Source organism: Ursus maritimus, unplaced genomic scaffold, assembly GCF_017311325.1.
Source record: "Ursus maritimus isolate PB19 unplaced genomic scaffold, ASM1731132v1 scaffold_26, whole genome shotgun sequence".
In the NCBI taxonomy this organism is placed as follows: domain Eukaryota; kingdom Metazoa; phylum Chordata; class Mammalia; order Carnivora; family Ursidae; genus Ursus; species Ursus maritimus.
Window position 1 is genome coordinate 8,196,122 of NW_024425119.1, and position 52,006 is coordinate 8,248,127.

Genomic DNA, 52,006 nt, shown 5'->3' on the forward strand with positions numbered 1-52,006 from the left:
TAGTACCTGACCTGTAATTAGGGGAATAGTGCATGGCATATAATTGGGTATTTAATGTGCAATGCCTGACAAATAGTAGGTGCTTAGTAAATATTGTTGAATAAAAGAGTAAATGATTAAATTATTTAATTAATTTATGTCAAAGATATATCTGAAATTGACAAGAGGAAGGAAAGAAATGGGAAGTGAGCCAAATTTCATGGTTCTACAAGATAGTGGCTTGAAGCCCTAAGTGCCAGAAAAGAGTGTAGGCAATACCAGAATACTGAGAAAAGGCTAAAAATCAATTGGCATCTAACAGTGGGATATTTAACAACAGACTCTAAGCTTAGTGTTGAATTGTTATAAGTCTTTCCTTTTTTTTTTTTTTAAGATTTTATTTATTTATTCAACAGAGAGAGAGACAGCCAGTGAGAGAGGGAACGCAAGCAGGGGGAGTGGGAGAGGAAGAAGCAGGCTCCTAGCAGAGGAGCCTGATGTGGGGCTCGATCTCATAACGCCAGGATCATGCTGAAGGCAGACGCTTAAGGACTGAGCCACCCAGAGGCCCCTATAAGTCTTTCCTTAAATGTTATCTTCTGGGGTGCCTGGGTAGCTCAGTCGGTTAAGTGTCCACCTTCAGCTCAGGTCATGATCCCAGGATCGAGCCCCATGTCAGTTTCCCCACTAGATGGGCAGTCTGCTTCTCCCTCTCCCTTTGCCCTTCTCCCTGCTCCTTCTCTCTCGAATAAATAAGTAAATCTTTTAAAAAGTTATCATCTATGTTAATATATAATATGGATATGTGATTTTTAATAGAATATGAGTTTTCATTACAACTTACATTTATATAGAAAAGATGTAATTTACACATTCATTTCAGTTTTAGTTACACTGTCCTAAGGAGCAAGCAAGTGACATTGAGTCTTTGTACCTTTACCAGGCATTGCTGTGCGTATTTTGTCAGTGACAAGAATTACAATAACAAAAAGCAATTAAGAACCAATGGGATTCATGCCTTGTAGAGGTAACAATATATTATTAACCTTTCAATAATCATTAACTTTCCCTTTCTTAAAAAAAAAACTAAAGAAAAACATTTTGTTTTGATTTGGTAATAAGAAGAAAATTATTATATTAACCAAAGTAGAAAACACATATAGGCAAATGGAAACATGGTCAAATGAAAAGACATCATGTTATATTTATGAAACCCTTTGAAAGTCAGAAAGCCTACTCAGAAATTCATAAAATCAAGAGCAGGAAGTTAAGACATTCAAATCAGCAATATTCCTTTTTATTTAATCCCCTTGAAGGTCTTATAAACAGCTTGTAATAGTCACATTCACCAATTTAACTTTTATAAATTCAGCAGCAGTCTTTGGGACACCAGGAGACAAAGGACTGTATTGTAGTCTTCAGTGAACGAGGTGTATTCTTGCTCCATTCCATAGTTCAGATCTTCATCATGGGATCTTAAAGGATGAACTGAAATCATAAATGGAAAAACTGCTATTTTCCTCTTCATACACGCTTGCACAGAAGAATTACGTTATAATGTAATATAATGTGTTACAACACACACACGTGTGCACTCCAAACACACACACAAACTCACATGTATTAAAAAGCATACTACTTCCCTGAACAGAAAACTTGAATGCAATGATTTGCAAACTTCAGCGTTCATAGGAATTATTTCTATTTTGTAGAACTAGGAAGGCACCCCAAAATGCCATTTTCAAAAGTACCCCCACATGATTCTGAAGCAGTGACTCAGCAGTGACTCCTCTTCAAGGAAAAAGTAGTTTAATCCTTATTCATTACATCGGAATAATATTCATACGTTTAAGATTATAAATCATGTCTATTGTAGTTCTAATCTCACAAAGTTCGATTTTTAATGTTTCTATATATGTATAGACACATATAATCTTATAGGTGTAAACGTTTAATTATATTTGATAACATGAGCACATAAAGGAATAATACTGCATTTTTGTGGATGAATTTTCCTTTTTCAGTCGGCCGTACCATACTTTTCTAGCCATTACCTCATTGACATTCATTCCATTTCCAGCTTTTTGCCCCTACCAACAATGCTGTAAAAAGGAATCATTATAAGTCCTTACACACCAGTGGCTTTATCTGTCCGGAAGAAATTCTCAGGGGTAGAATTTTGCATGAAAGGATCTGTGGAACATTTAAAAAGTGTTCCATAGACATTTCCAGATGGCTTTCTGCAAAGGCTACCACACCTCCCATTTCCAATAACAATATTTGAAATTATGATTTTTCTCTGTTATTTCCACCAGCGATAAATATTGGTGTCGTTTTAAATTTTTGGTGGTCTGATTTACATAAAGTGACATCTCAGTGTTAGTTGTAATTTGAATTGCCTGGACATACTGGTGAATTTGAGCATTTATAAATGTCTATTTGTCACTTGAAATTCATTCTGTGTGAGCTGTCTTTTCATAGCTTTGCCCAATGATGATCCATCAGATGCTATCCTTTAACAATTGTTAAGATATATATTAAGATGCATATATATGTATATTTATCCCTTTCATGCTATATACAATTTATTACCTTCTTTTTTTTTTAATATTTTATTTATTTATTTAACAGAGATAGAGACAGCCAGCGAGAGAGGGAACACAGCAGGGGGAGTGGGAGAGGAAGAAGCAGGCTCATAGCGGAGGAGCCTGATGTGGGGCTCGATCCCATAACGCCGGGATCACGCCCTGAGCCGAAGGCAGACGCTTAACCACTGTGCCACCCAGGCGCCCCCAATTTATTACCTTCTATGTGTGTATGTGTAAATATATGATTTAACACTTTACATTTATATACTTTTAAGAGTTCCATCTTTAATCCTGTGTCTCAATCTGTATTTCTTATATCCACCAAAAAAACCATACTTTGGCATATATCATTTCTAAATATATAGTCCTCCCCCAATTTTTTTTTTAATGGAAAATATATTCACTATCTCATTTCACCATCTTTTCCTTTTGATGTATAACTTAACAAATTTCTTGTCTATTCACTATTTTCTTCTGTTATACTTTCTGCATGAAAGCAAATTATAAAATGCAAATCTGACTGTGTCTTGCCCCAGCTTAATCTTTCAAAGCCCACTGTCTCCCTAACAGTCCCTAAAATAAAATACGAATGTGAAATATAGCAGACAAGGCCATTCATGATAGGGCTCTATGCAGCCTTTTCAGCTTAGATTCTCACCACTTCTTCTCTCTTGAGATTTACATTAAACAATCATGTCTTTGTCAGTAGTATCTTTTATTTATGTGTCTTCAGTGCTCAGAACACCATTTGTCACCATAAATATGATAAATACATATTTTTTAAGGTTTTTAATTTTATGTAATCTCTACACCCAATGTGGGCCTCAAACTTACAGCCCTGAGAGCAAGAGATGCATGCTCTACCGACTGAGCCAGCCAGGCACCCCAGTTCAATACATATTTTTGAATGAGAAACTTATTAATGTTCCCCAAAGATGTGGTTCTTTTCTATGCCTCCATATTTTTACCTGCTATGTCCTTGCCCTAAAATTGTCTATCTTTCAATCATTTGATGTTTGCCTTGAATAGCACATCTTCAGAATCTCCTCCAATTTCTTAGGAAAACTTTCCATGTTCTTATGGCATCTTATACTACCTTTACCATAACATAGTGTTGTCATAAGTGTTGACATAAGTCTTTTCTTTTTCCCAAAATGACCGTTACAAGATACTGAAAAGATTTAATCATATAAATGTACCCAGTTTCTCCTTAGCTCCATGAAGTACCATTGTTATTGTTTAGAATATGTAACTAAGAGTTGGGATGCCTGGGTGGCTCAGTCAGTTGAGCATCTGACTCTTGATTTCAGCTCAGGTCATGATCTCAGGGTTGTGGGATCAAGCCCTGAGTCTGGATCCCCATTCAGCCAGAAGTCTGCTTGGGATTCTCTCCTTCTCCCCCCCCCCCGCGTCTCCCCCTTTCTTTCTCTCTCTCTCTCAAATAAGTAAATAAATCTTTAAAAATAATAATATATAACTAAGAGTTGGATAAGAGTCACATTTATAAAGAGCTGTTATATATTCTGAATATGGATATACATACATATGTAAATATATATACTTATGTATGGAAATATGGGTATATACATTCTTTTTTTATAATACCAGAGGAGTACTCAATTTTCAAAAAAATGTACCTGTTTTGAACAACACTGAATAATTTCTCCTCACTCACCTTCTTGGGTTGTAATTCCCATTTTCCTTTTCAGTGTACCTCAGGATGGTCTTCTTTTTCATCCAGAAACAGGAAGAGATTTAGACACAGAAATTAGCCCAGCATCATTAAAATCATCTGACTCACTGGGATTTTCTAAAAGGAAGAAAATAATTACTGGGAAATAAATCAGACCTCCCCTCAAGTGCCTTAGAATCTCTTTGAACATTTAAACGCATTGCCCACAATTAGGAAGGCAAATGTGTGATTTACGGGGCACAGGAAGTCTTTTCCATGCCTTAAATATGTTTTCCCGACATAGTTGCAGCAAATACCAAGTCCCTGGGATTGAAGAAGTGTGGCAGGCCCTTCTCAGAAGGTAAGGAATACAGAGAAGGCGTTGAGCCTTCGTGGAGTAAGTGAGTGTTGGGCTATTTCTTCCAACCCAGCAGAATTATGCCGCTCAGAGGCAGAATTAGTGCATTGGTGCTAAAAACAGAAGTTGGAGGACAAAGAAAGCCGTATGATGTAATGGGAAACGGTGATGGCTTCTATGGGAAAAAGATGTAGGAAGTTCAAGCTTTCAGATTTTTAGGGGAAAATATTATAAATATCAAGTTAGAGAAAGGAAAGGAGCAGGATGTAAGAACTGTGAAAGAGATGTGAAAAGTGAATGCTTTTAGATTAATTTGTTTCAATAAGATGAGGTCCAAGTCATAATATTCGACTTGCATGGTTCTTTGTACCTCCACCAGAAATAATCACAGACCTCTAAGCCAGACAACAAGATTGCAGCTTTTACGTTCTCTAAGAGTCACTTTGTAGATCATTCCTGCCTTTCTTCCCTATATGCATCATAAGCTTCCTATTACATGTTTGAGATTTCTTTCCACTGCTATGCAAAGTACAATGCCTCAGCTGCAATTGTAGCTACTGATCAGAACCGCAGGGCTGTAGACCCTCAAAGACCCCACAGACCTGAGGAAGTCAGCACGTCCAGATCATCTGCTTTCAGGCAAGAATTCATCTCCCGGTATTGAACTTGGTGGACAGAATTCTCTCCTCTCAAAGAAACTGACAACAGAGGTCCTAGGTTAGGGATCAGCAGATCATAATAAAACTTGCCCTCACTACCGGTGCTTTTTCCCAGCAGTGCACACGTACTCAATCTTTATCCATGCCCTTGTCTTGTTTCCATCCCTTCTACTACCAAGCTTTTCCCTTATAATGCTACAAACTCAAATGCAGTAGGCTGGGGCAAAACCATCTCTACTGCCATCATATGATACCCCAGTTTCTTCCCCTAAGCAGGCAGCAGTCTTTGCTAATTCATGGGAGCTTTAAAAAAAAGATCTCTCTGAAATCTATCCGTCCTCTCTTCTCCATGCTATCAAGTCCTTTTCATCTTTTATGTCAACTGTTTCAAAATGCTACCCCTGTCAATAATGTGGTCTTCCTACAACCTCTCACATATCCCGTCATCAAACAGAACTTTCCAAAACACAGCTGGACTATTTCACCCTCCCCCACCATATAATACTCTTTGACTAGTCATCTTCTTACCATGAAGTACATGATTCATCCTTTGCTCCTCATCCTTCTACAACCTTATCAGTAGCTTCTCTCCTTGAACTCAACTTTTACTTCCCCTCGAAATGGCAGGTGGCCATCCCTTAAGCTTCTCCACACTTGTACATATTTTTCTCTTTCCCTATAATGCACCTTACCTAATTCTTTGAATTTGGTTTTCAAAACGTCTCAAAAGCCTTTTAGAAGACTCCAATTCTCCCCCTGCCCCTCCCCTAGTTAATTACTGTCTTCTCTGCGCCACTTGTGTTCCTTAGTCACATGAACGTGCAATACTACGTAGTACCTTATTGTTTGCATATCTATCTCTTCTGCTAGACTTGAAATTCCATGGGGACCAAAACACTTGACTATTGATGTCTATAACTTCAGAGCCTAGTATATTGCTTAACAGAACAGTAAAATGACTACTAGGTATATAGTAAGAGCAAATAAATATTTGGGCAATAAAGCATTCCTCCTAAACCATATAAGCACATTCATTCTAAACTACCAATTCTATAATGTCCCAATTAAACATGCAGCTAGAGTACAGGAATCATCAATGAACCAAAACCCCTTTCTCCTCTGAAATCTTATTCCCTCTTTTGGAGAAACTGCTTAAACCTCTTCTAGGTTCCAACCTTTTGGCTGTTTGATGCTTGAGTCTAATATGCGTACACTTGCTTTTAATATGTATATATATTTCAGATAATATGTATTGTATCCAAGAACCTTCTTATCCCATAGAGACATTAGAAAGACCATAACTTGGCTCAGACCTGTAAGCCGCTGTTGTTGTCTTCGCCTCTGAGTCCACAAGAGGAGAGCAACGAGAAAGGTCAACACGATGACGCCAAGGATCCCAAATATAACAATAGATGTGTGACCTAAGTGCAAGTAAGTATCACAAGAGATGATGTCTTAGCTAACAGGCTAAAGTCCCTGTTACCATCCCTCTCTTAGATACAGGATGGCTGAAGTAAGTTTCCCAATCCTCCGAATGACTTTTGACCCAAAGTCTCTTAACAAAAAAGATTCTAAATAATGCATATAATTGGACCCATGCTCATAAACCCCATGATATACCTCCAGCATTTGATGATGTCTGGGCCATGGCAATTTCTGTAGGAGGAAAGAGAAGGAGCCTCAATTTGGGGAGTAATGCGTAGAACAAATTTTTCTATTTTTTTATATGAGCCACTGGTGCCTCTCAACCAAGTAAACTACTCCTTCCCACCTAAAACTAGGGTTCCCCTTGTCCTTATTCCTTCTGTACCGAGGTACATATAAGTCAAATGCTTTTCCAATGAGAACAACAAATGTTCTCATTGTTCCTTCGGATTGAAACATCATCATTCTCTCCCCACCGGATCCCGTGTTGCGGTGCCCAGTCTTGACACAAAGCACCTCACTGCTCACCCCCTTGCTGCTGTCCGAGATTCCAAGCTTACTCCAGGCTCCTGGCACTCACCTGAGCACCTCACAGCAGCATCTTCCTTGTGCCCACAGTCACTGTGCCCCCAGGGTCTGGCAGGACAACCCCACAAGGAAGACTCATTTCCTTTGCACGTCACTTCATTGAGCCATATGGGCCCAGTCCCCTGACCAAACGCTGCCTCTTTTAGTGCCTCTAGAGCTGGGCCACAGCCCAGCTGTCGACACACCACGTGCGCATCTTTGAGGTCCCAGGAGTCATCACACACTGTCCCCCAGGAACCTCCATGCCAGAGCTCCACACGTCCAGAACAATTAGAGGTTCCTTCTTGAAGTCTTATCTTGTCTGAAAAAATCACAGACACCTAGATCACTTCTGAGAACATAAAAACATCTAAGAGGTCACAGAGGAAAAGAGAGATTTGAAATTCTTTTTAAATCTCTATTTTAATACTTGCTTATTTAATGTGCAATTAAAAATATATTTTTAACAAAATTTATCCTTAATGAAAGCCTATGTCCTTTCAGCAAACTGAGTGTATTTCATCCTGGACATAAGAACATTAGTGTGGGAGCATCTGGGTGACTCAGTTGGTTAGGGGTCTGCCTTCGGCTCAGGTCATGATCCCAGAGTCTTGTGATCGAGTCCTGCATTGGGCTCCCTAATCAGTGGGGAGCCTGTTTCTCCCTTTCCCTCTGCCTCTTCCCCTGCTGGTGCACAAGCTCGCTCTCTCTCTCTCTCTCTCTCTCTCTCGTGCTTGCCCTCCCTCCCTCTCTCTCAAATAAATAAATAAAATATTTTTTTTAAAAAAAAAGAACGTTAGTGTGACTCAGGAAATGTGAAATAAAGTTAACACTGTATAGTGTTAGCTTCTCTCAAAGAATAAAGATTTAGATTTCCAGGTACATAAAAAAAACCTCTTCCAGTGTAAGAAGATGGAGGACGGCAAAATAGGTCAGGATTGATCTTTTTGACTGCTTTCCTTCTTCTGTTAGTAAAGCGAGATAGTATTTGAAAGAAAAGTGGGAACGGTAAGGTAGACCGTTCAATAGTCAACTACCGAATTTTATATTTTCTGTTCCTCATGTGTTCTCAGAGAAAGCAATTAAATAAAACTTTCAAGAAGACCATGAGGAGTGTAATGCTTTTTGGACAACTAATCCATGATCCCGAATACCTATAAGCCAAATTAAATGAAACCAATTACACCATCTGGGTAGAATAGGTAGCAGAGGTTATTCATTCCTACTTAATGAGATCAGAAGATGATAGTGGAATTACAAAATGAAATTCTCATGCCAGCCAGCAGATACTCACCGGCACATGTGATCCACGTCTCCTCTGAAGGGCTGGCCACTCTCTGTTTCCATGGAGCAGATGGGCACTGCCATAGCATGTCGGGTCCTTTTGGACACTGGACATTGTCCACCCATATGTGCCTGGACGTTGGCTTGTCTAAAGCTGCAGGGATGATGTCTCCTCTGTCTGCACAGCCCAGCTGCCTGCATACCACCTCCACGGTGGTTGCAGACATACCACTCTTGCCAACGCTGCCCCAAGCTCCATTGTAAAAAACTTCCAGGCGCCCTGCACAGCTGTGTCTGTTGGTTTCATCGATCAGTCTCAGAGACATGAACTCTGGGATGAAATACAGAGTTAGCAGTTTCACATCTTCTCTGAAGATTCACAGGGCTCCCTTCCCTTTACTCTAAGGTGAGAATGGTTTTAAAAATAGGTATACTACGTCAAATACTAGCAATTCTTTAGTAACTTGTGGATGATTTAGTAGATTTTGATAAAATGTAGTATTTCTACAGTAAATATAGTATAATTCTATAAATAGCTTATGGTGTTCTAGTATTGGGTTTGTGCTTAGGGACCTCTTTAGAAGACCACTAATGATTCTAAATTGATTTCTAAATCTTAATCAAGGGCTCAGAGCCTTTCATATCAATCATATAGTTTGGATTTTTCTCCCTAAATTACTACTGTTTTAGCCTCAAGAAACATTTCATAAATAAATATATATATATATATATATATATATTTTTTTTTTGCGGCTCTCTTGATAGTTAACATTTGGTGAGATACTCAGACACTAAAACCAATGTTGTGTACATTACGTTAAAATGAAATATTTCCTTTTCTGACTCTTCACAGTTGGCTGTGTATGTACTCTATCAGTTATGTCATTAAATGTGAATGATATCAAATCACCTCTGGCATATAGAATTTTTCACTTCCCTAAGTAACTGAGTCATAGTTCTGTTTTTTCCCAATATATTACAACTGAGTACAGTTTTCAACTTCACAATAGTTTCTAAAGCTTGCCATGTATACAGAATAAAGGCAGTGGCCTCTTATGATAATTTTTGCTCCTATGACAAGTACATTTCATTTGCCTATCAGGAAAAATTACTTGGGTATGGTAATTATCTTTTGCCCTGTAGAATGTAGTGCTGGATTTATTTCTTCTTGTCCCTTTATACAGTGGTATCAAGTGGTGCGCTGAATGTAGCTCCATATATATTCATAGAAGAAGTTCTCGATCTTAGTTTTGTTGTCATGTTCATGATATGCAAGCCTATTTCTGTATTTTTCCCTTTCTGATATTATACTACCTTGCACATGGGGTAGCATTAAGTAATCAAATCCACACTTTGGGACCATGACTCAAGCAAGAGTTCCCTCTAAACCTGCTTTTCAGGGAATTTTCTCTGTTTAATATCCCTCACTCCACTTGGCTCCTTCTCAGTCCTTCCTTAAGTAATTGTGACCAGAGCTTCTGCACAACTTACCTGAGCAGATAACTCCTGCATCCTCCTTATGCCTGCAATTGTGCTGCCCCCAGCCATGTGAACGGCACTGCCAAATACGCGATTCTTTTCCGTTGCAGTTCACCTCATCCAGCCAGATGGGCCCTGTTCCTTCCCCGAAATGAGCAGAGCCAGTGGCATTAATGGCCATTCCACAGCCCAGCTGTCTGCACACCACGTGGGCATCACTCAGGTCCCAGCTGTCATCACAGATGGTGCCCCAGGAGCCCTCATGGTAGATCTCTATTCTCCCAGCACAGCGACCACCTCCATCCACCAGGCGAAGTTGACCACTCCCTGGAAAGGGAAAATAAAATATTGATAAAACACATTCGTGAGGACTGAGGTCATTTTTATAGATTGGTCACTGATTCTCACCTATGCAAGTAATGCCACTTTCTTCTGGAGTGGTAGCCCTCGTTGTGTCCGGAGATGACGAGTTGCATGGGGATAACGTCTGACTCTGATTTCCTGCAAACACCAAACTGCTCAGTCATACAAGATACAAAAAATGTAGGGTGAGGAAGGGAGATCCAACAGAGTGTGAGACAGATGAGCCGAGAACAAACAGCTTTAGAGAGAGGGGAAGGTGGTAGGTCAACTAGGCTGGAAATGAATCAAGCGCTTTGAGAAGGGCCGGTATGTGGTAAGCACCAGGTAGGTAATTATGAGTTTTGTGAAAATTAAGTTTACTTTTCCTCTAAAAAGACACATGAGGTTAATATTCTGGCACACTTTTCATGATCCCTAAAATAGATCATGCCCTTTGACTTTTGTTCTTCATCCCTATAGGTACACCTGCTCTGAAAGCACGCCACCATGAGAAAGGCTCATCATTTGCTGTCTGTCATCCTCTCACCTGAGCAGATTACAGAGGCCACTTGCCCAGGTGAACATGGCGATGCACCCAGAGCAGTTACAGGACAATCTCCCATGTGCTGCTCAGTCCCAGTGCAGTGAAACATGTGCCTCCAGATCTGATCACTTCCTTTCCCAAAATGCGCCCCTCCTGGGGTAGAAAGGGCAACTCCACATTTGAGCTGCTGGCAGAAAACGTGGGCATCTTCCATGTCCCAGTGAGAGTTGCAGAGGGATCCCCAGTTCCCAAGTATCTTGAGCTCCACTCTTCCCTCACATCGGGTCTTGCCATTCACCAAGCGGATTTCTGTGTATCCTGGAAGGAAATAGGGCTTTTAAAAAGATGTCTGCAATTACCTAACCCCACCCTCTTCACAGTATGGGAACAATTTGAACATGTTCTCTGGGTCTCACTTGAGCAGACGACTCCAACATCCCTGCTGTGGCTACAAGTCCCATCTGGCCGGGAGGCTACTGAGCAGAGTGAAAGATGGGATTCCTGCCCTTCACACTGGAATTCTTCAGCCCAGATCTGTCCATTGCCTTCTCCAAAGTGAGCTCCCCCTAGGATGGAGATGACTGTGCCACACTGTAACTCTGTGCACAGCACACTGGCAGCTTCCAGAGAGAAGTCAGAGTCACAGACGGTGCCCCACCTGTCGCCATGTTTCACTTCAACACGACCAGAGCAGGGAACTTCTCCTCCAACGAGTCTGGGTTCCCTGTGGGCTGAAAAATGATACTATTTCAGTGAGAAATGACATGATTCCCAGATTTTTCCTTCATGATGGGAGTGGAAAGGGGAGGCTGGGGTGTTTAATGATTTTCCATACTTGTTCCCCTTGGCTTTTCTGCCTGGAGTTGGGGATGGCAAATTCTAGATCTCCCCATTCCTCACTGGACCAATTCGTCTGAGAGAATTTTAGAACTTTGTTTCTTGGCATCAACCATTCCTAGAAGCATGATAACTCTTTTCTTTTAATATTTTGTGTATATTATTTGCAACACTGAAGACTGTAGGTGATATGTATCTTCTTTTTTTATTTTTTAGTCTTATATTCATTTCTCTACCCACTACAGTCTGGTGTTGGCCCCAACCTTTTTGAATGGTTTTATATAAAGTGTTGCACTATACTTCCTGTTTTCGAACTGAACATGGGATTTCTTCTTCCCTTTGATATGTGTTACACTTGACACATGAGATACTCCTTTCTCCTGTTTTTTCCTCCTACCCGTCTGACAGTGCTTTACCAGAACCTTTTATGCGTTCCCTGGCCAAAATTCTGTCCTCAACTCCCTCACCTTCTCTTAACTGCCAATAAATATGTTTTCATCTTTATGTTTCTCTTTAAATTTATATTCATAAACATATCTACTTGGACATAAGGTGTTCAAAATTGAATACATTATTTTACTGACAGGACCACAGTATTCTTTACTCAACTAATGATATCCAGACCAAATTAGAATCACTTAAAAGTCGAACCACTTCTTTATCTCATAAATAATGGTACTGATAATGACAGTAGCAAACATTAAATGAGCACCTATGTTATTTATGGCACTTTACTAAACATGGAACAAACATTATTTCACCTAATCTTTACAATCTCCTCAGGGGATGATTATTAATATCATTCCAATTTTACAGACAAGGAAAATAAAGCAGAGAGGTGTAGTAATTTGCTGCAGTCACATAGGGAGTTGCCGAAGGGCCAGGATTTTAAAGCAGGCAGCACGTTCCAAAACCTAGGCTCCTGATCCTCTCAACACACTGCTCGTGTGGAAATTCACTAAGACCTGGCAGTCCTCCAGGATATGTCTCCTCCTTATTTGTTGCTACCACTTTTTCTTTTAAGATTTATTTATTTAATTTTTTTTCTTGTAAGCTGTTTTTATTGATTGTCTTCTTTTTTTTTTATTTTAATTTTTTTATTATACTATGTTAGTCACCATACAGTACATCCCTGGTTTCTGATGTAAAGTTCGATGATTCATTAGTTTTAGAGAGAAACCTGGAGAGAGAGGAAGAGAGAGTGCGAGCAGGGGGTGGGGCAGAGGGAGAGGGAGAGAATCTCAAGCAGACTCCTCACTGAGCTGGCGCCTGGCACAGGGCTCAATCTCAGGACCCTGAGATCATGACCTGAGCCAAGAGTCGGATGCTTAACTGACTGAGCCACCCAGGCACCCCTGTTGCTACTGTTTTAATGTAATTTGTCTTTTTTTTTTTTTTGGTCATCATATGTCAGGTAGACCCTTGCAATGGTTTCCTAAGCAATCTTGTTTCTTTTTTTTTTAATGTTTTTTTATTATATTATGTTAGTCACCATACAGTACATCCCCAGTTTCTGATGTAAAGTTCCATGATTCATTAGTTGCGTATAACACCCAGTGCACCATGCAATACGTGCCCTCCTTACTACCCACCACCAGTCTATCCCATTCCCCCACCCCCCTCCAATCTTGTTTCTAAGCTCTCTTTCTAATAAATCTATGTCATGCCTACAGATATATTATTACATTTTAAGTATTTTCACACGATTGTCTTCAAGGCAGTTCAATATTTCTTTACTATTTATGCAGTAATTTATCCTTTCACCAAATAGTATCAAGGACCTACAATGTTTTAGGCATTTGGGTGGGCTCAAAAGTCTGAAACAGTTCAGTTCATCAGTGAAAATAGATACTACTACTACTACTAATAGTAATCATAACCACCGCAGTTAACATGTATTGGTCACTTGCTGTGTAATTCCTGTGGAGCAGGTAGTACGATAACTACCACTTTTCTTTTAAGGAAATTGAAGCACAGAGAGCTTGGTAGATTCTCCAATGTCACCCATCTATGACAATTAAAGAGAAATGATAAACAGTAATTTCTTAGCATACTTTAAAATATGATGTCACCTTTGATGATGTCACCTTTTAGGTTTTCATGTCTATTACTTTATCAATTGTACCTGAGGCTCCAACCTTAAGCCTGGTCATGCCAGGCTTCTGCGCCTCTGCCAACACTTTTCTCACCACTTACAATGCATTTCCGAACCTATGTACCTGGGAAAAAGCTCCTTCTTTTCAAGGCTGCTTAATTTCTCATTGATCACCCTCTCCCTCAAAAATGCACAGGTGAGCAGAAGATAATACATGTTCAAGTAATGATGAGTCCAGGGGCGCCTGGGCGGCTCAGTCAGTTAAGCATCTGCCTTCGGCTTAGGTCATGATCTTGGAGTCCTGGGATTGAGCTCCCCGTCGGGCTCCCTGCTCATGGGGAGTCTGCTTCACCCTCTGCCCTTCCCCCCCGTTTGTGCTCTCTCTCTCAAATAAAATATTTAAAAAAATGAGTCCAAAACTAAAAATATATGTTAGATACAAAACTAATAAATGAAGGAGTCATCATCTCTATTTGAGGCTTTGCAAGAAAACTATAGAGAGTGCTATAAATTCAAGCTGAGTTTTGAATTAAAAAGATAAGGAGTTTGCCAAGTAAGTGATGTGTAAATCCACATTTAAAGGATACAGTCGTAGGGGCGCCTGGGTGGCTCAGTTGGTTAAGTGTCCTACTCTTGATTTCAGCTCAGATCATGATCTCAGGGTTGTGAGACTGAGCCCTGCGACAGGCTCTGTGCTGGATGTGGAGCCTGCTTAAGAGTCTTTCTCTCCCTCTGTCCCTCCCCGGCTCTCCCTCTCTAAAAAAAAAAATAAATAAAATATAAGAAATAAAGGACGCAGTCATGAAATGTGGTGTAATTGAGGAATTATGAATAATTTAGCATGGATGGGATGTAACATGTAAAGAAAAGGCACACCAGAAATAAAGCTAAAGAAATGGAGCTCGGGTTTTAAGGACACTTTTTGCCAAGTTGAGGAGTACAATCATCAAGATAAAAGTTTGTTTTAACATACCCAGAGATGATTCAAATTATTTGGAAGACACAAACTATTTCCTTTAATTAATTTTGTAAAAAAAGGAAGCGCATTTGAAGGACCTTCTAAAGGACATACATCTTTTAGAAATGCCTGCTGTCAAAGAGCACTAATTCCCCTGATATTACTCTCAGCGTGACACAGATATCCTATCAGCACTTGCCAGTTTCCGAGAATGTTTCGGATCTGACTATATTTTCTATAGTAGCAGTATAAAATACCCCAGCACATTAAAATTTCACCACTTGCCCGTTAAATCAGTACAAAGCTAGTTTCTTCCCAAACGTGAGTTGAAGAAAACCTTGCTTTCTAAAAACAGCTCCGAGTTTTAAGCAAATAATACCTCTCCCCCACAAATAATGAAAGACTCTTGAGTTGCGTCCTTAACTTCTTCTTACTATTTCATTATCTGAGCATGAAATTCCTCTAAGATATCATTACCTAGTATGCATATGATTCCATTCCAGTTTGGGAGAGATATAAACCTTTAAACAAAGGCAATGAATGAGCCAAAGTCAGCTTTCTCGTAACCTCTTGCTCTCTTATCTGGATCCAACTCGAACAAAATAAAACCCAGCCGGTGCCAAAACAAACCAAAACATGAAACCAAACGTTTCCTTTGTCCTAAAACATTTGAATCCAGGGCAGAGGGAAATTCTTCCATTCAGAAATGACTTGGAGATTCCATTCTAGCTTTTTTTTTTTCCATGAATCTGTTAGTAACACATTACTCTACACCATGAGTTGGCTTCCTTATATCATTTACTCTGTGTATATGGTTATAATAGTCAAGATTTACTCCTTTAAGAGATTTCTTCCCTGCTAAACCTGTGACTGCATTTTAATGTTAAACCCATTAATTTGATTTTTGTACCTGGATTTAGCTCCTTTGTTTGATCAATAATTTAAACTTTCCCCTGGAATAAGTAACTAAATTTGTATTTCTTTCTCTAGAAGTGGATAAATGAAGACATGAAGAACAAATAGAAGAAAGAATTCATTAGAATTACTTCCTTTTGTTTAGTAATAGGTAAAATCCACAATATGACTTAAAGAAGCATTAACACTTTTTAATCATTAATTCCTTTCCAGACTCTGAAGAAGTAGAAGTCATTCTAGGACCAAAACTGTTTCTCAAACCTTAGTAAATACAGAGGCACCTGGATGGCACAGTCAGTTAAGCATCCGACTCTTGGTTTCAGCTCAAGTTGTGATCTTAGGGTCCTGGAATCAAGCCCTGAGTCAGGCTCTGTGCTCAGTGCTTAGTCTGTGTGGGCGTCTCTCTCCCTCTCCTTCTGCCCCTCCCCCACACTGTGCTCTCTTTCCGTCTCTCTAAAATAAAAATTAATCTTAAACACCTCAGTAAATACAGCACAACTCATATGAACTGTTTGCTAAGTTCAGATGTTCTCTGTGGCACCTACGCATGCCATCACCAACAAAATGTCTGGGATTCAAAGTAATTTTGTAGTGAATTTTCTTGGACCCATTTGTGGCTGGTTTATCAAAACTTCCCATCAGAGAGAAATTGTTGCTTTATCTTTCTAATCTTCCTGCTTTATTGAGTTCTTTGGCCCTTTTCAGCCTTAAAGCCCTGTGCTCTACAAAACTAATTCTAAGAATTTAAACAGATAATGGAATTTGTAGTTTGAACTTGGCAGGCACAGAGATATTTCCATGATTTTTCCCCCCCTGGAAATCTTCTGAAAGTATCAAGAAATCAAGAGACGAAATCACAGGGGCGGCGAGGTGGCTCAGTCAGTTAAGTGACCAACTCTTGGTTTTGGCTCAGGTCATGATCTCATGGGTCAATGGATCAGGCCCCCCTTCTGGCTCCCTGCTCAGTGGGAAGTCTGCTTGGGATCCTCTCTCTTTTCCCCTCCCCCTACTTGTGTGTGCCCTCTCTCATAAATAAATAAATCTTTCAAAAAAGAAACAAAATTATAAATTCTATTTCTAGCAAAGCAAAAAGAGTGCTAAAACCTATGTACCCATGTAAGTAGAAGAGCTTCTAAAACTACACTAATATAACAAAAGAGTTTACAAAAGAAGGCAAAGAGCACACACGGCATACGTAGCAAATAAAAATATAGTTCTGTAAACAGAAGGGCCCACCTTCAGCTTCAAATGTACACTATTTGGGATTTCTATAATATGCAGTTGAATAGAATCCTAAATAATTCAGAATGTTACCAAAACTGAAGTGGTCTAGTAATAAAACCTAAATTTTGGATGCAGTTGAATGGAATGGAGGGATAAAATATATAATAACTCAGATATTATAGACTGGAAAGCTAATGTCTTATTATCCATGGTAAGGTATTCGGATAAATGTCACCTTGGAAAGAAAACCATGTGCTCTCTGAAGCTGAAAAATCAGAGAACGTACTCGGAGAACAAAAAAACTGAAAAAAAGATCAGAATGCTGGCATGACATAAATCCTCTGCCACTTTCAGCCGTTACAAGAGAGAGATGAACTTAGACTTGAAGTAGCCAGACTGCAAGAAACAAATGGAAGGAAAAATACCAATTTTGTAAGGAAGGCACGTTCTGCCTGTAGCTACTACATAATGAATTGAGAGACCTATAATTTGGAACTTGCAGGATCGAAAAAAAAAAAAAAAACCAAACCCTAAGTATCCTACCCCCCAAACTGGGGTGGTGATAAAACTGTAGGCTTAACAGAAAATAGAGTTGACACTCCACATACAGCATCCATGAGCCTACCAGCAAAGACAGGACTTTGGTCTTGCTTTTCCTCCCAAACCTCAAGTTTTAAATGACCTTAGGGCATCAGGCAATAAATTAAGAGGAAGGGGCTGGTCACAGCATAGATCGAAGTCTGTAAATACATTCCCTGACTCTGGTTACCTTCAGGTGGCATTAGATGAAAGAAAATCAACTAGAAGGGTACTAAGTTTGAAGAGAATTGTTTCGCTGACTTTGAGGACAGCTGACATCAGCCAATAATAATTCAATCTGTAAAGCAATCCAAGGGTCCCCGAGACAATGTCAGCAGAAAGTGGGTTGTGAAAGGTGTGCAGCCCCCAAAACCGCACTCAGGTATGACTGTGGAGAGCACGCAGTAGAAGGATCTGCCCTGAGAATAGCACCTGGGCCCAGGAAGGACAATGGACAGAGAACAGCTTCTCAGAGGGCAGAACCTGGCCTATCAGGTTGGTTTACCAGGGAACTCACTCAGTTCCAGGGCAACTTACCATTCTTGACCAATAGGATTTGATAATTACCACAGAAAAACAACTCTAGGTACTTCTTGGTGCCCACAGAAACACCCAAATAACCTTAAACTGCTTACCTATTTGACTTATTTTAGTGAGAAAGAAGTAAACTTTTTCTTTATCCACTCTTATTTGGCTTTCTTTTGGATGCTGCTAAACTTCACACTAACTAATATAAAATACAATTAATAGGAAAATATTTAGAAGGAAATGATCAGACATACAATTATACTTACATATGCCCAAACACAAAGTTCCCCCCCAAAAATTATGTGAGAAATACAGCTCATGGTTAGTTGTAGCATGATACATGTTGACAATAAATATTATGTATACATAATATGACAACATGGAAGTGCATAATATGACTAAGTTAAGGTCAAATATGCCTCTCATCTCTAAAAAGTAATCCAATTTCTTTCTAAATAAATAATATTCTTTCTAAAATAAATCTGAATTCAATGATGAAAAAAGTGATGCTTGTATTTATGTATTTATGCTTTTAAAATTAACCTGAATTCTATGATGAATACAAATGATTCATAAAGGTTGAAAATAAAAGAATAGAAAATAAATAAAGCAATAGTTGTGATATTACTATCAGACAAGTTTGATTCAGAAGAAAAATCATTCAACCACAGAAAAGGGGAAACTTTGTAATACTAAAAAGAACAATTCATAACGACCACATTACAGTCACAGGAAGATCTATGTCCCAGATTCACAGAGCATCAGTTAGTCAATTATATGATACAGTCACTGGTATACTCAGTGGAAAACCTACAACCTCACATATTTATATTAATAACTAGGAAAGAATCAACATTATTTAAGCACTGAACTCAAGAAGTTAAATCAGTCAGAAATCATAAAGGAATTAATAGAAAGAAAAACAAATTATAATGAATTAGAAAATGAAAATAGTATTAATCTTAAAAAATCCAAATGCTGGTTCATTAAAAAAAAGCAAAACCAAGCTAATTTTATCTAATAAAAGGAATTAAAAATATAAATAAAGCCACACAGTAGTAAATGATAAGAAGAGAGATGTCATGGGTAGAGAAGTAATTTCAGAAAGGTCTTTAAATATTGATATGAAATGGTCAAGATATTCTACTAAGTGAATACTATGGTACAGAACAATATTATATATAATATGCCAACATTTGAGCAAACAAAATGAGGTTAAACTTATATATGGATTTTTTTTTGTATTTACATAAAATATCTCCTAAAGAATATATAAATACCCCAGTCATGTAAGTTGTCTGTGAAGAGTAGGACTGGACAGGTGGGGATATCTTTCAGGAAGAGCTTACACTTTCATTTCAAAGTGTGAACAACAGCAACAACAAAAAAAAGCACAAACACACACGAAAACACACACACACAAAAACAAAGTGTGCACTATATGAATATATTGTCGAATCAAGAAACCTCTTTAGAAAAGAAAAGACGACGGTTGAAAGCAGTTATGTATATTCAAATTTGTATCTTTAAAGATTGTCTTTTTCCAATCAGAGGATAATTTCTATGTAATTAGACACAATTTGTAACATCAGGTAATGCACATGGGAGCACATCTAGATTAGGATGTATCTGGAGTAAAGCCATTGGTTAGTGGACATGCAGCTCTATATGACTACATCTCTACATGGCTAATGGTTTTGCTCTTACGTTTCTTTCCCTGAAGTCTTTCTTTTACTATATCAGTAATAGTTATGTCAATATGTTACCTTACAGTTGTTAAAAAGGCATCACTTTTCAACAATGTTAGTGTTTGTATAAATGTGATTAGCATTAAATACTAGAGATTTTCCTTATACCTGGCCAACTCACAGCTCACTGTGGAACTGCTAAAAGAGATTACAGTGAAATACACAAAAACATTCAGAAAGAAGAAATTCTTACACAGATAAAAACAAATAATCAAATCAAAAAATGGGCAGAAGATATGAACAGACACTTTTCCAATGAAGACATACAAATGGCTAACAGACACATGAAAAAATGTTCAAAATCATTAGCCATCAGGGAAATTCAAATCAAAACCACATTGAGATACCACCTTACGCCAGTTAGAATGGCAAAAATTGACAAGGCAGGAAACAACAAATGTTGGAGAGGATGTGGAGTAAGGGGAACCCTCTTACACTATTGGTGGGAATGCAAGTTGGTACAGCCACTTTGGAAAAATCAGTGTGGAGGTCCCTCAAAAAGTTAAAAATAGAGCTACCCTATGACCCAGCAATTGCACTACTGGGTATTTACCCCAAAGATAGAGATGTAGTGAAGAGAAGGGCCATATGCACCCCAATGTTCATAGCAGGAATGTCCACAATAGCCAAACTGTGGAAGGAGCTGAGATACCCTTCAACAGACGAATGGATAAAGAAGATGTGGTCCATATATACAATGGAATATTAAGCCATCAGAAAGAACGATTACCCAACATTTGCAGCAACATGGACTAGACTGGAGGAGATCATGCTAAGTGAAATAAGTCAAGCAGAGAAAGACAATTATCATATGGTTTCACTCATTTGTGGAACAAAAGAATAACAGTGAGATCGGTAGGAGAAGGAAGGGAAGAATGAAGGGAGGGGTAAACAGAAGGGGGAATGAACCGCAAGAGACTATGGACTCTGGGAAACAAATTGAGGGTTTCAGAGGGGAGGGGTTGGGGGTTGGGCTGGGCTGGTGATGGGTATTAAGGAGGGTACATATTGCACTGAGCACTGGGTGTTATACGCAAACAATGAATCATGGAACACTACATCATGGAATGTAATCTATGGAAACTAATCATGGAAACTAATGATGTACTGTATGGTGACTAACATAACAATAACAAATTAAAAAAAAAAAGAAAGATAGAGCCTAAGGTTCAGTCATGCCAGCTTATCCAACATATTATTAAAATCATTTGGAGACATTCCCATGAAAGACATATTTAAGTTCTACCTTCAATTTTAATACTTCTTAATCTTTCATACTTCCATGGATTTAAAAATGACTCAATTGTTTTGCTTTGTTTCTTAATGAACAAGCATAGGAAAAAGAAGAGAGAGAGAGGCAAACCAAGAAACACACTCTTAATTGTAGAAAACAAAATATGGCTACCAGAGGGGAGGTGGGGCAGATGAGATTAAGGAGGGCACTTGTGAACTAGACATTTCTCGAGGGAGATATAGTCATAAGGACCAATGTTTCTCATCAGTTTCAAGGATCGTACTGGAAATTTATACTCTTGGAATCCAACTTCTTAACATGTCAATTGAAAGTCTTACCTGAGCAGGTAACTTTAGCTTCTTCATAGTGATCACAGCTAAGTCCACCCCACTGCCAGTTCTTGCAGTCCCAAAGAGAAGTTTCATTTCCAACACAGCTGCTTAAAAACAGCCATGTGTCTGTTGTCTTAACTTTGGAATAAATCTGATAGGACGTTTTGAGAGCAGATCCACATCCCAACTGCCTGCAAACCACGTCGGCTTCTTTCAGTCCCCAGCCTCTGTCACATACTTTCCCTATCAGTTTCTGAATTTCCACCTCCACTGTCCCAGCACAGCGACTGCCTCCACCGACAAGTCTCAGCTCCAGATCGGATCCATCTGCAAAAGAAACATAAACTTAGTACATAGATACATATGGAGGTTAGCTCCCAAAGAATAGATTTTTTATCTTCCTTCCCAGATACTGAGGCATTGGAAATGATGACTTCTCCATCTTCTGGCTTTTTTTAACAGCCAGTAGAGGCCATGAATTCGGTAGAAACAGGATTATAGTTGCAAGGGTTAATAGAAATTGTCAATGGCAGAAAAATATGAACAAGTTGGAGATTTTTTAAAAAGACAGAACATTTTATGTCTCAGAGATCCATGTAGATTTAAGAATCTGAAATGTGGCCCCTAACAGCAGCCTGAATAATTACTACAGAAAATAGTCAGACAACCCTCCAAATTAGTCAAATAAAGAACGCAGATGCCTGAGTGGCTCAGTCGGTTGAGTGTCCAACTCTTGGTTTTGGTTCAGGTTGTGATCTCAGGGTTGTGATCTTTGGATCCTGATCTTGGGGTTGTGGGATTGAGCCCCAGGTCAGGCTATCAGCTCAGTATGGAGTCTGCTTGAGGATTCACTCTCTCCCTCTCCCTCTGCCTCTCCCCCTGCTCATGCTCTCTAAATAAATAGATATAAATAGGTAGATAGATAGAAGATAGATAGATAAAATCTTTTAAGAAAGAAAAAAAAGAATGTGTTTAAGATTCCTTACAATAAGGAAATTATTAATTATTTCTGTCTCTCCCATCTCACACTCATTCTTACTCCTAAAAAACACAGGTCCTTCCTTCTCTGTTTTTCTTTTTATTTTAACTTACCAGAACATGTCACACCAGCATCTTCATTATGATTGCAGTAATGCTTTCCCCATTCGTGGTGTCTACACTGCCAGAGAGCAGATTCGTGTCCGTGACAGGAAACACTGTCAAGCCAAATGTGTCCAGTTCCCTCACTGGCGTTCACTCGACCCGTGGCGGTGACGGCAGTTGGGCATCCCAATTGCTTACACACCACAGCAGCGTCGTTACTATCCCAGCCATCATCACACACTGTCCCCCATTCCCCTTGGAATTTTACTTCTAGTCTTCCTGAACATTCAGTGACTCCATCTACCAGTCTCAGGCTGAGATCTGCTCCATCTGTAAGAGGGACACAAAGCAAATCATGACAACCAAACAAGAATAAGGGGGGACTACAAGTAGACACAGAGAAAACAGTGATATAATACCACTGAAAATCATTAAACATGAAGAAAGAGGGGCGTGGGCAAGAAGACAGGACTTTTCAGAATAGCTAGTATCAAAAAGATAAGAAATAACAAGTCTTGACAAAGATGCCAAGAAAGGGGAAGCCTCTTGCACTGTTGGTGGGAATGCAAACCGATGCAGCCACCATGGAAACCAATATGGCGGTTCCTCAAAAAATTCCTAATAGTACTACCTATGATCCAGGAATTTCACTGCTGGATACTTTCCCCCAAAATACAAAACCCTAATTTGAAGGGATGTATGTATGAACTCCTATGTATATAGCAGCATTATTTATGATAGCCAAATTATGGAAGCAGCTCAAGTGTCCAGCAATAGATGAATAGCTAAAGAAGGTGTGGTATATATATGACAGAATATTATTCAGCCATAAAAAGAATAAAATCTTACCATTTGCAATAACATGGATGGAGCTAGACAGTATAATACTATAAGTAAAATAAGTCAGTCAGAGAAAGACAAATACCACATGATTTCATTTATATGTGGAATTTAGGAAACAAAACAAATGAGCAAAGGAAAAAAAAAAGAGAGAGAGACAAAGAAGCAGACTCTTAACTACACAGAACTAATGGTTACCAGAGGGGAGGTGGGTGGGAGGATGAGTGAAATAGGTGAAGGGGATTAAGAGTACACTCATCATGATGAACACTGAGTAATGTATAGAGTTGTTGAATCACCAATTTGTACACTTGAAACTAATATGATACTATATTTTAACTACACTGGAATTAAAATTAAGAACTTAATAAAAAAATTAAAAATGGAAATACCATATGATCCAGTAATTCCACTACCGGTGATTTCCCCAAGGAAAATGAAAACGCTAATTTGAAAAAACATATGCGCTTCTATGTTTATTGCAGGATTATTTACAATAGTCAGGATATGGAAGAGAAGGGAATATTACTCAACGTTAAAAAAGAATGAGATCTTGCCATTTGTAACAACATGGATGGACCTATAGGATATAATGCTAAATGAATTAAGTCAGAGAAAGAAAGGCAAATATCAAATGATTCCATTTATATGTGCAATCAAAAAAACAAAACAAATGAACAGACTCTTAACTATAGAGAGCAAACAGGTGGTTGCCAGAGGTGAGGTGGGCAAGGGGATGGATGAAATAGATAAAGGGGGTCAAGAGGTACAAACTTCCAGTTATAAAATAAGTAAGTCGAAGAGATGAAAAGTATAGCATAGGGAATATAGTCAATAACACTGTAATAACTTTGTACGGTGACAAATGGTGACCATGCTTATTGTGGTGAACAGCGAGTAATTCACAGAATTGTCAAACCAATATGTTGTACATCTGAAACTAATACAACATTTATGTCAATGATGCTTCAATAAGAATTTTTTAGGAAAAGAAGACACGACTTTTCAGTACAGAGAGTATGTACTATAAAAAGAGTTCCTTTGGTGCCTGGGTATCATCTGACTTCGGCTCAGGTCATGTCTCGGGGTCCTGGGATCGAGCCCCGCGTTGGGCACCCTGCTCAACGGGGAGTCTGCTCTTCCTCTGCCTGCTGCTTCCCCCACTCTCTCTCCCTCTCTCAAATAAATAAATGAAATCTTAAAAAAAAAAAAAAAGGAAAAAGTTACTAACAGGAGATCCAGAGGCCATATTTTATCTAGAGATTTGTTTGACTATCACGGAGTTTTTACTAGAATTGTTTTTTCTTGTTAAATATATATTTGCATGTGTTTAGGTGATATGCACACACTCCGGTTTGCCCATGACTCAACACTGACTTTTGCCTCTGACTCATTACCTATCTATAACTACCTGGTTTGCGTTATATGCCTGGTCCCTTTGTGACCACTTCCTTAGTCTAAAAGCAAGCAAAGAGAAAAGGGGACCTCATCATTACCACTTTCACCTCCCCCAATCGATATTCTTCAAAGAACCTCCCCCAGTCAGAGCTTGATCCTGAGCAATTTCTTGTAATAAATAAGTTGCCCCTTTCTTCTGGAAGTTTTAGCGTTTGTTGCCACAATACTATTTACTGTGAGTCCTCAGCATTGAGAAGAAATGTGCTGATTGGGGACCTAGAAAGATTTTGGTGGGTAAAGGAGAATGGAAGGTAACTCCTGTGCATTTTTCAATCCCCAATCCCTCTCGCTTTCTTCATCTAACAAATTCCATCTCTTCTGTAGGAATCCCATTCTTTGTAGTTCAAACAATAGATGGTCATGTTGTCCAACAACAGCAAAGGGCCAATGTAAGAAATAGAAAAAGAGCCAGAACCCCCATGGCATTATTTCAGTGTTTGAATCCAGCTGTGCCTGAAGCCAACGGGACCTCTGGATTCCCCAGTTTTCTTAGTCAGCATCCTCTTTCCTTAAAGTTAGTTAGTTAGTTAGTTAGTTAAAATTTGAATTGAGTTTTTGTCATTAGTAAAAAAAAAAAAAGATATCTGGTGAATACAGGGACACTTTTACTCTGTTTTTCTGAATGTTCCCTGGGGTTCAGGACCTACTAGGTCTGCTTCAAACTAAGAACTCAAGTGAAAAAAGGGGCATCATCCCTGCACACAAAAATCCACTGTCCTTGTGCCCTGAGCAGACATGGAACATGGAAGTCTCTAGACACAGAGTCTGTTCACACCATAACACTAGCATAAATGAGGTTTTAATAGAAAACCAAACTATTTTTTTATCACTTGATTCTGTGAATTTGAACAAATATTTTGGGAAGGGGTGGCTTAAACTCTTTGCAGGGAGAGGATGATAAGAAGTGTGATTTGTTTTTAAAATTCATCCTAAAAGTACAATTTGCTAGTTAAGCTGTTTTTTTTTTTCTTTTTCTCTTTTTTCTTTCTTCTCTTTTTTGGGGTGTTGGGGGGAAGAGGGAGGATTGGATTATTCTCTGAACACCTCCTTCTATCCTTATGACTGGGATCTCAGTTTCACTGTTCATCCTTCTTCCCTAACCTAGCTATTCTCATTTCAGTTCAGGTAAAATCTCCACAAGTATCAGAGGGGGAACACGAAATTAGGTCATAAGAAGGTGATTGAGGAAGCAGTCCTCATTCTGTTTTTCAGTTCAGACTTTTTCAGGCTCTTACCCCCTTTCTTTTTGCTTCTCAGAAAGAACAGAACAAACTCGGATCAGTCCTTACCCAAGCAAATCACTCCAACATCCTCAGAGTGATCACAGTTATGCTTTCCCCATCCTTCGTGCTTGCAGTTCCAGAGAGCTGACTCATTTCCACTGCATACAAGATCATCAAACCAGATTGGCCCAGAACCTTCTCCAAAATTAGCTGAACCAGAGAAACTGACAGCACTTCCACATTCGAGCTGTTTACAAACCACAGAAGCATGAGCTATGTTGAAGTTATCATCACACACTGTTCCCCACTGTCCTTGGAACTTGACCTCTATTCTTCCAGAACACTGGTTTCCTCCATTCATCAGCCTTATCTCCAAATTGGATCCATCTAGAGCAGAAAAAAGACTAGAGTTCAGAAGTGATATTTCATTCAGAAGTGACTTTAGGAAATAAGATTCCTCTAGACGCTCGAGATGTGATGCTGTCCTTGAAAATGGTGCCTCCTTTTGGGTGCTGCCCATCTTTACATATTAGGGAATTTTAATCTTTTAAAGACCAGCTAACAACTAGGACTTTCATCTATACCTACTTACCAAGGAAAATGTTTTATAGTTTAAAATTTGCTTTCTGTTTTGTTTTTATTTCCTTCCATTGCTAAGACAAAGTAAGCATTCTTTTATATAGAAACTGATTAATTTGACTTAAAGCACTTATTTTAAAAACTAGAGAAAATAAAATGAACTCATCCAACAAAGTAGCAAAAATGGCAAACTGGTCATTTGTTGAACATTTAAAATCTTTATTTTAATCTTTCTCTATTATCTACAGTTCAGAGCATGAAGAATTATCTGAAGTCAAATATAAAATTAGAAAACAGGAAAAAGGGAAAAATAAAAATGCCTAAGCATGCACAGTAGTTTGCAAAAGCATCCTATGGTATACCAAATTAATAAGAATTTAGGAAAAAATAAATCAAAATGACTCATTTCTTACCAATCTCCTGTTTGAATCAAAGCTTCCCCTCCCCCAAAGCATCTGGTACATTTTTAGCAAAGAACAGTTTTTCATAAAGGAAATTCTCTCTATACACTCTTCTCTAGATTTTCTATGAGGATTAAAATACCCAAGAAAAGGAGATTTGGGATGAAATCTGGGGACATGTAAAAAACAAAAACTCTTTGAGCTTGAACAAAATGTTTAGGGGCTCTCTTTTTGAGAAAGGGATTCACTTTTAAAAGCTCTAAATACCAGGCAGAGGCCTCTACTTAACAGGATTTTTTGTTCCGGACAATTAATAATCATAAAAATAATAGTTCACAATTAAAATATACATCTGATGTTCTCAGTGTATCACCTGTGCTATCAATCTTCACAACATTGAGCATTATGTGTTATTCCCACTATCCTTACTTCACCAATAAGCATTCTCAGTTTGCCTAACTCTCACAGGATCATATGCCTAGAAAATAGTAGAGCCAGAAGGTGAAAAGAAAAAGCAGTCTAACACCAGCGTTTATTCTCCTGTTATACTCTATTGTCCCTGAGAGTGTGATAATAACAAAACCTCCCAAGAGGCAGAGGCTCTGAGGACTGAGCATTAGTCAGAGTGGAGAAATCTCAGAAATACAGCCTCTGAAACCTCATGAAACTAGGGAGCCCTTGGGGGCCTAGGCATGCACCAGTTGGCGCATTTGCTATATAAACTTCGATAAGCAAATTTGATTAATTCTATCCTGAACTATGAAAAAACAGAAAACAAGAGTTAAAAGTGCTACATTGATGTCTGAGCTTAAATAGCTCTGTAGGCTGCAATAATTATAGTAGGAGCCTGGCAAGAATTTTTTAAAGATTTTATGTAGTCATTTATTTGAGAGCGAGAGAGTGGGGGGGGGGAGCAGAGGGAGAGGGACAAGCAGACTCTGCGCTGAACATGGAGCCAGACCGGGGCTCGATCCCACCACCCCAAGATCATGACCTGAGCCAAAATCAAGAGTCTGATGCTCAACCGACCGAGCCACAAACGCTCCCTGAGCCTGGCAAGATTTATTACGGTTTTTAACTTTGCTGTAGATGCTCCGTGTAGATGTTACTATTGTTATTCCCTTTCTTTCCCCTGTAATGATTAACAGTAAAAGAGAAGAAGACGGAGGAAGAGGAGGAGGAGAAGGAAGAGGAGGAAGAGTGCAAGGATGGAAGGAAGAAGGAAAAAGTAGAGCTCTACGTGTATTAAAGCACTGAGTTTTCAGAAACTGAAGTTTAGAAAAATTTTACAACTTAATCAAAATAACATTCATGAGCTTCTGAGTTGGAATTGAATCCTGCACTTTTCCTAGATACTAGCCTGTGTTGTTCCCAATACACCGCAATGCTTGGGGAGAGATTAGTCCTTTCTAAAAATCAGTCCCATGGAGGAGATGGTCTTTAAGAAAGAGGCTCAGAGAGAGGCCAGTGAAATGAACAAGGAGAAACGGGAAGCCCAAGAATCTGAATTGGGTCATAAATATGACCTTGGGATTTACAGCAGAAAGGTCTGACACAGAACTTTCTGAGTTATTGTAAGGGTAACTGAGATAAAATTTATGAAATGTTTCATAAATCAAAACCACCTGGGGCACCTGGGTGGCTCAGTTGGTTAGGCATCTGACTCTTGATTTTAGCTCAGGTCATGATCTCATGGTCCTGGGATCGAGCCCTGTGTTGAGCTCTGTGATCAGCAGGGAGTCTGTTTGAGGATTTGTTCTCTATTCTCTCTCTCTCCTTCTCCCTCTGCCCTTCCCCCACCTCTCTCTCTCTCTCTCTCAATCAAATAAAATAAATAAATAAATCTTAAAAAACCCCACAACAAACCACCATTAAATGAAATAAATAACATTATGTACTGGAAAAAGCAATTATACTTGGCAAAACATCCTTCTTCCAACAAAGGATTAGTTCTAGGAATATTTATTTCTCACTTCAGTAAGTTCATTATCAGTGAATGGACAAAAAGGTCAACGCACAAAAGCAGCATGTTACTGAGAAAAAGGACAAAGAATTCACTTAGATATCATGATACTTTTATGTAGGAGTAGAGACTTACAGTAAGATTACTGACTATAAAATTGAGGCTGGTCACTTCCTCATTGATTGTGGTATTCAGAATCTTTTTCAATTTTTTAATGGAGCTTGTCATGCATCTTCTGGTCTTTTAGCAACGGATTGGGTGATTTTATATATGAGTAGATGACTTACAGAAAACTGGTTCCTTTTCATTTTTAACCCATCTACATAGTTTCCCCCCACAAAACATTTCATGTCGAGGCTTTGACTTTCACAAATCCTACCTGAGCAGGTGACTCCAATATCCTGTTGATGAGTGCAGTTATGCTTTCCCCATCCATCATGTTTGCAGTCCCAGAGAGCAGATTCATTCCCTCGACAAGAAACGTGATCCATCCAAATGCGTCCAGAGCCTGCCCTGGAATTAGCCCATCCAGTGGCTTTGATAGCAGTGGGACATCCCAGCTGCCTGCAAATCACGGAGACCTCATCCATGCCCCAGCCATTATTACACACAGTTCCCCATTCCTCCTGGACTTTCACCTCCACTCTCCCGGCGCACTTGTCTTCACCATCTGCTAGCCTCAGCTCCTTCTCGGCTCCCCCTGCAACGATGCAAAAAGGCAACGATTGTTCGGGATCCAAAGAACAAGTGGAGAATTATTATTCCTTAGATTACTTATTTATTTTTCAAAGCCAGATTTGAGAAACATTCCAGACTCATCCATGATACAATAGAAGGATGCTATTTCATGGGAATGCAACTACATATATCAGCATCACAGGCTTCAGATGAAGAAAGGACATAAAACCAGTTAAGCTAAGTAACGCAAGTGTGAGATTCTTTATAATGTCAATTTATATAATCTCCACAGAGAGTTTACTATGTAAGTAATATATTACAAAATTTTATACGTATGAGCTATGTAAGTTTCTCCAAATTCTTAAGATTGATAGAAAGAAGGCTCACTCATGATGAGGATGCAAAGACTAGCCTTAAGGAATTTAATGCCCATTATACATATATATGGAAAACACCAAGAATTCTTAAAATACTAGTTGAAATCTGGCTGAAACTTTTCTACTTAAATGGAAGTTGAGATGGAGATATTTATCTCCCATCATGAAAAAAATCTCTCTCCCTCTGCCAAACCACCCCCCACCCCCAATGTCTCAGCTGCCATCCTACGATTACTTTAACTAACATAGGAACCTATGGTCTCACTGATATCTATCTGGCCTCCCTCAATACATTTTAAGGTAAATTTTGACAATCGAATTTATTAAAGCGTTCTTCAAATTCCATTTCATCTCAGTAATTCTGAGGTATTTTTCTTCTCTGTATTGTTCCCTATTTTTTAGGTAGATATTATTTTAAATCTTTAAGCAAAATGCACATTTTTTTCCTGTGAAAGTTTATTTTATTTTTGGGGAAACCATGCTATTTTGTTCATATTTTGGTGTCACATGATTAGGATCTTATTTTGTGCTTTTAATATCTGATCCTTTGAAATCATGCAGCATGTTTTGAGATGCTGCAGAACCTTCAGGAGAATTATTTGCATTTGACAAAGCACTCACCTAGAGAACTGGTGATCAAACAGGCACTGAGAACTAAGACCACAGCCACAGTGGAGGACCTCAAGAGGGCGAAACATCTTCTACAGTCTGTGGTGGGAAAAAAAGAAAGAAAGAAAGAAAGAAAAAGACAAAAGTATTGCCTTCCCAAAAAAAGACTTTGGAGAAGAGAGATGGTTTCAGAGATTTGAGGTTAACAAGGAAAGTCAAACCAAGACAAAGAACCCATCCTTCTAAATGGCAAGGTGGACAGGAAACATTCATACCCAGGATCACATATTCTCAGTGAAATAGCTTCGGAAATGTTCATGTTTAGAGGCAACCTAGGGGTGAGGAATTAGGAGCAAGTTGCAGATGGAAAAGAATTTCAAGAGCAGACCGTAAAACCTGGAAAACTGAAAAAGCATCAAAAAAGCTTAGCAGGGCCACAGAATGATAGTCAGCTACTGAGGCCCCCGTCTCCAAGCCCACTGGACCCAGATGGTTAGGTGGTAATTTCCAGGAGGGAATGGATTCTATATATCAGGCTCAACACTACTTCACCAGTACCTGGCACAGTACCTGCTAAACAGTAGCTGAACATTGATGGAATATATCTGAAAAACCAAAATACTGGATTTTATCCCTAGATAGAGCATAAAGCTCTAAAGCTTTTATTACTCTTACTCCTTATTCTTACTCTAACCCGACACTCATGTAAAGGCAAGAATGCATTGGTTAGCCACACTGAAGCATGCACTTTGGGATAAGTCACTGAACTGTGTGCTTAGGACGTGTGCTTTCATGTGGTATGCTATACTGTGATTAAAAAGCTTTGAATAACGGGTCCCTCAGTGGCTCAGTTAAGCATCGGCCTATGGCTCAGGTCATGATGCTGGGGTCCTGGGATCGAGTCCCGAATCGGGCTCCCTGCTCAGCAGAGTCTGCTTCTCCCTCTCCCTCTGCTTCTGCTTGTGCTCCCTCTCTCTCTCAAATAAATAAACAAAATGTTTTTAAAAAAAAAAAAAACCTTTGAAAAAAAATTAAAATGCTAAATGAATTTAACATCTCCATATAAATCATGAAGTAGATTTCAACACTCAGGAATGTTATTCTAAATTTCCCTCAGTGATCAACTTGCAATCAATATTCATTCCTGTATGGTCTATTTATGTTTTCTAACAGTTGTTGTTTTCCTACTCAATTCAATTCAGTTCATTTCAGCTCCTTTCTTAATTTTACCTCAGCAGTTTTACAAAATTGTTGCCAAATCTAATCTTTTTTTTTAATGCCAAATCTTTATCCCCCATCTTCAATTTTGAATCTATGGCAGATACGAGTTACTGCCATTAAAGCTTAATGCCCATTTCCCCTTCCTTACTCTCCCAATGCCAATCACTATTAAATAAGATCCACTGACTGCTAACTTTATACTACATTAAAAGGTAAATGAGAATAAATGAGAAATGTTTACCAGCAGATCCAGAGTTTCCATGGGGGACCATTCTGAGTTTGTCCAGTCCAAGGTTTTAATGATATCTATATCTTCTTGTATTATTCCTTGGAAATGTTCTGCTAAAGAGGAGGACCACTAAGACTTCTAAAAATCACCTCACTTCCACAAAACAAAACAAAACAAAACAAACCGAAAAAAAACCCAGAAAGGCTACATAATGGAGGTGGAGTCAGTCAATGAAAAAAGGGAAGTCATTCATAAACTGAGGTTCCCTTTCATACTCATGTTTTCTTCACTATGGGACATGAAATGGCCAAAAGAAATTGAGAAACATTTACTACAGATTTACAAAAATTAAGGGGAAATATTAACTCATGTCCTATTGCTATTGAAATGAATATTTTGATTTCAGTATTTTGTTTTGGACTAATAGAAACAGAAATGACAATTATGTAGTGATGTAGAAAAACTAAAGTGAAATAAGCAAATCATAATTAAATAATGCCTTACCATTATAATCACTTGTAATACTATGACTATAATCAAATGTGCCGAATGAATAATTTTCTGTAGACTGTCTACAGACAGAACTTGCTTTTTTTTTTTCTAATGAGATGGAGAGCTGCAATAAAATTAGCCATGACCATTACAGATTTCACAAATCGTATATACACATTTACAAGACATTATTTTAGGTTTAAATAACTCAAATTCAAGTGAGAGGAAACATATACGTTAGCAATAATAAACAGAGGTTCAAAGCACAGAGTGAAAAATCAGAGGGAAAAAATGGTCATATCAACTGGGAGAGAGGAATGAACAGTACAGAGAACTCTTTTCTGTGAGAAGATGCTTAAATTGTGTCCTAAAATATGAGAAGGGCTTTGCCCCAAAGAAAAAGATAAAAGGATTTAAGGCATAAGAAATGACACGTACAAAACAATACAGCCATGTGAAAACATGGAAATTTGATGGTCTGTGATGGCATAAATATTCTCAGGTATTAGTGGTGGGCCAGAACAGGGGAGTTAAAGAAGCATCTCCAGTATTGCAAGGAGATACTCACTACAATCTGGTCAACAAGGGCACACTGGCTTCTTTCCATTTCTTAGACATGACTAATCTCTTACATTGGTCCTTCCGTGTGTACATTCATTCCTTCCGTGTGTACTGCTTCCCGCCACTGTCTTTCTGGAGCTAATCCTTACTCATCGAGCTTTTGTATCTTCGTTAAACACCACTTCACTAGGAAAAATAAACTTAACCTTGAATTATTCAGGAAAATTTGCACTCATGGTAACCTGTGCTTTGAAGATTATAACTCATACTTTTCATAATTATTTATTGTTCATCTCACTTGCTGGTCTTAAAACACCAAGGATAGGAAACGTGTCTTCTTTTTCAACAAGACATCCACCAGCCCTTGCCAAAGGGTAGGCACTTGATAATACATATTTTTTGTTACCATGACAAATGTGATTGATAATGCTGTTATTGTTGCAGAGGTAAACTGCAACATGAAGTTTACATGAAGAAGGGCATCCTGTACCATGTTAAAGAATTTGAACTTTATATTATAAAGGCATATTCCTTGGCATGGAAACTCTCTCAAGGCAGTAAACCAGAGTAATCATGGGACTTAACTTGTTAGTTTATCACCTCTCATGGGTCACTGTCCTTTGTTGCCTGATATTCAGTGTCTTGAAAATTGTCATTTCACCTATTTTGTCTGTTTTGCAGTAATTTTTGGTGGGAGAATAAATGCACTTCCTTTTTCTTCATTTTTAATGGAAGCAGAAATTTTTTGCTCACTAAGATTTTTATCTTTTGAATTTTGCACTGGTCTATTCCTTCCATTCCCCTACTATTTTTTTTTCAATTAGGCTTTTCTTATGCTCTCAGTAGTTTTAAAAAATAATATTCTACTTTTGCTGCATTTTACTCTTGCCCTCCTTTCTATTACCACCCCTGCCTCCAATCATCCTCAGTATTGCTACCAAGACAAAACGTAAAACACAAAACATCTTGGTGCGCCTGGGTGTTGCAGTTGGGTAAGCATTAAAGGTATTTAATCCAAAAGAAGCCATAAAGAGAGAAAAAAGGAATGAAGAATAGATTGGACAAACAGAAAACAAAGAATAAGATAATAGATTTGGACTCAACTGTATTTATAATTACGTTAAATGTAAATGGTCTAGGCATACCCAACTAAAAGGCAGAGATCAGCAGCTTGAATTAAAAAGCACAAGTCAACTATACGATGCCTAAATAATATAAAGAAAAAAATAGGCTAAAAGTAAAATTATGAAAAAAGATATGCCATGCTAACATCAATGGAAAGAAAGGCAGAGTGGCTATATTAAAATCAGCGAATGTGGATTTCAGAGCAAAAAAGATTTCCAGTGACAAAGAAAACCACTTCATAATGGTAAATGAGTCCATTTATCAAGAGTGCATATCAATCCTAAACGCTTATGAAATTAACATGAGAGCTTCAAAACCCATGAAGCAAAAGTTATAGAACTGCAAGAAGAAATAGCAAATCCATAATTATGGTAGGAGACTTCTCTCTCTCTCTCTCTCTCTCTCTCTCTCTCAATAATTGATAGAACAACTAGGCAGAGAATCAGTAAGAAGATAGTAGAATTAAACAAAATTATCAACTTAACCTGATAAACATGTAGAGAACAGTTTATTCATAACAAGAGAATATACATTCTTTTCAAGTGCATGCAAAAACATTTCCTAAAATGATATTTCTGGACATATAAAAATTCTCAACACATTCAGAGTAATTCAAATCATACAAAATATCTTCTCTGATCACAATGGAATGAAATTAGGGGCTCCTGGGTGGCTCAGCTGGTTAAATGTCTGACTCTTGATTTTGGCTCAGGTCATGATCTCAGGGTCCTGGGATCCAGCCCTAAGTCAGGCTCCCCTCTCAGCAGTGAGTCTGCTTGTTTCCCTTTCCCCCTGCTCTCACTCTCTCTCTAAAATAAATAAATCTTTAAAAAAAAAAAAAAGGACTGCGATTAGAAATCAATAACAAAAATATCTTAGGAAACTTTAAATATCTGGAAACTAAATAGCTCACTTTTAATAATCCAATGGTCAAAGAAGAAATCAAAAAGGAAATTAAAAAATATTTCAGAATAAATAAAAATGAAAACAAAACACATCAAACTTTGTGGGATGTCACTAAAACACTACGTTAGGGGAAATTTATAACACTAAACTCTTACATTTAAAAAGACAGACAAATAAATGACACCAATTGTCACCTTAGAAAAAGAAGAGAACCGGCAGATTCCTCTCCAACCTGCAACTCTGATGTGTTCTAGGTCAGCTTTTTGCTCTTGATAATATATTACTGTCCTCTAAACCCCTTCTTCACTGCTACCCTATGGTTCTGGCTTCCTCCCACTGCAGCACACTTACCCCAATCTAGCATACGGTTCTAATCTCTGGAGGCCACCCGCAGCTTGACTTGGCACTTTAGACCCCTTAGCAGGATGAGCTGTTAAAACTGCATGCCTACCTCTCTCACTTACACCCATATCCTCTATTCCCTGCTGGGTCTTGGAGAGGAAGGATTCACCTTCCTCCCCTGTGACCCTGGCACTTCAGTCCCCTCCCAACACCTTCATCTAGTTAGTTCGCAGTGGTGCTCATTTGCTTGGAAGCAGGCTCCCAACAGGGAGGGGGCTGCTCTCTACACAGTTTCTCTGAACATAATAGGACAGGGCTCTGTGTCAGTGAGAGAAGTCCCAGAAATTTGCACTTTGCATATGTAGGTTGTGTTGTGGAACCTGAGATTCCTTATCTATTAAAGGAAAGTCTGATTTTTTTGGGGGGGGGTGCTCTTTGTTGCTCTATTTTGTGGGTCTAGGAGAGATTCAATTATTCTGACATGGGGTCCTTTCCATAAGAGGTACTTCTGAAGGTGAGATATAGGGTTGAAGAAACCCAGCCAGCCTCTAAAATCATAGTGGCCTTTAAAGCAAGCTTGTCCTCAGCACTAACAAAATCACTACAGTAGGCTACTACTTTTTTGGAAGGCTTTTTAGGGAGGGATATTAGGTTTTCAGTAATAAGTACTCTTTGAGTTTTAGAGCATTGAGATTTACAAATTTTGAGGGGATGAGAAGGGTTGTTCAGGGTCTGACTTACAGATAAAAGATTTTCTTTAGTGAATTTTTTCTTTTTTTTTGTCCCCATCATGTCTTTCCCTGTACCCTCCTCCTGGCCCAACTGGGACCCCTTGCTTTGCTTTTGGTTTTGCTTTGTTTTATCATTGGTTCTTGCCAGCTCCCAATTAGTGAAGTAAGATGAATTTCAATCCTTACATCATATAGTATAAAAATTAACTCAAAATGGATCAGAAACATAAATCGAAGACCTAAAACTACAAAACTTTTCAAAGAGAACAGAGGAGAAAAATCTCTATGACCTTAGGTTCCACAAAGATTTTCGAATACCAAAAGCATGAGTCATATAATAACAATTTGATAAACTGGATAGCCTCAAAATTTAAAAATTCTGCTCTTCAAAGTCACGAAAGAAGGAAAGCCAAGGCACAGACTGAGAGAGAAAATACTTGCAAATCATGTATTTGAAAAAGGACTTACATTCAAAATTTATAAAGAATCTCAAAACTTAATACTATGAAAACAGCCTTATTTAAAAAATAATACAAGAATTACGTACAGACACTTCACCAAGGAATGTACAGGATGGCGAATAAGCACATGGAGTGATTCTCAACATTATTAGTCCTTAGGGAAATGCAAGTGAGAAATCCACAATGAGATACAACTTACATACCTATTAGAATGTGCAAAACTACAAAGACTGGCTCCAGCACATGTTGTTGAGAATGCTGAGGAACTGGAGCGGTCATACAGTCTTAAAGGGAAATTAAATGATGCAACCTCTTTTAAAATCAGTTTGACAGGTTTTTTTTTAATTAAACAAGTTCTCCAGTTTTCACTTAAGAGAAATGGTAACATATGTCCATTTAATGACTTGTACATGAAGATGCCAGTTTTATTTGTAATAGACAAAATCTAGAAACAAACTAAAGGTCTTTCAACTGGTGAATGGGTTAACAAGCAGTGAAATGAACTATTGACACATGCTACAGCAGGAATGAATCATACTTTGTGATTCTATTTCTATAGAATTCTGGAAAATGCAAATCAATCTATTGTGACTGGAAGGGTGGCAAGGGGGGGTTACAATAGAGAGTAATTATGATGAAACTTTTTGGGGCAAATCATATGTTCATTGTCTCCATTGTGTTGATGGCTTCAGGTATACACCTATATCAAAACTAAAAAATCGGGGGCGCCTGGGTGGCTCAGTCGTTAAGCATCTGCCTTCGGCTCAGGGCGTGATCCCAGCATTCTGGGATCGAGCCCCACATCAGGCTCCTCTGCTAGGAGCCTGCTTCTTCCTCTCCCACTCCCCCTGCTTGTATTCCCTCTCTCGCTGGCTGTCTCTCTCTCTGTCAAATGAATAAATAAAATCTTAAAAAAAAACTTAAAAAAAATTTAAAAATTGAATACTTTAAGCATGTACAGCTTAGTGTATATAAATTGTACCTCAATACAGTTGTTTAGAAAATTTTAGTGAGCCATTATTAGTAGAAGATCAAGGAAAGGGAGAAGGCAGCCCCATCTTCCATGTTTACAACAATTCATGGGGCAGGGCAAACCCTCCGGTGAGAGTCAGGTTTGGGGGAACTAGATATGTAATAAATGTCGGTAGATCTGGAAATTAGAATATAATTTGGTAGGAAATCTGTGACATTTTTATATGGGCCTGTGCAGTATGGAAGAAGGAAGAGAAATAGAGAAGGAGGGTGGTACCAGATTTTGGAACTCCTTTTGAATTTTGAAACAGAGTTGGGGCTTATTAGCAAAGCCACTGTGCCCATACTGTCATTGTGTCCCTTCTACTGTTAATGAAGTCATTAGCTTCACCTCGTGGTTTAAAATGAAATGAGCTTTACTGCTGTGCTTAAAATCTCTACATATAAATTGCAGTTTTATAGTATGATTATACAAATCAGAAACAAATTCATGCTTTCTCCTTTGTCTTCCACCAGCCACCCATAGACAATATCTGTATTCTCTTCCTAATGTGTCTAAGATACCGTCTCCAGAGAGCTAAGCAAGCTCAAATTCAGCTTTTTCTTTCCTTAGGTTCTACCAATTACTGAATAAGCAGTCACATTAATTGTCTAGTCTTTGTTGCAGTTTATGGAGAATGGTTGTCTCCACCCTTTGTGACAGAGTGCCCAAACTCCTTTGGTTTCAGATTCTTCAGTTATTATTTTTAAGGCTTTCTGCAAAGTTCTTCACCCCTTACATCTGATTTTTCCCCTCAAAACCCCAGAGTGCAATGTCTTCTGACTCCTCTGTGCTCTTGGCCCTCACTTAATATTGCCCTTGTTCTCAGATTATTTTTGCTTAACACTCTAGCATACTGAGCACAAGTTTAAACTACGCATTTGCAAACTCATCAATTACATTGAACATATGAAGTGTGCATGTTGCAGATGAGTAGCTTGTCACAGGCTGCTTACTGACTAATAGCTGGCTTTGATTCCATCATACTCTGGTATTTTTTCCCCAATTCTAGTAATTGGACTTCTGCTTTGTTCTGGCCTTGTGACAGCCTTTGTCATGTACCAAAGTAATTCCAGTAATTTGTTTCAGATGCTCTATTTATGCTTCACTTACTATCTTGATTACATCTCCAAATCAATGAGGGCTTCAAGCAGTATGTAGAAGACAGAAGCAAGATATAGTTTTCATACTGCTTTACTACCAGCCAGGGATTGGATATCTTTCTCTTTACTCCAAGAGTTGCCATGGCTAAGCTATCTAATATCATAGTTTTATGGTTTTTAACTAGCCTGTATTACTCTTCCATTGAGTCTAAATTGCTTTTCTCTAAAAGTAACATTATAAATGCTGCTATAGATTTTTGGCCTCCTGAAAACTATCATTTTCCTACCCTTTATTTTGTTCTTTAAGCTAGTCAAACACAACTGCACCCTATGTACAGAACAGCTTTTGAATTACAAGTTATGGATAATCTCACACTGACTTTTCTCCTTGTTCACAATCTTTTCTTGCTCTTTCTCCAATCTCCTGTAATAGAAAATTTTTGCTCTCAATCCGGCCTCTGATTTTATCCCCGGGAGCTTAGATTTCATGTTGTACTCAATACCCTCAGCATTTGATATTTGAGTTTCCCGGTGTTCTTTAGCATAGACTTGCAACTCAAACTTTTCCCTTTTATAATTTATTTATTAAAAAGCAGTTTTTACTCACAATTTGCTTTCCTTTCATCTAACTGAACTCAGTCTAATATGACTTCTACTCCATATTTTCTGTTTTTGCATTTAATAAACAAATATATTTAAATGTTATTTGTGTCAAGTACTTTGCTAGTTTCTTGGAATGCATTAGAAATTAATTCATTCAAGGCTTCTAATCTCATTGAGCATACAGTCTAGGGGGAATGATAGACAGAAACAAGCTAATAGAGTATTCTATATAAGATGGAGGTCAGGAACATAGCAAGGAGACTTAACATTTTGCAAACAATTCTGAAGGATTTGTATGACACCCAGGAACAGTGTTCTTTAAGTTGAGCTCCAAAGGATCAGTTAGACAGCAACAATGGAAAAGTAGAAGATTTTCAAGGCAGAAGGAAAAGCATTTTGAGAGTTCAGGAGGTAAGAAATAGACTGATGCACTGTAGGGACTAACAATCCAGGATAATCGCAGTAAAGAAACAGGATGACATTAGCATTTGATGAGTTCAGAGGCGGGGCAGAAACAAATCTCATAAAAGAGATCTTCAGGCCATGTTAAGAATTTTTCATTAAGGGCATAAAGAAGATGTTGAGTGGTTGCGAATGAGTAGTAATATGATCAGATTTCCATTTTCAACAATTACTCTGGCTATGTTATAAAAAGAGCTCACAAAACGGCAAAAGTAGATGTAATAACGCCAGATAGGAGACTCTTACAGTGTTCAATAAGAGTGACATATGGTGTGGATGATGGGATGCGGTGGTGAGTTCATCTGTGTTCAATTATTCCTATAGTGGAATGACCGACTAGGGGCACCTGGGTGGCTCAGTTGGTTAAATATCTGCCTTCAGCTCAGATCATGATCCCAGAGTCCTGGGATCAAGCCCCATATTTGGCTCCCTGCTCAATGGGGAGCCTGCTTCTCCCTCTCTCTCTGCCTACCACTCTGCCTACTTGTGCTCTTTCTCTATCAAATAAGTAAATAAAACCTCTTTTAAAAAATGACTGACTGACTGACTAAATAAATAAATAAGGTGTATATATGTACCAATAATGACAAGGTACCATAGCCAAAGGATTATCACTGATTCGTCTGTCTCTACCTGAGATCCAAGAAAAGAGGAAGAAGAAAACAAGTGGACATGGGTGAAATACACACTGGTAGTCTAAAAGTTAAACTGTGATGGTTGATGATGAGGCTTGAGAGGATTCAAGATGATGGATTGAACAACCCATAAGGTTGCCATTAACTATGTTAAGGAATTCCGGAGGAAGATTGGAAAGCAAGGCAGTGAGTTACAAGTGGGCATGTGACAGTTGAAGTCTCTTTGAAACATCCAGGAGGAAGCAATGAGAAAGCAATATACACCCAATTAAGAATTGTAGAGAAGCAAACTAGGCTGGAGATGTAAGTTTCAAAGTGTTTAGCTGGCAATTGAAGATGTAAAAATCAAAAAAATCACTTACCCCGAGAGCATGGGTAGTGATGAACATCCAAAAAGCTCCAATGTGGAATGATGGGACAGAGGAAAAAAAACAGTTTCCCAGAGAAACAGAGAAGGAATGCTCAGATACGTTGAGAAAATCTTGGAGAGTGAGGCCCTATAGTCAAGAAAATGTTAGGAACACAAAAAGAAAACAATCCATGTGTCAAATGATTTGACATATCAAATGAGATGACTAAAAAGAGTTTTTTGGATTTGTGATGTAGAGGTCAATAATGAATTGATGTAGAATTTCAGTGAAGTAATTTCATTTTTGTGTGAGAAATATGAACACGTGACATAGCACAGATTGTGGGAGAGTGAGTGCATAACAAAACAGGAGGCCCAGATGAGGATTGAAATTATTATTTAAAATGATTTCTATCTGCTCAATTTTTTCCAGCAGTGATCACAGCCAGGGGAGATAAGCAAGATGAGCATTGGGAGCAGAACAAAATCCAGCCTCAGTGTCTCTCTGGGTCACCCACTCAGAACTTCCCCATCATTGTGTAACAATTCATCATTATTACTAATTCCAGAAGCAATTACACTGCAATTCTACCAAGAAAAGGCGACTTCCCATTCTTTCCATCCCACTTTAAAAAAAAAAAAAAAAGCCCATTGCATAAATAATCTCCAGTCCCTGTGAAAACATTCTAAAGAAATGCTAGAGATGACAAGTTCTTGCCTCACTCTTAACTAACCACTGCAATTTCCAGCAACATGCACAGTGTGGCTGAAAGGAGACTCAAGGGTTAGTGGTTTCAGAAAGGGGAATAGTATGTGTCTTGAAGGAATGTCAAAAAGTTCAACTTGTATGGGCACAGTTACAGGGAAGATAATTTTAAACTTCTCATCAGACAAGTAAGGAGAAAAACCACCACCTGGAACGGATGAAAGGCCCCACATAGTTGCGCTGATATGGGTCCTAACGCCACAGCCCACGTGGAGCTCCAATGGGACCTTGTAGAAATGAGAGTATTTATGCTGAGACGTAAATGGAATCACCGTGAACAGGAATTTGAATTCTTGGTCTGCTAGGTTGAACTGGTAAGAGGAGGATGGAGAAGCATGAATTCTGTTATTTGCCACAGTCCTGGAAGATCATTCCAGCCACTTGCATCCTAAAAAGACATCTTTAAAATCCGCATGCATATTTGAGGTTTCTACTTAGTTCTATAGCACTCTATATCTTACTTCTCAGCATATAGAAACATTCTATTTTATATATATTTTTTTCCTGTCTACTATTTTTAATTTAGAAAAATGGTTCCACAGATTTTTAATTTTCTTTTTCTTTTCTTTGACCCTCTTTCAAAAGTTGTCCAATCAAACCTGACTTTTAGCTTCTAGTCACTTTTTTTACCAAAAGTTTCCTACAACTTACTTTGTGTTTATAGTTTTTAAAAAGTTGGATGGAACTAGAGGGTACTATGCTAAGCAAAATAAGTCAATCAGAGAAAGACAATAATCATATGATCTCACGCATGTGGAATTTAAGAAACAAAACAGGAGCATAAGGGAAGGGAGGGAAAAATAAACAAGATGAAATCAGAGAGGGAGACAAACCATAAGAGACTCTTAATTACATGGAAACAGACTATAGGTTTGCTGGAAGGGAGGGGGTAGAGAGAAGGTATAAACTGGGTGACGGGCATTAAGGAGGGCACTTGATGTAATGAGCACTGGGTGTTATATGCAACTGATGAATCACTGAACTTGCTTCTGAAACTAATAATACACTCTATGTTAATTAACTGAATTTAAATTTTTAAAAAAAGTCCTTGGGGGCTTGTGTTGTTGAGGAAAAAGTAAAATAATATAAAAAATTTTAAAAAGTCAGTAGTTTTTACTAGGATACTTGCAGATAGTAAAAACTTCACCTTTAGGTGAGACGATATTTATAACATTTAACCATCTGGATAAAACAATTTTTGAAATATGTGTCAAATTTTACCTTTTCATACATAAAGCTAAAATGTGTACAAAGCAATTTTACCTGGGGAAAACTTTATCTGAATCAGGAAATATTATGGGGGAAAAGGTAATGAGCTGATTCTGAGGTAAAAATACAAATATTATGTCACAGAGTAATAACAAATAAACTCATTAATATCTATTAATAATCTAACAGAAATTCCTTTACCAAATAAGTAGCTAATAGCACGTGAAACTCAGGGACAGTAAAGAAAAGCTCAGTTCTAAAAAAGTCAGGACTTTGGGATAAAATACAGAGGAAGGTAAAACTGTGTCATCAAGATCTGTAAAGAAAATTGTGAGAGAAAATATCAATAGACATGTAGAATGTAAACGCCAGAACAAAATTATCAAAAACAAGATTTAGGGGTGCCTGGCCTCAGTCAGTTAAATGTTGGTATCCAGCCCTAAGTCTGGCTCCATGCTCAGCAGTGCCTGTTTGAGATTCTCTCCCTCCCTCTTCCTCTGCCCCTCCCCCCTGTGCACTTGCATGCATGTGCTCTCTCTCTTAAATAAATAAGTCTTTTAAAAAATTTAGTTCTACAAAACTAGTCATAGGATAGAGTTAAGAGCCACTCATATATCAGAAATTTGTTTGAGCCTGGCACATAACATTAAGCACTACATGAAAATATCATGAAAATATTTTTCCTGAATAAATTAATAAAAGAATATATTTTAGTTTCAAAGTATTCTGTTTAACATTTTTTTATACAATCCCTCATTTGAGTCTTGTTCTAAGATGATGTCTGAGTATACCATGGAGAAAATTTCCATTTAATGGATCTTTTAGCACATTCATTCCGTAACTTGGTTCATGCAGCTTGGTCCATGCCAGCAGCTGTGGTAAGTTCGAGGAATAAAACAGGCATGGTCCCTACCCTCAAAGAATTTTCAGTCTAATCTAGAGTTTAGCTAATTACAATGTCCTAAGATTTTTTTAAAAGATTTATTAAATCTTTAATGTTTATCTTTTTAAAGATTTTTAAGATTTATTTATTTATTTTAGAGAGAGAGAAAGATGGGGAGGGGGAGGGGAGAGGGAGAGAGAATCTGAAGCAGACTGCCTGCACAGTGTGGAGGCCAACTCAGGGCTCGATCCCATGCCCCTGACCTCATGACCTGAGCCAAAATCAAGAGTTGGCTTCTCGATGGACTGAGACACCCAGGTGCCCCACAATGTCGTAAGATTTATATACAAAATCATATGAGAACTTTTTTTTTTTTTTTTAAAAAAGGAGGGTCTATTAACTCTGCTCTTGGTACTTAAGTCTTCAAAACAAACTCTGAGATAACCCTATTTTAAATAGGTTTTTAAAACCCTGTTTTAAATAGATAACGTGAGATAACCCTATTTTAAATGATAGGAGTAAATAAGTAATAAAGTGAAAGAAAATTAAAAACATTTAAATCTGAGGATATTATTACATTAGAAGTTGCCCCTGGAGACTGTACCAAATGGTGGGGTTTCACTGCATTTCCAAACGTGTCCTTTGAGCTAGATGCTTTGGCTTTCCAGCTGCATTATTTCACGGCCAAACTTGCACACAATAATAAGTTAATTTTCAGTGCAGGCAACTATGATGTAAAGCTAAAAGAAAAAAAGCAGGATATAAAGTAAGTCATTTTAAAATTAGGTCCAATAAATAGTGAAGGATCAGGAATAACTAAGTGGGGGAAAATAGCAGTCTGACCAAGTAAGAGAGACCGCTTAGGACACAGGACAGGGCAAAAGTGTTCCTTTGAGTATTAACACCAGAAACATAGACTCGGAGGCGGGGTGGAAACCAGCTGTAGCCATCCATCAGGNAGGAATGCAGGAATGAGGGCACTTCCCTTGGTCATTAAAATATGCTGATGCCGTACATGTGCGAGAAAGCAGGATCGTCAGTGTGCGTGCGTTGCCGAAGAGGATATCCAGGAGACAAAACAGACATTGCAGAAGTCTGTTCACTTCCTGCAAAATGATAAGGTCTGGAAAATGGGTATCAAAATTGGAAAGAATTAGACTTTTTCTTTTAAAATTAAGAAAAATTCACATTAAAAAATCAGATGTTGAGGGGCTCCTGGGTGGGGCAGTCAGTTAAGCTGCCAACTTTTGGTTTCTGGCTCAGGTCATGATCTCAGGGTCATGCTGGGGATTCTGCTTGAGATTCTCTCTCTCCCTCTCCCTTTGCCCGTCCCGCATGTGTTCTCTCTCTTTCTCTAAAATAAGCAAATAAATCTTTTAAAAAATCAGATATTGAACATGAGGAAGCAAAACATTCCCAGGGACAAAGGGGAATAGGAAATACTGAATTCTGACGTGTAATGAACAAAGAGAAGGAAACTAAGGTTTAGTGAAAATCAAGCCAATCTTGTCTGCTAACAATTGTAGATGACCCATTCTTTACTCAGGTGATGTGTTGTATACTTGCAGGCAGGTTGCCTCGTTTAATCTTGCCAAATATCTTGTGAAACAATAATTTCTTCATCTTGCAGATAAGAATACCAAGGCTTATAAATTAAATGGCTTACGCAACTTGGTTATTATGTAGAAGAATAAGGATTGAAACTGACATTTTGACTCCAAGCCTATTTTCCTTTCCATTTAAATATATCCTCCTCAAAGTTAGAACACCTTTTGAACTCTTTATAAAAAAAGATCCCCAGGGGCGCCTGGGTGGCTCAGTAGGTTAAGCGTCTGCCTTGGGCTCAGGTCATGATCCCAGAGTCCTGGGATCGAGCCTGCATGAGGCTTCATGCTCGGCAGACAGCCTGCTTCTCCCTCTCCTTCTGCCTGCCGCTCTGTCTACTTGTGCTCTCTATCTGTCAAATAAATAAATAAAAATCTTTAAAAAATTAAAATTAAAAATAAAAAAATTTAAAAGATTCCCAAATCCTTAAAGTAAAGGGAAAGAAAATTTCACAATGACTTCCCATCATGAAGAACACAGTTCCAATGACCAGAACTTTCATTTAGGCTGAAAGAGTTGTAAAGAAGGGAAAATCTACATTCCTAGCAAAACTTAAATCCTTAGAAAAGTGCCAGTACAAATGGACAAATTATAACTTGGTGGGGTTCTGAGGTATGAGGATTTTTTCTTATTGTTAGCTCTCTTGGTATGAGGATGTTGTTACTATTTTTGGTTAAACGAATCTTTTCTCTAATTCTCTCTAGAAAAAAAAGAGCAAAAAAAGGTGAGAACTACCCTTAGTCTTCCTGTTGAATTCCAACAGTGGTATATGAGCTCTATGTTCACCCTTGTACAATTGCCTTGTATTTTGTCAGCATAGAGTTGAATTTTTTCATAAATGGATTTTTTTAGGAGTGTAATGTTCTTCCCTTTTTGAAAGCAGCTGTTTGCAGAAACCAGGAACATCACACCCAGTTATTTGCTAAAAACCTCAGCCTTTTATGCCATAATAAGAATTCGGTACAAAATGTACACAACATAGACTCCCCCCCCATGTGTTTACTATTAAATCCTTGAGTCCAAGAAATTTAGATTTCACGTACAGACATAGATTTTAAGGAAGAAAGTGGACAAGTACACCACTATAAATATTCAGAGTTATTTAGCATAGCGAAATTTTTGAAACAAGCACGTTCCCAGTAGAGGAGAAAGTTGTCAGCAAAATTGAGGACATCTAGGGGTGCCTGGGTGGGTCAGTCAGTTAAGCATCCGATTCTTGATTTTGGCTCAGGTCATGATTTCAGGGTTGTGGGATTGAGCCCTATGTCAGGCTCTGTGCTATGTGGAACCTGCTTCAGATTCTCTCTCTTTCTCCCTCTGCCCCTCCCCACTCACGCTCTCTCTTGCACTAAAAAAAAAAAAAAAAAAAATAGAACACCCATTCAGTGGAACACTACATAGCTATCAAGAATAACATGGCACATTTTTTTCTGCAGAGCTGTAAAATCCATGCTATTTTATAAGTGAGAAAATCAAGACACAGAATATTATATTATGTTTACATTTTACAAATGTTTGAAAATATTTGCACACACACAGTTATGCATGTAATAAAAGTTCAGAAGTAATCAAAAATTGAATTATACTTTATTTATGACTGATATATATTTCATTTGTATGTTAAAAGTAAGGGAGTATTTTTTTAAAATAGTATGTGGTTCCCTGATTTATTTATTTCTTCAATCACTTACTTAGGAAATATTTACTAATCATCCAGTAGATGCTAGTCTCTGAGAGAGATGGTATGAATTCATAGATGAACAAGGTGCCATAAACAAGAAAATCAACAACTACAACAGAGTGTGGCATAGGTTTGAATGGCCAGTGTATACGGGTACTTTAAGAGCATGGATTAGCATCTCTTAACATCAACAGGGTCAAGAAAACTCTGTCCTCTGCTTAATCTGAAACTGCATCAATAGTAGTCATGCAGATAAGGAGCCTGCCTGGGATTCTCGCTCTCTCCCTCTGCCCTTCCCTCACCTCACATTCGCGTTCTCTCTCTCGTAGGAAAAAAAGTTGATAAAAAGCAAAAATGTGGGAGTTGCAGTTAAGATGGCGGAGCAGTAGGGGACCCCTTTTTCAGCTGGTCCCCTGAGTCGAGTTGGATAGGTACCAGACCAGCCTGAACATCCACGGAATCAGCCTGAGACGCAGGAAGATACATCTGGATCTCTACAAATGAACATCTCCAGCGCTGAGTATTGAGGTACGAAACAGGGAACCGTGAAACCATGCACAGATATTGGAAGATAAGAGGAAGGGGGAAGGAGCCGCTGCGTTCAGGCGCCAGGAAGCGGCAGCCACCTGCACGGGGGAGCGGGTAGACTCGAGGACCGGCACCTGTGAGAGAGCAGACTGAGACCGGAGCCAGGGAACGTGCGCCACCAGACTGAAACGGAGCTCCGGTGCACTCACTGGATCCAGACTGAGACCGGGAGCTCCGGGAGCACGCAGGGTGGCTGGCGGCTGGCGGTGTTAGAAACACAAAGGACAGAGACGTGCAGGCCCTGGAAGTGAGGGCAGGGACGCCGGGTGTGGGGCGCACATGCTGGGACGCTGCAGGGTTGAGCAGCACCAACAGTAACGGAGTTAAAGTGGCCAGAACATCAGTGGAGAACGGGCCGTGATCCCTCTGTTCTGAGACAGAGGCTGAGAATTGGCCACTGCTGCTCTGACTCTCAGAAGAGGCACAGCAAACCGCCAGGGAAGACCGCCAGAGAACAAAAGCCTGGAAGTACCGGCTCACAGCGTGCCCATCCCCATCCCCCCTCGCAGGGGACACGGAGACTCTACCCAAACAGGGCTGCCTGAGTATCGGCGCGCAGGCCCCTCCCAGAAGCAGCTGACATCAAGGAACACATCCCTAAGTCCCTATAAACAAGAGGCGCACCGGCCTGGGTCCCGGTCAATAATTTGGGCTCCGACAGCCCCGCAACTCTCTCATCAGAATGGCCGAAGGAGAATCCCCCACAAAGAAAAGACAATGAGTCTAGTGCTCTGCCACAGAACATGGACTATTGGATATAACCAAATTATCAGAAATGGAATTCAGGTAACAATGGTCAGGGATGATGTGTGAGACTTGAAAAAAGTATTAACAATGTTAATGAGAATATAGAGATCTCTAAGGGTGGAAATGAGAGGCGAGTCTGGCAGAAATTAAAAATTCTATGAGCCAAATGCGAGTCAAAACTAGAGGCTCTGGCCGAGGGGTGAATGACAGCAGAAGACGTATCAAGTGGTGGAGGATGGGTTGTAGAAGAAAATAAAATAGAATCTGGACTCAAAAAATCTAGCATGCAAGAATGTAAGGAGTTACGGGGAGATTACTGACAAGAACGTTCAATGTCCAAGATCATCCGGCATCCCTGGGGGGTGGAGAAAAGCAGAGTTAGAAGAATGATTTGAACAAATTGTGCTAAAACTTCCCTAATTTAGCAGGAAATAAACATTCTCGTGTCCAAGAGGCAGAGGGGACCCCTCCCAAGCTCCACCACGACAAACCTCACATACCGCTCCGTCATAGTGCAGACTTCCAGAATGAGTCAAGGATGTACAGTATTGAAAGTGGACAGGTCAAAGAAATTTCTCGTACCAAGGCAAAGGTATCAAATTAGGTCGAACCTGTCTACACAAGACCTGGAATGAGAGAAAGGGTTGGGGGCATTTTTAAAGCTCTCTTTCAGAAAAACATGCAGCCAAGGATCCTTTATCCAGCAAGGCTGTCATTAAATTGATGGAGAAATAAAGACCTTCCAGAATCGCCAGTCATTGAACAATTTTGTAACCATGAAACCAGCCCTACAGGAGATATTAAGGGGTTCTATAAAGAAATTACAAAAAGGCCCCAAGAGTGATACAGAACAGAAAGTCACAATCGATAGAAACAAAGAGTTTACTGGCAACATGGCATCATTAAAGTCATATCTCTCAATAATCAGTCTCAATGTAAATGGCCTAAATGCTCCCATAAAATGACACAGGGTTGCAGATTGGATAAAAAGACATGACCCATCCATTTGCTGTCTACAAGAGACTCATTTTGAGCCTAAAGATACATTCAGACTGAAAGTAAAGGGATGGAATACCATCTTTCATGCCAATGGACCTCAAAAGAAAGCTGGGGTAGCAATTCTCATATCAGACAGATTGGATTTTAAACTAAAGACTATAGCTAGAGACACAGAAGGGCACTATATTATTCTTAAAGGATGTATCCAACAAGTGGATATGACAATTATAAATATATATGCCCCCAACAGGGGAGCAGCAAGATACACAAGCTAACTTAACCAGAATAAAGAGACATATAGATAAAAATACTTTAATCAGGGACCTCAACGCTCCACTATCAGAAATAGATAGAACACCCATGCAAAAAATCAACAAAGAAACAAGGGCTTTGAATGCAATACTCGACGAGTTGGACCTCATAGATATATATAGAACAGTACACCCCAGAACCAAAGAATACTCATTCTATTCTAATGCCCATGGAACATTCTCAAGAATAGACCATGTTCTGGGACACAAAACAGGTCTCAACCGATACCAAAAGACTGAAATTATTCCCTGCATATTCCCAGACCACAGTGCTTTGACTGCAACTCAGCACAAGGAAAAATTTGGAAGAAACTCAAACACTTGGAGACTAAGAACCATCCTGCTCAGGAATGACTCGATAAACCAGAAAATCAAAAATCAATTTAAACAATTTATGGAGACCAACGAGAATGAAAACACAACGGTCCAAAACCTATGGGACACTGCAAAGGCAGTCCTAAGGGGGAAATACATAGCCATCCAAGCCTCACTCAGAAGAATAGAAAAATCTAAAATGCAGTTTTTATATTCTCACCTCAAGAAGCTGGAACAGCAACAGAGGGACAGGCCTAATCCACGCACGAGGAAGCAGTTGACCAAAATTAGAGCTGAAATCAATCAAGCAGAAACCAGAAGTACAGTAGAGCAGATCAACAGGACTAGAAGCTGGTTCTTTGAGAGAATCAATAAAATTGACAGACCACTGGCAAGACTTATCCAAAAGAAAAGAGAAAGGACCCAGATTATTAAAATTATGAATGAAAAAGGAGAGGTCACGACGAGCACCATTGAAATTGGAAGGATTATTAGAAATTTTTATCAACAGCTATATGCCAATAAACTAAGCAATCTGGAAGAGATGGAATCCTTCCTGGAAACCTATAAACTACCAAGATTGAAACAGGAAGAAATTGATTTCTTAAACAGGCCAATTAATTATGAAGAGATTGAGTCAGTGATAAACAACCTTCCAAATAACAAAACTCCAGGCCCGGACGGTTTTCCTGGGGAATTCTACCAAACATTCAAAGAAGAAATAATACCTATTCTCCTAAAGCTATTTCAAAAAATAGAAACAGAAAGAAAGCTACCAAACTCATTCTATGAGGCCAATATTGCCTTGATCCCCAAACCAGGCAAAGACCCCCTCAAAAAGGAGAATTACAGACCGATTTCCCTAATGAATATGGACGGCAAAATCCTCAACAAGATCCTGGCTAATAGAATCCAACAGTACATTAAAAGGATTATCCATCATGACCAAGTGGGATTCATCCCTGGGATGCAAGTATGGTTCCACATTCGCAAATAGATTGGGGTCTTAGATTTTATCCAGAAAGAAACATTCATATGATCCTCTCAATAGATGCAGAAAAAGCATTTGACAAAATACAGCATCCTTTCCTGAGTAAAACCCTTCAGAGTGTAGGGATAGAGGTTATATTCCTCAATCTCATAAAAACCATCTATGAAAAGCCTACAGCAAATATCATTCTCAATGGGGAAAAGCTGGAAGCCTTTTCCTTAAGATCAGGAACACGAAAAGGATGCCCACTCTCGCCGCTATTATTCAACATAGTACTAGAAGTCCTTGCAACAGCAATCAGACAACAAAAAAAGGGATAAAAGGTATCCAAATCGGCAAAAAAGAAGTCAAAATGTCTCTCTTCGCAGATGACATGATACTCTATATGGAAAACCCAAAAGAATCCACTCCCAAACTATTAGAAGTTATAGAGCAATTCAGTAGTGTGGTGGGATACAAAATCAATGCTCAGAAATCAATTGCATTTCTATACACGAATAATGAGACTGAAGAAAGAGAAATTAGGGAATCCATCCCATTTACAATAGCACCCAAAACCATACGTTATCTCAGAATTAACCAGAGACGTTAAGGACCTATATTCTAGAAACTACAAATCACTCTTGAAAGACATTGAAGAAGACACAAAAAGATGGAAAAATATTCCATGCTCATGGATTGGAAGAATAAACATAGTTAAAATGTCTATGCTACCCAGAGCAATCTACACTTTCAATGCCATCCTGATCAAAATACCAATGACATTTTTCAAAGAACTGGAACAAACAGCCCTTAAATTTGTGTGGAACCAGAAAAGGCCCCGAATTGCCAAGGAACTGTTGAAAAGGAAAAACAAAGCTGGGGGCATCACGTTGCCGGATTTCAAGCTGTACTACAAAGCTGTGATCACAAAGACAGCATGGTACTGGCACAAAAACAGACACATAGACCAATGGAACAGAATAGAGAACTCAGAAATGGACCCTCGGCTCTTTGGGTAACTAATCTTTGACAAGGCAGGAAACATCCAGTGGAAAAAAGTCTCTTCAATAAATGGTGCTGGGAAAATTGGACAGCTACATGCAAAAGAATGAAACTTGACCACTATCTCACACCATACA

General features: G+C 38.7%; 1 protein-coding gene across 1 annotated transcript; it reads right to left on the bottom strand.

Annotated features, from left to right (window-relative positions):
* Window positions 1-1,260: 1,260 nt before the first annotated feature.
* Window positions 1,261-32,173, bottom strand: CD163 (CD163 molecule). The gene is given in 18 exon segments (XM_008683503.2): window positions 1,261-1,467; window positions 4,243-4,303; window positions 4,306-4,377; window positions 5,200-5,295; window positions 6,570-6,677; window positions 6,877-6,912; window positions 7,262-7,570; window positions 8,543-8,863; window positions 10,024-10,338; window positions 10,420-10,512; window positions 10,901-11,215; window positions 11,314-11,628; window positions 21,354-21,674; window positions 22,440-22,760; window positions 26,018-26,338; window positions 29,274-29,594; window positions 30,571-30,657; window positions 32,021-32,173. Coding segments are annotated over 18 exon segments (3,465 nt in total). The 5' UTR covers window positions 32,052-32,173; the 3' UTR covers window positions 1,261-1,445.
* Window positions 32,174-52,006: the final 19,833 nt, after the last annotated feature.